At 42.4% G+C, this 60,948-nt stretch overlaps 2 protein-coding genes across 2 annotated transcripts; both read right to left on the bottom strand.

Moving 5' to 3' along the window:
• Positions 1-2,251: 2,251 nt before the first annotated feature.
• LOC6575473 (homeobox protein Hmx) lies at positions 2,252-27,640 on the bottom strand. Its single transcript, XM_002001446.4, has 4 exons — positions 26,663-27,640; positions 3,248-3,426; positions 2,805-2,890; positions 2,252-2,752 (listed from the first exon to the last, which is right to left on the bottom strand). The coding sequence occupies exons 1-4, from the start codon at positions 27,450-27,452 to the stop codon at positions 2,572-2,574; spliced, it is 1,236 nt and encodes a 411-aa protein (XP_002001482.1). The 5' UTR covers positions 27,453-27,640; the 3' UTR covers positions 2,252-2,571.
• Positions 27,641-37,250: 9,610 nt separating this feature from the next.
• LOC6575472 (barH-like 2 homeobox protein) lies at positions 37,251-42,269 on the bottom strand. The gene is made up of 3 exons (XM_002001445.4): positions 41,287-42,269; positions 41,115-41,184; positions 37,251-37,755 (listed from the first exon to the last, which is right to left on the bottom strand). The coding sequence occupies exons 1-3, from the start codon at positions 42,214-42,216 to the stop codon at positions 37,322-37,324; spliced, it is 1,434 nt and encodes a 477-aa protein (XP_002001481.2). The 5' UTR covers positions 42,217-42,269; the 3' UTR covers positions 37,251-37,321.
• Between the last annotated feature and the right edge of the window lie 18,679 nt (positions 42,270-60,948).

Genomic DNA, 60,948 nt, shown 5'->3' with positions numbered 1-60,948 from the left:
CTCCGGTCTGAATGTCTCAGAGGCAGAGGAAAAGAGACATATGAATATATCCTGATTGCAAAGCTTTGTATGTGAGGACTCAGTATCAGTCATCCTGCGTCTGATTTTTCGGTTCATCGTTTCCTTGTCGGTTGAGTGTTTATGATGTCTTTTTAATTTACTTTTTTTATTTGTATTTTTGATTTTTCGGTTCATCGTTTCCTTGTCGGTTGAGTGTTTATGATGTCTTTTTAATTTACTTTTTTTATTTGTATTTTATTTTTTATATATATATATATATATTTATTAAGTGTAAAACCGGTACATCAAAAATATAACCATAACAACACAGGGAAAGTAAATTAATAATTGCATCTTTTCGCTCAGAAGTCTTTAAGAAATTTATTTGCTCAAACTCGTTCTAGTCCCTTAGTGGTGCATATGCTCCGACTAGTTCAATTATAGTTCGGTATACAATGCCGCTTCCTCCAGAGAAGTCTCTCTTCAGTAGTTCAGTTCCTTAAACTCAAACAAAGTTTGTTAGTGAATGCCATACAAATATGGAAAACCATATTTCAAACAAGCAAATCTCTAAACAACAACAAACAATGGAACTGGAACTGGGGAGGCTGCTGCACCACCAACCGCAACATCACTGCACGAGATGAGGCATGTTTAATGCACTCTCCATGCAGGTCTATAAAATCCCTGTCACTGTTTGTGTCTCTTCGTCTCCACATTAGCCCCATCAGGTGTTGCCACACCCCCTACTCCCTCTCGCATATTAGAAGCTGGAAGCTGGGCGAATTGTTTATGCTACTTTGTGAGCAATAAAAGCCGAGGAGCGTGGAGCATACAGTGCAGCGGGCCGAGTGGGTGGTCCGAGCAACCTCCCCCGCCCCCGGCTCTCGCTCGGTTATGTAAATGCCGCAAGAGCTAATCACCCTTAACTCAGCGAAGGCGCTCGTGTGGCATTAATCAAGGCATTGTATTTGTGCAGCAGGGCGCGGCATGTCCTTGCCTAATCCCTGTGGGAGCCAGTGCGACGAAGTTGAGTGAGAATTGAAATCGAATTGAAATTGGTTTCTGGTAGAGGCCAACCACTTGTAAGTGTCCAAAATTGTGAGACTGAAGTGGAGCCGCAGCTTCCACACAATAATTGTAATAATTCGACTAATTGTCTCATTATGTGGCGTTATCTAGCAGAGGGCTCGACTCGGCTCTGGGAAGTGCTCCGTGCTCCCACTCAAGTGGATGTTAAAGCTGATTTTGCTGCCGCATCAATTTCGGCTGCAGTTTGTTGACCTTTGACGACTTGTTGAGCTGGATGCGTTTGCCCTCAGCTGAAATTGGCGTTGGCTTTGTTGTTTCTAGTTGGCTTTTTATTTATTTTCACTTGTCAATAAAATCGACGTAATTTGCATTTTGATTTGTGCGCCTCGCATCAACATGGAATGAAAACAAATCGAACGCTAAATCGTTCCCCATTTCGTCAATTTGCCAATAGCCATATTTACGTCTTCATAATTCATAATTTGCACTCAGTCTTTGCAGTTTCACGATTTTATGTGCCGCCTCTCTCAACGATTTCTATTTTTATGGTCTAAATGCTAAACAGAAAGCAAACGCTACATGGAAGTAGGGGAAAAGTCTTTATATTCTTGAGATTATTTTAAGTAAATGTTGAAAACCTTTTATATCAGCTTAAAAGTTAATTTGAAATTGTATAAAAATTGTACTATAGGATTTTATTGTATATGAAGTAAAATATTGAAATTTTCATTTCAATCTGGTGGTTTATATCTAGGCTAATTGTTTGGCCTTGCTGAATGAAAAGGATGTATATTGGTGCGCAACTTTGGTAGCAACAAGCAGTTGCACTGCTTATTACCGACCAGTATCTTACTCAGCTGTTCTGAATTTAGCATGGCTATGCACTATTTGTAATTGAGCACTGCTTGAATTCTGTCAATACATCAAGCAGTGTACCCCCATACCATGTGAGGAAAATTTTCCCATACCATTATTTTTGTGTATTCTAATTGGAGATATTCATAGCATATACACAAACCAATCGATGTCCGAAGAATGTAAGCAGTTCAACTGATACGTATGGCATCGTCGTCGGGTGTCATATAATTTATATGACAACAGCATGCCAAAAATTGTTAAAAATGGTGTGATATATACGATGATATACTCGATAATGTGGACATTAATTTCTAATATTAGAAATTGTGTTAAATAAATTAAAAAACTGCAATTGCTTTTTTCGATATGATTCTAGAACTAACATTTATTTTAAATTGCAAAACTTATGAAATACAAATGGGTTAACACAGTAAATACATCTCTATGCACACTCTTTAATATAGATACACTTATCAATTATGTTTACATAGACACGAATCACAAGCAACTAATACGAAATTTAATACTCTATAATTAGGAAAATCATTAAAAAGAAAATTGTTTTTCATATATTAATTTTTTTGGCAAATTAGAAGTCGCGTGCATGTGTGCGTGTGTGTGTGTGTTTGTGCGAGTGTGTGTTTCTCTTTTTAGCAATTTACAAATTGAGCTAATCTTCATCTAACGTAACTCCGGCTGGGGGTAGAGCAGCTTCCCATCAGAGTAGCGCATCAGGGTCATCATCTTGAGCATGCGCAGCTCCTCCTTATCCCGGCTGTTGGTGGTGCTGCTGCTGCTGCCAGCGCCGCTAGTGCTTTGATGGGGATGATGCGGGGGCGGGCGATCTGCTGACTGGTCGGGTCTTTAAAATACTCAAGTCATTAACATTCTCTAAAAAGCTTTTGTTCGCTGACAATTGTTTCACGCTCTGCACGTCCTTTTTCAGCTCCTCCATGTCGCGTTTCAGTTTGGCGCGTCGATTTTGGAACCAGGTGATAACCTAAGTGCACAGAGAGAATCATTTAAATAAAGCGGAAGAGTCAAATACACTCAGAGAAAGTCGAGGCAAGTCAATTACTACCCTATAATGGAAAGACGAAATTTTGTGTATTTTGAAAATTTACTCATTTTTCTACCAAATGTATTCATACTGTTTATAGAGAGAATGTCATAATTAGATGGAGTTTCCCAAAAATGTTTATTTTTCTTTTTACTTTTTTTTACTTTTAGTTTTTGGCTTTTGATTTCTCTAAATGTATTTAATTTCTTGTATTGTCAACCACAATTTCTCACACAATGTTTTGGGCTTTCTCTGAGTGTATCCCAATCTTTATGATCATAATTTCAATATACTCACCTGCGCATTGGACAGACCCAAGCCGGCGGCGATCTCGTCTCGATCCGCGGGCGAGAGATACTTCTGGTAGAGGAAACGTTTCTCCAGCTCGAAGATCTGTTGGTTCGTAAATGCGGTGCGAGATTTGCGCTTCTTTTTCGGGTTGGATCTGGTCGCAAAGATGCTCAGCGTGGCGGGATCTGTAAAGTGTGAAATGTATCATAAATTATGACGGGAGATATACAGACCGACCTCTTATTATGGGCAATACAAAACCCAGAAAAAAGGTTTTCAAGCGAAATAAACTATTTAAAGTTTGAGTGCCTCTATTAAGTTTTATCTATCTCACCATTATTTATAGACTCTTGTTCCACTTTCAATTCAAGTCTAGTTAAAACAATTTCAAAGCGAAATCGAATTCATAATAGAATACCCCTGTACCCTGTACCCCTCCCCCCGTCTCATAAAAAGGGCGTGGAATTTGTAGCTTCTTTGTTTTATATCTATAAATGTGTATATAGCTTGCGTTTGCTTGATGTGGCCCGATCATCAAGTTTTTATTACCCGATTCACTCGATACTTTTCTTCTTCTTCTTACTCAGCTCTTCTATTTTATAGTTGATTTCCTTTATTATTGTTTTCTTAAGCGTTTCGCGTTTCGGATTTGTTTTGTTAGCATGTTTAAAGCTAATAGATGAATGCCTGCCTGGGCATCACATTTAAGCTTTGTTTATTTATTGACCCACGTATCTGGATGAAATGTTGCCGTGGGCCTTTATTAATGCATAAATTGTGCCCCAGACATCGGCCTGACGAATGAACGCATTGGAATGAACGGAAATGGCGCTGCTCCGTCTTTTTGGCAATGGCAGCTGCTTGGCTCAAATTGTTGTTAAACAACGCGACGAGCAATTAACAATTGAGTACGCGAGGAGTTAAGGGTTGCTGCTGAGTTAACCCAAAGCCATTTTGACACCCTTGTGATGTGTTTATCGTCAAGTTCAGTTATCTAGACTGCTCGGTCAATCGCTCGGTCTGTTGGTCGGTCGGTCGGTCGGTCGGTCGGGCCAACACGCCCTTTACGAGTAGCGCTGCCGGCTGAAGGAAGCACGCGCATTAGCATTTACCTTGATAAACATACGTACATAATACTATATTATGTATGGAGAGTCGTGTAAGAAGTGCTTCGTATTTTCCGAGTCACGATATGATAAACTTAACTTACTTGATCTGTTAAGGTTGAGGAATATGCATGAAGTACATCAGTAGATTAGTATTAAAGCAGGAGATAGGGTAGCAAGGGGGAAAACTATATTGTATAATATATGAAAGCTCAAATAAAGAGTGTATCTTATGCAAGATATTATTCAGTCAGGAAAAGTTTAAGCGGACAGATATATAAGAGATCGCCCTCAATATCAAGGTTGGAGTATATATAGTTATGTTTCTCTGGCGTAAAGCAAACTATCGATGGTTACATTTTTAATTAAAAACAGAGAGACCGAGGTAGAGAGACAGAGGGAGAGAGAGAGACAGATTGTGTGTGGTCGTCTATCGTCTATCGCCTATTATTCAATAAATGCACTCTGTATACCAATCAATCAAGTTTTGGCCAAAAAATGTAAAAATCCGACGGAGAAGCAGGCATTACCGCTAGTTGCCAATTAAACTTTTGGCCAATGAAGTACGCCTCCTGCTGCCAAAGCTGGCAGTAGGCCACGCCCCTCATTAGAGTGTTTTCGCGGCTGCACTTACATTTAAATTTGGGTGCGCGTGTCTATGTGTATGAGAGTGTGTGTTGGCCATTTGTTGCGCTTTATTAATTATGACCAAGTCGTGCTTCAAGTCACACATTCGCTGCTCAAATTGGCCAAATGAATTATGAGTGTGTGTGGGCGGGAGTGGGAGTGGGTGTGGCATGAACCGAACAAACAATGTCATCAGCATAACTAATCAGAAAGACAGCCAAGTGACAGAGAGAGTGGGAGAGAGAGAGAGAGAGAGGGTGGGAGAATGGGACAGAGAGGAAGGAACAGACTAGACTCTTGCTGCTGTTGTTCGTTCCAAAATAAGCATAAGTTATGTCAACTGCCCAGCGTAGCTAATTGAGAAAACAAACTAAACAAGCACGAGCTCATTTAAATAAGTTTGACGAATCTTATATACACTTACTGAGAATAGATGTAGAGTGTGTACTATATAGAGGTGTTAAATCACAGTGAGATATTGCTAAAGCTATTTAAAGGTAATTTCAGACTTACATTTAATGGTAGTACTATATACTATTATCTAATAGTTCCGCAATTACTACTACTATTTACTACATAATACTATATACTAATAAATACTACTAATTACATTTACTACCTAAGAGATGAAGGAAAACAATCTTTGCAAACTTGTCAAAATTATATTTGTAGCACAAAAACCTTATTATTTAATATGCAATGCCAAAAGTAGAGTATAATGTGGCATTATGTAGGAGGAAGGAAGAAGGGCTTGGTTCAGCTAGTTTGGCTCAGCTCTATTTTCGCTGCGCCAACTGACAATCGCTGTATTGTCATGTATATATGCATATATGTATATGTATGTGTTTATACAACTCTATAGTATGTCTGCTTCGTGCCTTATCGTGTCGATCAAGCATTGGCCATTAGGCGTTGGCGGTAATTAGTTAAATTAAGTAGCTGCGACGTGCGCGCCAACAAATTGAAGGCAATTCATTAAAGGCAGAGCACACTGTGCAGGCACAGGTCGGGCAGCAGCTGAGCTGATCTCGCAAGAGTGTTAAAAGGGGGAAAATGAAGAGCCGCGCAGAGGCGCGCAGCCGGACAGGCGGCTATTATGTTAATTAAGAATCGAGAGCAGAGAAAAACGTTTCAATTAAAGCCAGCTACAGATCAATCAGGCATCGAGATCAAATCTGGCTGCAATCAGGCCGCCAGCTAAGCCGCAGCTAAAAGCCTCGAGGAGCATTGAAGTGCTACCTAAGATCTTTATCGGGGCTAGGAAAAGTGTTTTGCTTTCACATGGCACAAGGTGCTCTTTCACACGCTCATCAAATGTGTGGAGGAGCGCGAGAGACTGTAAGATGAGCTGCAAGGTTCGAATCCCGCATGACTCGAGGAATTTGTTGCCCGACTGTGTGAGAGAATGTGCGTGTGTGTGTGTCGGCTACGGAAGACTCAATTAGAAGCCGCTTGTGAGGATTTATGAGCAACAGGAATTCGGGCAGCTTGTCTTCTTCTTAGCCCGGCTAAATAGCTGCCAATAGCTTTATAAGTTTCGCCGACAAACGCGGCTGAAATTATGACAAACCGTCGACCTTCGAATGGGATGCAAAAGAGCCGCGTTGAGTCGCAGCGACAGAGTTTGGCTAAAAGCGCTAATTATACGCCCCTGGCCCCCGATGCAGAACAGAGCCCCAAGCCCCAAGCACCAAACACCAAGCACCAATTCCCAGTCAGCCACAAATTGCGTTGTCCAGAAGCTCGAAAGCGTAATCAAAAACTAATTTTAATCCTGTTTGGGGCCACGCTGATGAGGGATCAGATTAATGCGACGCACTCACGAAGGGTTAGAGGCAGCGGGAGTGCGGGACTAGCAGAGAGAGAGAGAGAGAGAGAGAAGGAGAGAGATAGAGAGTGATGGAATGAGACAAAGGCAAACGGAACTCGGCCTGAGTCCATCGACGATCAGTTTTAGCGGTAGGTCCACGTTAATTTATTCTAAATGGCTTTTTGAAATCTCCCGAAACAACGCAAAGAAATTTACTTATGACGTTCGCAGCGCAGTCGCAATTCCAGTGAACAAAAATAGGGAGTGCTGGACTAGCTATATGCCCTAGAAATCGTAGAAGATCTGATCAAATTAAACATTTATTAAACATTTATTTTAAAAACATTCTTAATATGAATAACGAATTGTTGAAGAGTTGATTGAAATGGGAAGTAAGTATAAAAATAATAGATACAAAATATATAAATATTGTATTCAAATCTCTTTTCATTTCCCTCTCAAAACTTTTGCCTCGCTTTGAAATAATCCTCAGCCGAACCCAAAATGCAATCACCTTAAAGCTGCTTACAGGGTATATAAACGTAACTTAACCACAAAATCTCAGATCATATAAGTCTGAGAGAGAGAGAGAGAGAGAGAGAGAGGGGGCAGAGTTAGCTGCTGCTGCTGCTGCTGATGATGATTCAGTCGAATGGCAGGCCGTGCTGCATACCTTTTCTCACTTTTGGCGTGTCTGCGTGTTGTTAGCAACGAAATTGATGAGTTCGAGCAGGTTATAAAACTCGATACCTTTTGGCTACCTTTGTTATGGCCACAGCCACAGCCACAGCCACAGCCACTATGGCTGTTGTTATTGTTGCTCTTGTTGTTGCTACCAAAGAGCCGAAATACAATAACACACAAATTAATATAAGAAGATGAGACAAATTTAGCCGCCAAACAAAAGAGAGTCGCTGAGAGAGTCGATGTGAGGCAAAGGTAAAAATTAAAAAATAAAAAACGAAAAATATATGTATGTATTTATGTATGTATTTATAAATAAACCTTAAACGCAACGCTCCATAACGAGAAAGTTATAAATTTCGGTATTTTCATTTGGTCTTCGGGCTTTGAGGCTCGCATTCAACTCGTGGGGTCTGTAACTGTCATCGTTGGCTGCTTGTTTACACGCTCTTATACAACTTCGTGGTAGTCGATGGGTAGCAGGAGGTGGAGGAGGAGGTGAACTACTGGAGAGGACGTCAAGGTAACTAGCTTGAACTAAATACCAAACGAGACCCAATTCTCGAGCAGGCCATGAGTCTGCAATCTGAATTTGCTACTTTTGCCAATTGGTCAACTAACAAATTAAACAAATAGTGGTTTAGGCATTACGGAAGTCTACTTACTGTAATGATTTGCTTGAAAAAAAAGTGCTGTAAATGTGAGTTAAGAAGGTGCGATTCCTGCTTCCATTTGCTTGGCTTCACTTAGAGAACATTTTTTTTTTTATTGACCTGTGGATGGAATTCTAGATAACTGCAATTAGAGTTGCATTCTCCAACTGTTGGATCGTTCTACCCGCAGAGTTTCCATTAGCTGCTTTGCATATTGACTGCTGACATGGCTTTCGCCGTGGAGTTGGTTCTGTGCGCTGTTCTTTGGAGCTTTCTACTGCCGGCCCTTGCTTGTCGAACGTTCTCGGGGACATGTTTGCCCGCAGCTATTTTGATTGCCGAGTCTTTACATCTTGTAAACATAAACATGTTCAATATAATTGTTCGATTGCTGGCAATTTCGGCTGCCAGAGAACATGTCAATGGGCCGCGGGGCCTGTAATCAAGTGCCTCATCGGGGCTGCAGAGCTGCAGAGTTGGCTTAATTTCTTCATATTGTCGAGTGACTTTCTTTTCTTTCTTTCTGCATCCTGCTAGGGTATGGGCATGGACATGAACGGGTATATCAAACAAACCGTTAGCATGCCATGTTCCTTCATTATTGATGGGCCGCCTCCCAAAATGAAAGAGGAGGAAGAAGCGAGCGCCAGCAATTCATCAAGCAACAGAAACTGCTTTCACATACAAGCACAATATATAATTACAAGTTTATACATGTGTGTGTATGTTATTCTTCTCTCATGTTTTTTCTTTCTTTTTTGATATTTTGATTGATTTTAATGGCTGGCAAATCAATTGCAACTCCAAGTCCAACTCCAACGCAGCCAAACGAAGCGCCGAAAACGTGGTCATCCTTAATTCAATAATGAATACGTAAAGCTATTGCCCAAGTCGCAGCCATTGGACCATGGACCATGGGACAGACGACCACACACTGCTCCCACTCTGCGGATGCGATGCTGGGAGCAGAGCTTGAAGAGGAAAAAATACCCAAAAGAAACAACAAATATGCGACGTCTTCGTCTGCGGCTTCGTCTTGGTCTTCGGTTTAGCTTCGTGTCGGTGCAGGCACAAAGCGTCGGCGCTCTTTGATCAGCATATATAAAATACTATGGCCACGCCCTTTAAAAGGTAGATTAAACGAGATGGCGCTCGGCCAACATATACTTATGTTTAACGTTACGTAAAGAGCAATGAAGTCAGTCAGACGACGGACGATCGACGATGGACGATGGAAGACGACGACGATGACGACGACGGCGACGGCGACGGCGACGAAGACGACCTTAACTTGGACTTCCATGGTCCGCATGACGCTTACAACCCGAGGCGCATTTGGCTGCAGTCGCACGATTCGCTCAGACAGTGGGTCGAAATCAATAAATGAGTGCGAATTGGCATTGGCTAGATTCAAACTGGGGAAATCTAGAATAGAGTCCATTTGCTTGATCTTAGCTGTCGAGAGTATCGGAAAAGGATTGCAGAACAATAATAATTTAATTATCAATTAACGAAAGTCTAAGGAAAGAAGTAGGAAATGAGGTTTCTAACTAGAACTGAAAGAATATTTTAAAGAGAGTTTTCCTAATAAGCTTTGGGTGTTTTATTATTATAACCATGTTTAACTCAACATTAAATCTAGTTAAATTTATGAAATTAATGCTGAATGAAATCGAAATAAGTTGAGATAGTTTGGAAGATGAACAAACAGGATATGAGCTCTAATTCTGGGCTAGTCTTATATATAGTAGTCTAAATCGATGCATATCCAAATTTAATAGTTTTCAGCGCCGTCTACCCACTGCTTTAGATGTAATAACATGTAATAATAAAAGCTGATTATGAACTGTTTATATAATTTTCGTGCCACAGTGCGAGCAACGTTTGGTCCAGAGCAGAAATAATAAAAATTATGTAGCGTTGCAATTTGGCTGCAGAAAAGATTCTCCAAAAGGGGGTAGAGGTAGAGGAGGGGGGAGATCAGACTCCCCTTGTGGAGCGAGTGTTGGTGCACTTGGCGGCACTTGGCAACATTGGACAGCAGCCACTGCCGTTGCCCGTGCTACATCATTTTTATGTTTGCACGGCTTTTACGGCTCTGCATAGGGAGTCCTGGGGAGCGGGGAGTGGGAAGTGAGGCAGGCTGTGAGGGCAGCGAGAGCAGTGTGGCGGCATTGTTAAGTGAAAATCTGGATGTGCAATCGCTAACATCAGCTAACAATGGTCATCATCATTAAAATGCGATCAAAGCGCGGCGCGTTTGGAAGAATGCTCGTTGCGCGATCTTGCCTCCCAGCCTCCCAGCTCCCCAGCTCCCCAGCTCTGCACTGCCTTGACTTGTCCTGGGCACTGATTGAGTGACCTTCCTCTGTGCTCAGCTGCTCGGCTCAATGCTCAATGCCCCATGTAGGCCAAACGGAGGCTGAACTGGGCCGGACCGATGTTAGTTGGCTTAATGTCTTTATAAGTAGCATGTGCACGTTCATGTATATGTATATATGTATGGGCTATGGCTACTATGTAGTTATGTAGCTTGCAGCTCACAGAGTAGACGATGAAGAGGAAGAAATAAGATGCTTGTAATCAAAACCGTTTAAAAAACTACACACTAATTGAGTTAGAAGTTCGCTGGGACTTTGAACTGGCCGCCAGATGAAAGAGGCCGACTTTTTATTGGTGGCACAACAAAAAGCGTTGACAACAGCATAAAGCCAACAACAATGGCCCCCGGGCCGTTGTAGACGATCCATAGATGAATGATTCGATCTACAGAGCGAGAGCAAGAGAAAGAGAAAGAGAAAGAGAGAGAGAGGGGAGGGAGAGGGACAGGCAGACGATGATGATGCGTTGTTGAATTAACCACCGCTAACATGGCCCAGAGACATTGTTCAATAAACTTTGTTAACTTAGCTCTGTTGCTTAATGAGCATTCACTCAATTTGTATTACAATAAAGAAGACGAAGACTAAGAGTGAGAGAGTCAGTGGAAGACAAAGCGTTGATATTATGACAAGCTGTCATAAATTACAAATTAATGAATCGCCGACTTGCTTTAGCCAGGACCGTTTGGCCATTCACTCTGACTGTCTCTCTCTATCACTCTCTCCTTAGCTCTCTTTCTTTCATTCTCCCTCTAAATCTATATGAGTTTTTGTGGTCGCACTAGAGAGGCTCTAACCCCGGCTCAGTTGACAGCGCAGCTGGAACTGCAGGTAGCCGGATAGCTAACATTCCATCTAGATCTTGGACGATCTTCGATTCACATCGATTCGACTTTATGCTCAGATGGAGTCTAAAGGGTATATTGAATTGCAGTTAATATGCAACAGGAAGAAGGAAAATAAGAATAATGCAATATTTAAACCGATCTGTCTATAAATGTATATGCACCGTTAACAGAAATTTGGAATGAACAAATTACGTAAATAGATAGGCTTAATCTAATATAGACATTCTCCGCTGTGCATATCGATAATGATCGATCTATAAAACTATTTCTGTAGCAATATTCGAACAGCTTTTAGGGCTAGCATCGTGTGATGGATTTTCATTCAATAATTTGCCCAATTCTTTTATAGGGTATCTACCAGTTGGGCTTAGCTCAGTCATACGGTCTGCTTATTGTGCTGCTGCTGCCTGGCTTCGGGTGACGGCTTTGCCACCGCATTGACTTGCCCACCTTACACCTTAGAGTGGAAGCCAAGATCAAAGAGCGCACTGCCGACTTAATAACATAAATTAATCTTCTCATTGTTAAGCGGGGAGAGTGAGTCAGAGAGGCAAAGGGAGAAAGAGTAAGAGGGAGATAGAAAGGAGAGGGGGTATATATAGGGGAAACATGTTGCATGCGTGCCAAAAAGCAAAAACATAAAAAAATTGGATTGGAACACGCAAATGCTATGCAAATCGGCAGTCGATCCTTAGCTATAACCAGATCCACTTAACGCACAGCCAAAACGGCATTTAATTTGATTTCAAATTTCATCTTTCAGTTTGAATTTGAATCTGGTTTGCATTTGGTTTTGATTTCATTCATTATTTTATGCTTAGTCGTGGCTGTGGTGTGAATGAGCTATAAGAGCGACGTTCATCAAAGGCCGAGGTCGGTGGGCAAATCGAATTAGTTTGGCCAAAGTTAGATTTTGAATACTCTGTACAATTCGGAATGTGTTAAAAGGGGTATATTGATTAGATGGCGTTGCTCTAAAGAGACGAATTTCTTTAAATATTTTTTATGCAAAGAATATATAGTCAGGTTGTCAAACAGTAATTTTGGTATTTCAAATACATAATACCGTAATGTCTAACATGTCTCTATTGTATACTTGAATTCAAAACCAGAGTATCTGATAGTCATGCACTCACGATTGAATCAATCTTTTCTTATACTCATAGTTTCAGTGGATTTTCAAAATTTTTAAACTGAGCTAGATTCTGCATAGTACCAATCCCAGGGCATCTACTAGCCATGCACTCTCTACTAGATTAACCTTGTTTTATTTTCTGATATCTTTTTTGGTGCGATGCGTGAGATCAAAGTAAACATGCCGCCGGGCAAGCTGCGGAGCTGCGGCAAACGTGTATATAATATGTAGAAGTAGATTTTGATCGAGCCATGATCATGAAGATCGACTGAGATGATCAGCTTGATCTGCAGTCAGGCAGCAGCTATAGCACCCGAGCAGCAGCCGAGCAGCAGCCGAGCAGCAGCCGAGCAGCAGCCAAGCAGCAGCAGCAGCAGGCATAAAGTATTTGAAATGACTTTCCGACATCGAGTGGAAAATGAAACGAGCGCAGCAAATTAGCTAATCAACGCCCATTAGTAGGCAAGGGTATTGGAATTTATGATAAATTTCCGTTAATGCGCCGGCACGAGCAGAACTCACAATTCAAAAAACAGCAAAAACAAAATCGAAAGAAAAAAGAGAAGTTAATTTTGAGCCTGAGCTCAGGTCAGCAATCGCTGCTGTGATAAAGCTGGCAATTTTATAACGCCGCAGCAGGACGACCAAATGTCTGGCTATAAAACAAGTGTGTATATGCGAGTGCGTGTGCGTGTGTGTGTGTGCGTGTGCTAATAACACATAATTTTCTTGTAAAACAACCGCTGCGCATCGTTATCGTTATCGTTATCATTATTGCGAGTTTTTATGTGCGCCTGCATGTTGACTGCCAGTTGGCAAAAAGGCGTTGGCCAGCAGAGCTCCCCCCTCTGCCCATTTCTTTGGCTGAGCCCAGTTGGTTAAGTCGTGGATCGTCGACAATATTATCTTATTTATGTTTATCGATATTGCCCAGCCAGATAAGCAGCCAATCGATTGTATTACTTATGGAGTTGGGCTCGTAGCTTGCCGTTTTAGTGGGCGCCATAAAACTAATCGACGTGCGACGGACAAGCGATTGAGAGAGAGAGAGAGAGAGAGAGAGAGAGGAAGAGAGATGGAGTTTAATTTGATCGACTTAAATCGACTTCTTAGTCGCATTTTTTTTTTTTAGTTGGTGAAAAAATAAAATTATTTTTAATATCTTAATTATATTTTTAGAAGCTGAAGGTATAGACTTGATATTTTATCTATGCTATATCTATCTACATATACATATAGATCATGATCAGCACTTGGCAACATGCGATTATAACAATTTAAATATATAAAATATGAGTATGTATCTATATATATGTATCTACTTTATCTGCCAGAATCATTCATTTGCTTGATAGATAAATGAATGATCGTTGCCAGATAAGATATATCGTGTCCGTTAGCGACTGTCTTTATGCTAACTAAAAGTACAGTAATATATGTATATATAATATATGCATGCATGTTGCTTGGTAACAAGTTCCCATTCGCACTCCGAGCTCGACATTGGCAGCGACTTTTTGCGAGTTGCATGTGAAACGCGCGTGGAACTAGTTACAGTTATGGCAAGCTTGGTCGAAAGCCATAAATTAAAGTATCAAAATGCGTGCAGAGAGAATGAGAGATAGAGAGAGAGAGAGAGGAGTGAGTTGAGAGAGAGAGAGAGAGCGCCGAGGTGTTGGAAGAAGGCGTTGGCCACCTGACGACATGTCTGAGCCAATTGTTAAGCCGTTGATATATTTGGCTAAGAAGCAAAATTGTTGGTGTGTCTGTGTGTGTGTATGGTACATGGCACATGGAATAGCGCGCGAGCGGTGGGCGTGTCGCGCCTTTTGCGTGTGTAATTGCAATGCTTGTTGAGGCAGGCAAAAAACAAAATGCGGCTGAAAAACAATAAATGCTGTCGTTGGTGTTGTTGTTGTTGTTGGTGTTGCAGCTGCAGCAAACAACAAGCAGATTTATTTAATTGCTAGAAACATACTCACTCACACACACTCTACACTCTACACTCACACACCTATACAGGCACATGAGTTGTGTGCGCGAATATGAAAATGAGACAACTTTTTTTCAGTCATTGCCTCTGTCGCTGACGCTGTCGCAGTCACCGTCGCAGTCGCCGTCGCCGTCGATGTTGCGTCGCGCTCTTTGGAATTTATTTAATTAAATCTACGCCCCGTTGACTGCCGGCCGAGGCTCTGATCTGCCAAATACGCATAAATTGCGCAGTTTATGCATTTATTTATTCGTCTCTCCCATCGCCCCTGCCCTGCCATGTCTTGCCCTGTGGCCGTGGGGCATTACGCATACGCCGCGCTCACCGGCGCCCCGTGAGTCGCCAACGAGCGTCCGCAACTGGGCAGCAAATGATGTCTTATGACAATTTCGTTGTCATTTACAAATGCTGCGCTTGCAGCTGCAATGCAACGACAGCAGCAGCAGCAGCAACTGCAGTGCCTCAATTCAATTGGCTTCGAAAATGCCATTCAATTGCCTTCACCTGGCCAACTGTTTGCAAATCGACTTAAATTGTTCGCTATTGGCCATAGGAAAGTGCGTTTGATAGGTGCTTGGGAATTGAGTTATAGGAACTGAATTACAGGGTATAAAAATTCCAGTTGCGCTTCAACTTTATATCTTAATTTATAGGCCCAAAGCGGGTTTGGTAATGCAATTTTCACTCAATTTTATTTTCAAGTTAATTGGGATTCCAGCTACCGGTAATTGGATTTATATACATATATAATATCTCTCAATCTTTATCTCTTAATCTTTTTATTTATTTATTTTTTTTTTGTTATTATTTTTTTGTTTAATATTATTACTTTTTGTATTAAGCAGTAAATGATTACAAATAATTAAAAATGTAAAATTGGGGCTAAAATGCTTTTTCGAAATACAGAAAGAGGCGTAGCAGGGCTGATAAAGTAGATGTATTCTTGATGAGCTATGTCGATCTAGCATTCGGGTCAAGCACGACCTGCAGTAGTATTCTAACATCACTTTCTACTCAACCTTATATTTATTATAGATTATATTCTCCAAATATTTTAAATACTTTCAATATTTTTTCGATTTATACAGTTATATTATTAGTTAGGGCATATTTAGTAGATTTCTCGATATTGTGTTGCATCGAGTCTAAGGATTAGGAAATGCCTTTTTATATCGGCTTCATGCTCGATGAAGCATCGTAAATTCAGGCGAATATGGTCCGTCTTGTCCAATTTAAATGGTAGCTGGATGCCGCGTGTCCAGTGCCAGCTGCCTGGCTGCAGAGGCCTGGATGGGACTCAGTCTCAAGTAGCCTGGTCATTGTAAGGCTTGATGGCCAGCGAGAGATACTGGATACAAGCATAATGGGGAATACATTGTATCTGTGTCTGGAGTGCAACAAAGGCGCATAGTTAAGCATAATTTAATAGATACGCGGCCAAGTTTTGCAGTCGCTTTATGGTTGACACTATTGTCTAGGCCAAGTTTGTGTGTGCCTGTCATAAAGTGATGAATGCATTATTATTATTATTATTATTATTATTACTATTATTGTTATCGTTGCTGTTGTTGTTGCTGCTGCTGTTGTTGCTGTTGTGCATAGTTTGTTGAGTCTTTGTTGAAAAGCGTTAATTGAGTGTTGCGAATGTGCAACGGCAATTGAAATTGTTTATGACTTGCAGTTGTTGTTGTTGTTGCTGCTGCTCGACTCGCTGCCTAACAATGTGCAGCAATTGCGCCCAGACTGAGAGCGCGCTAATGGAATACCGGCATTAGTTAAGAGTTGATCAGCGGTGAGATCTAATTGAGCGACATTTTGTACATTGTTGGAAAATATCGATAGTTGACAATACGAGAATAATCATAATAATATTGACAATAATGGCTATGAGTACGATAACTATAATATGAATGAGAATGATTGATGCTGATAATGCAATACTAATAATAATTGAAATGACAATGATCATTTAATCATAATGATAATATTATTAATACAAAATATTCAATTCGCTTCAGCTTGCATTGAACAAATCGTCGAAAATGCTTGTTAATTTTTGTTGACTAACCAAAGAGTAGCAAAAAGCGAAGCAAAGGAAAGTGCGTCCAGTTCGTCTGTTGAGTCGACTCCACTCGACTCATTCACATTGCCTAACAATGGGCTTGCAGTTGCTTGCAGACAGAGGCTAATGGAGTACCGGCATTACTTTGAGTTAATCAGCGGCGACATCTAACTGAATGAGATCCTGCACAAAAGGATTGCCGCCCTAAGCAGACGCACACTCGCAGACACACACACTTGACAATTTCGATCTAATTAGAGCCTTGGACAATTGGTTTGTTTTTTGTTTGCTTGTAATTATTTCGGAATTGAGTTGAAATGGAGGCACTTGGGCAACTGCAGCCGCAACTGCAACTGGCGCTACCGGCAGCCACTTGAAGGCGACTCATTGATTCGTTGCTTATATTTAGTGCATTTTAATTGCCGTAATTAGCGAGAGGCATTCAAGTGGATTCTCAAGAGCTTCAGCTGGCGTTACTCTTGCTGCTGTTGCTGCTCCCAGCTATTGGACTCCAACATGGCCGACAAGGCGGAAGCGATCGCCCCGGCTCAGCCATAAAGATACGCCATAAATTAACACCAAACCGATTAGTGAAAAGTGCCGATCCATATCGGGGCGACACATGTTTTTTGTCTGCACTCGGCATATTGGCGCATTAAACTCAATTAATCCGTCCACTTTGATGGTCAGCCTCGATAGCGGACCAGCGGCTATCCCTAATGAGGCACTCTCTGTGAGACTTCATTCGGTTTTATGGTCACAGTTTACAAGACATTCAAATGCTTGTTAAAGTCGTGTAATGTTCGAATCTCTTTAACATGCTTGCTGTGATCGTAACTCTGCTCTAATTTAATTGTTTGACCAGTCTATTAAGTGTCTAGTGGAAGCAACTGCAGAGAGTGATCTTCAGTGCTTCTACTTCCCAGGGAACGTAGAAGAGATGTTTGTGAATTGGATACGAATATATAATCGAAGGAGAATATATGTAGTCTTTGGCTTACTCTTTGACTCTATGTTTTTCATCCTCTTACCTAAACGAGACATTACTGTACTTAAACAATATTTTGATATGAAGCTGTTTTTGCTTTTTTCTTTATTTTTTTTTTTATTTTTATTTTTATTTTTTTGTGATTTTTGTTGTATACTAATTTATTTAGCATGTCATGCCAGCTCGTAGACATGCCACTAAAATGATAAACTCCCAGGCACGAGTTAAACCCCAACTTAAGTGGCACTCGGGCAAACCCTTGTGAAGCTTTTTTTTCGGCTAGTTGGCCCCTGGCATTTATGTTTAACACTTTAATTGTGATTACAAGCTACAATCAAACAACAACAAAAGCAGCAAAAGTATTGGAATCGAGCGCTCTTCGGGTCTTTGACTGACTTTATATAAATATATGTATGCGAGTATATACCTACAAACATATATGAATGACTAACTGACTGACATTGGCAATCGAGCCGGCGGCTTTGACTTCCACTTCCATTTCCACATCGAGACTCGAGGCTCAAGTTCTGGCTTATGTTGATGCATGTTTAAGCAACAACAACAAGCGCGTCATGTCGCTGGCTTTATTAAATTACTTGTCAAAAGTGCATACTCACACTCACACACAAGCACACACAAGCACTGAAAGGCACGCGAGTCGTGCCTCCTGAGCTGGCTTTAACTGCTGCCCGGTTCGTCTTTGCGTTCAGTCGTAGAACATGAAACAGCCCGACGAGGTGACGCCTGCACACATAAGCTCAACTAAGCATCTGAATACGAGGGTATGCACTGGGCAGTTGGGTGTGCCGAGGGTGTGCAGGGGCTCGGCCAGGGGGGGCGAAGTATGCATATCGCATAAGCATATGTATATGTGACGCCTTTCGTTTGCCATAACAAGACTTGTCACAACAATTGCGCTTGAAAGTCAAGCGAGTGAAAAAAGGAAGTAGGGGTCTACTTAAGCAAAGTGTGTGACTAAAGTATACCCTGTGCTGAAACGGAGGGAGATAGGAATTAATGAATATAATGAAAGTGATGAAATGATACATAAATAAGGATTAGAATAGGATATAGCTAGATGTACAAACAAGTGGACAGACGAATGGTGGTGTCTTTAGATATTACGATAGAGATAAATATTGGTTCTAAGAGGAATGGAAACCTAGATTCAAGAAGGTGTATATAGTGAGCGCATAGATATATAGATATATGTATATCTCTATCTCAGGTACAGGGTATATGAAATAAAAAAAAAATCAATTATTGCCAATGATTTTTGCTGAGACGCAACACGTCTACGCGTCGTGGGCAGCGTCACCCCCCCCTAGATAGTCCGCTCCACCCACCCGGCAACGCGACAGCCAAATAGCCAAACAGCTCAGTGGGGATTAATTAATCTTGTCAACGACTGCAAGTCATTTACCAGCAGCAGCCACAGCAACAGCAACAGCCAATACAACAACAACAACAACTGCAGTCGACAGTGCATCAAATAGTCAAATTAATTTTCTTCACACTTTTATAAACGATTAAGCAAATACACAGTGACTGCTAGCTATTTATGTACGTACGCCCTTTGGGCTGCTGTAGGCGGATGAAGGTGTTAAATGTTTTGTTGACAATGGCAACAGCAGCAGCAGCAGCAGCAACAACAATAACAACAACTCGCATACCTTTCCACAGCTCGTCGCCCGCCTTTTGTGTGTGTTGTTTCGGTTTTTATGTGTCGAATATTTCGGGGAAGAAACATTTTTCACAGCTTCCTTTGAATTTAGCGTGAAGTTTGTCGTTGAAACTGAAATTGTTGTTGTTGTTGTTGTTGGTTGTCGGTTGCTGCTGTTGTAAACAACTTGTGCACTTTTCCAAATCACTGAATTTCTTTTCAATTTACGTTTTTGAATGCTCGAAATTGTTGGAAATTCGTTATGCTTTTTATTATGGCATTTGGATTAGTTGGGGCAAGCACAGCCGGCTGACTATATACTTATGTGTTATGTCAAAGGGGTTGAATGTGATTGGAACATGGACTTGACTCGACATGGGTGAAGGGGGTGTAGAAGTAGCATAGATGGCCAATTGGCGGAAGGAAGTGAAAGATGGTGGGGATGGGAGGGCGGAAGCGAAGGCCAAATATATTCGAAAATATATTTATTGACTGAACGATTATGTGAGTGATGCAAGCAATAAAATTAGTCAAACAATTGGATTAATGTTGTCGATTTATATATGACATAATATATTGATATTCATAAAATAATATTTCTCAAAATAACAACATAAAATCTTTAATGAAACATTCTCTACCTTCATTGGTATCAGGCACATATAACAATATTGCATTTCATATCAGAGTGCCACCCTGTGAGCGATGCCTCTACTCTACGAGCTAATCAACTGAAAACGATATCACTTTCCATTTATATAAACAGACAGTTGTTATTGATGTTGGCTCGACTGCAGGCGCAGCTAATTGCGGCTGCTTAGCTGTAAATTTTGCATTACAAAGCGCATTCATCTTGCATCAAACGCTGCCCCGTCCATCAGCTGAAGCACCTGCCAGCGCATCGAATGGCCTCGCCACGAGAAACACCTTGTCTGGGACACTTTTGGCTGCGACTTCCTTTTGGAGCACTTCACTCACTCTCGCTGCTCCTTAATGCCCGGGCTGCAGCCGTAGCTGTGAATAATTTGCCCATCCGCTCGACTGCTCGTCCGACTCTTCGCTCTCCACTCCCCACACTCCACACGCTCGTTTGTTCGGCATCGTTGCTAATGATTCGAATGCTTTAATTTATGCTGCCTTTCTCAGCATTTATCATCAAAGGCTCCAAGTAGACGTGGCCCGACCTAGACAGCATTACAGTGGGCCAAATCTACAGGGTATCATATAGATTCAACTGTATGTGTATCTGTATCTGTATCTGTATCTGTATCTGTATCTGTATCTGTATCTGTATCTGTATCTGTATCTGTATCTGTATCTGTATCTGTATCTGTATCTGTATCTGTATCTGTATCTGTATCTGTATCTGTATCTGTATCTGTATCTGTATCTGTATCTGTATCTGTATCTGTATCTGTATCTGTATCTGTATCTGTATCTGTATCTGTATCTGTATCTGTATCTGTATCTGTATCTGTATCTGTATCTGTATCTGTATCTGTATCTGTATCTGTATCTGTATCTGTATCTGTATCTGTATCTGTATCTGTATCTGTATCTGTATCTGTATCTGTATCTGTATCTGTATCTGTATCTGTATCTGTATCTGTATCTGTATCTGTATCTGTATCTGTATCTGTATCTGTATCTGTATCTGTATCTGTATCTGTATCTGTATCTGTATCTGTATCTGTATCTGTATCTGTATCTGTATCTGTATCTGTATCTGTATCTGTATCTGTATCTGTATCTGTATCTGTATCTGTATCTGTATCTGTATCTGTATCTGTATCTGTATCTGTATCTGTATCTGTATCTGTATCTGTATCTGTATCTGTATCTGTATCTGTATCTGTATCTGTATCTGTATCTGTATCTGTATCTGTATCTGTATCTGTATCTGTATCTGTATCTGTATCTGTATCTGTATCTGTATCTGTATCTGTATCTGTATCTGTATCTGTATCTGTATCTGTATCTGTATCTGTATCTGTATCTGTATCTGTATCTGTATCTGTATCTGTATCTGTATCTGTATCTGTATCTGTATCTGTATCTGTATCTGTATGCTGTACGCACTGTATGCTTACAGATGCTAAATCTCATGCTGCATCTGTTTCTTCAGCAGTATCTATACGTATCTTTAGCTTTCTGATGTATCTGCATCTCAGTGTACCTGTTTGGCGTAGAGGTGGGCTAATTGCCCACACCTTGTTGGCGGGAAAACTGGTTTCTCTATGCCAAGGCGCCAAGTGACCCACATTATGCCCCCGCCCATCAAGCCCCTGCGATAACGAGCTCTAGTCAGCCCGTCAGCCCGTCAGTTCGTCAGTCAGTCAATCGAAGCTTTTCCAGTGCGTTTTCCAGCCCCTTTGCCCGGCTTGTTTTGCTGTTTTCGGGCCTGGGCTGTCTCTGAACACATCAATCTCCTCACTGCTGGCTGCAATTGCATTGGGCCATGGCTTGCCGCGGGGTCAGCTGTTGGGGCAATGCAGAAAATGCGTTTTTAAATGGCTTTTTATGTGCGTGGCGCGGGCTTTTGATGTTCCTCAAAGCCAAACACATGCCCAAAAATTTGCAGCTCAAGTCTGCAGTTGCTGCCGCTGCTGCTGCCGCCGCTGCTGTTGATTAATGTTTGGCATAAACGCGAATGCGAATGCGAATGCCAATGCGAATGAGAATGTGCGAATGTGCGAATGTGAATGCGTTTTTAAGAGCTTTGACAAGGTCCTGACTCGCCAAGGGCCGCCCATATGTCTGGCAATGGAACGGACTCCGACTCGAACTCCGAACTCATTTGTTTTGGCTTCCTTCTCTCTGGACAACAGTTGGGCCTCCCATATGGTTTGTCCTGATAAAGTTATTACCACTCTCACACACTAATTCTCTCTCGCTCTCTCTCTCTCTTTCGCTTGCTCTTCGCTGGCAACTGTCGATGCCTGATTTTCGCTTGTCTCTCGAGTCTTTTATTGGGCCGGCTCGCCGGCTTTGATCTTGACGGCTAAGAAAAATGCAACTTGAGCTCAATTAGTGCTCATCAAAAGCGTGCAGGTAACACCTTCAGTGCGTTGCTTTTGCACACCTTTTATAAGACCGGTGTGCGAGTGTGTGTGTGTGCTGCAATTTGCTTAAAGGCTCTGCGCGGACCACCCATTTGTGTGTGTGTGGCATGCATCCCCGCGGCGGGGGCAGGTTGCGCGCAGTGAAAGCAAATGGCAAAAAAGAAAACTGAGCAAAACTGAATCTGTTGCCACGCAAGTCGCAAGTCGCAAGTTTTTTCTCTCGCATTCTTAATGGCCAACTAGAAATGCAAATCTTTTATGGCCACACAACACGCGAATTTTCTCAAATAAAATTCTTACTAAAATATTTTGGAATTTTTGATTTTTTCCTTTTTAAAGTTTTTAACTGTTTGGACATTTGGCGCAACTGTTAATTAGTGAATTTATGCGAGCGCCAGCTTGTCAACTTGTTTGCTAGCCATGCCCCTCGAGGCATGTGCCCACTTTGCATACCCTGTTTTATATATGATTTAGTAGGGTATATTCAACAGTAGGGTATAGTCAATAGTTGTTGCCTACTCGTTACTTTAGCATTCTCTCTGCAAGTATTTCTAGTGAAAATACTTTTTTCTGCTTCTCACATCATTTCTACAGGGTATCTGCCAGAGAGCACTCGTATGTGTTTCTTTAGCAATTTTTCATGCCATGCCGCCGCCCTCAAGCACCGCCCATTGATCGCACGTTCTAAGAATGTTGTTTTTCATTTTTTTTCCCTTTTTTTTTTTGCGCCCGAAGTCATTTTATTAATTTTATTGAGGCAATCGCAAACGATTCGCGGTTTTTACTTTGTAATTTTTATTATAGCCATATTTCTGTTGTTGTTGTTGCATCTTGTTGTTGCCAGCTTTAATGTCATTAACAAATTTTTGTTGAAACGTTGCGCTGCTATTAATCATTCGAAATTAATTGTTTTTTTTTTTCTTTTCTTTTGTCTATTGGATTTTCTTTTTGTTTGCTTGATTTATGTTTGGAAATTGCTGTTGATTTTTGCCAGCTACTAGTTTATGATTGCTCAATGGGCGAAAATACCGCGTGATGCGCTCACCTTTTCCCGTTAAGCATTTAAATAGCATGAACTTGCATTTGCACTCGAAGGTTGCGATTCTCAAGTGTGTTTTTGTCACTGATTCGATTATAATTATTCCGAAACTATTTGCCAATCGAAGAATCGATTAATTATATTGCAGAGAGTATCTATAGCCTTAAAATTCTGTATAGAGATTTGCGTTGAGAATTGTGTGATCCTTGAGTCAAAGGTAAACAGAACCTGCACTATTCTGCATGCATCTCTCTTAGAGATCTTTATCGATGTTTGAAGCGAGCAGCTAATTATCATATTATTCAATATAGGCACATGGTATAATTAGCGATTGTTTGCTGTTTGATTTGAACAATTGCAAAGCGGAACTGCTCTCTGCTCCTACTATCAATGTAGTCTATCTGTTATTTGATTTGCACTAACTGCTTATTAGCTTATCCAAACTACACACAATTTCCATATTAATTACACACACACATGCACAAACGTACACATAGAAATACTATCTTTATCCGATTTTGAAATGCGGGCAAATAATGCAAGTGGAAATTATAAATCAAATTGCTACTAATATGTCAGATATCTATCTGACTAATGCCCATGCAGACATCGCTGCATGTTCTCTATGTGCATTATATCATGTTTGTATATATATATATATATATATATATATATATACGTCTATGGGCGTGGCAGTTGAGGGGCGTTCGATAATCATAGCACGCCATTTTAAGCTGTCACGTTGGTGCACAGTGCAAAAAATTGATTGAATTTCTTTTAATATCTATGTATATATGTATCTATATATGTACTCCTACATGTGGTATATATAATTTAGTCTGTCAATGATTTTCGGTTCACACGAATCAAATTTATATGTCATTCGACTGAGAATATGCTGAGCATTGTGAAGCGTGTTACAGAAGCAATCGGATCTCGATAGAACTCAGTTTTCGATGGATATTAATATGCTTAATAGCCGTAGCAAAGGCATAACAGAATACATTAAATATATATATTCTGTATGAACACCTCGGTCTCTCTCTCACTAAACCTAAAAACTTGAAAAATATACGATTGCTATATATCATTTGTAGTCAAAGTCTTTCGTTTCTTTTTATTTTCCTTTTTGTAAATATGTCACATTTTTCTTTATTCATTCAAGATAATTTAAATTAAAAATAGGCATAATTTTTTACTGTGTATTTATATGAATGTGTTTGTGTGAATGACTCTCCTTGCAGAGCTGTAAACAAGGCAACGCCTCGTTTGAGTTACATGTCAAAAGAGAGAAGAGACCAAAAGTCAATTATCCACAATCAAATATTGTTAGGCATTTGATGTGCTACAAATATAACATACACATATATATATGTGTATATACACATATACAATATATATATGATAGATAGAAAAGACTTGACAATTGACGCTGACGTGACGAAATCTATTATTCTAACGATGTTTAACGTTAAAAAGCAATTTGCATTTTTTTGCTTTAGCAATTATATGAATTTATGCTAAGCACTTCTTCAGGTCTTCAGCCAGGTCTTCTGCATCTTCTTTCTCTTGCATGTGTGTAGTTAACACGGCCTTTTTGGCAGCAGCTTCAAATGGGACATTAAGTATACGTCTAGTTGAACTAATTTGTTGGGACTGCCCGCATGTTGTAAAATGTTTACACTGCTATCTGTCAAATCAACTGACAACTGAAGATCTTCTCTTTGTTATTGTTGTTGTTGTTGTTGTTGTTGCTGATGTTGCTGTTGTGGTTCACACTTGGCTGCGTCTTTGTCAAGTGGGAAAAGTTTTTGCCTTTTGCAGTAATTAAATTGTAATTAGGGCTGCATCCGCTAGGCCTGGGCCGCCCGCTTCATACTCCACTTCAATTGTCTTGGCAGCCCGTGCCTCGGCCATTATTAAGTATTATTTTGTATATATATACTTATTTGTATATATACATTTATTTGATGAAACTGCGCCTCTTAATTGACGAGCGCCTAACGACAATTTCATTGTACCAAATCGCAACAACTTTTCAGCCATTTTCTCTCGCTCTACCCCTCTCTCTCTCTCGCTCTCTCTCTTTCTTTTTTCTTTCTCTCTTATGCTGCCTCATTTTCCATTTCCATTTTCATTTATTAAAGCTTTGTCGCAATGAGGGTTATTCGGCTTGTAGAACTCCTCCTAATTGCAGCCGGAAGCAGGCAAGACTCATGGCGAGTCGGCGCGTTGCGCTTTTGATCAACTTCTTATTAGCGAAGATTGCCAGCCGGATGGTCGGCTTGGCCCATGGGAAAAACTCATCTCAACTCGCAGGTCCGAGCTCCAAGCTTCGAGCTCCAAGCTCGTTGCGAAATCCCCCACTGCATAACGAAACAGCAGAGAAATAAGAGCTCTGCATCTCATAATCACAATCATAATCGTAAACAGTCAATGCCAGTAGCTGTGCCATAAGTAGCTATCGCTTGCCGTCTGTCTGCCACAATTTGTGGCAGTACGTGCAGCGCGTAAATTCAATTTCAGTAGCTGTTGCAAGACTTGCTGTCTCTTGGCCTGGTCTTAACGAGAAATCAACGCCGCCAAGCAAATTATTGCCGAACGATACGCATGTGCCGCAGCCATCACCAGAGATCAGAGTGGTAATCATCAAGGTGTCGAGGAAGGGGCAGGGGGGCCCTGGAGGGGGTGGGTAAAAACGAAATCGGAGTCGAGTCGAAACCGTGTCGAGCAATGGATAAAATTGATTTAGCCACCTCGGCGCTGGCGCTGACCTCACTACTGTTTTTACGCTTTAAGCAGAATCTCATCAAGACGTAATGGCACTGGGCAGAAAGGGAGCTTTTTCGATTGGACGACTGGGAAATAGCCAGCAAATTTACTTCACAAATAAGCTATTCAAAAGTAGAACAGGTGAAATCGGGGTATGCAAAATGAAGTGAAGTTTTATATATAGATATTTCAGTCTTTGAATATCGCATTTTTAATCAATATCAATAGAAATAAGCGATAAACGTAATACACGATTTTTTCGATATTATACAGGGCGGCTCCTGAAAACCTTTAAGCTCCCGACTTTAGCTTATGAACAAATTGATTTAACTTATTAAGAAATTGATTGATTGATGATTGAAAAACCGATCAAGAATAATGGTAAGCGGTCAAACTTCCAATCACTTTTGATTGATATAATCATGAATTGACACTAAACCAATATACCCCACTCTCGCACTGCCAATGCGTACAGCGCACATCAATTGATCAAGTGAATGCCAGAGCTGATTCAGTAGCAAATCGATTTATATTAAAATGTAATTTACTTGCGGTTGCTACCAATTGTTGCACGTTGCATATAGCACATTGCACTTACCCTGCTCCTCATCGAAGTTTTTGGTCGATAGCTGGAAAAGCGCATCGAGCGGCGTATCGGCGCCTGCTGCCTGCTTTTGCTGCTGCTGCTGCTGCTTCTGTTGATGTTGCTGCTGTTGTTGCTGCTGCTGCTGGTGCTGGTGTTGCTGGCCGGGCTTTGCTGCGTCCTCTTTGCTTTGGTTGGGCGTCGTGCAGCAGTCGGTGCTGCCGTTGATGCTGCTGCTACTGCTGCTGTTGGAGCGCTGCGAGCGATCGGAGCTGCCATCGTCGGATGGAATTGGTATGATGGCGGGATCCATGCTCATTTGGCGCAGCAGCTGTGCCTGGAAGTGCTCCTGCAGCTGGCGCTGATAGTCCCAGGCCAAGCGCTGCTCATAGCTGTGCAGCAGCACGGGCGGCAGAAACGGATGCAAGCCGGGATGTGGCAGCAAGCCAGGTGCGGGGACAGTAACAACTGTTGCTGGTGGCGCCACTATTGCAGCTGGCTGCAATCGCTCCTCGGATTTACGCTCATCTGCCTGACCCAGTATATCGGCTATGGAAAAGCTTTTGATGCGCTCACCTGCGCCCGCTCCCGCTCCTGATCCCGATCCCGACCCCTCTCCCGATCCCGATCCCGATCCCTTCCGGAGCGTTGCGGGGCTGTGCAATAGGCGCAGACGTTTGATATTGAGTGGACGCATGGTTAGTGGCGGAGGGCTGGGCGAGCCCACGGAAATTTCTGAAACGGCCGGACTGCTGCAGCTACGCGTGCCTATCATTGCAACGGGACTTGGCGTTCGTTGCGGCATCTTTAACACTAATCAAAATTTAACGTTACAATTACGATTTAGCGTCAATTTTCGTCTCACACAAAACATTCGATAAAAAACGCGTCGGCAAAAACGCGGCAAGTACGGCGACTGCGACTGCGACTGTGACAGCGACAGCGTCTGGCGCTCAACGTGCAACGTTCCACATTCAACAAAGCGAACGCGCGTTGCCGCTGCGACTGCTCTCGCAGCTCAGTTAAAATGGCTCTGGCTCTCGTTGGTTCTCTCTCTCTCCCACTCTCGCGCGCTCGCTCTCTGTCGGTCGACAAACAAGTTTGATGACGTCACAGCTGCAGCTGCGCAGTCCGCCGTCTAATTGGAATTGCCGCACAAGCAGAGGCGTGCTTTGAGTGGGCCAATCAGCGCTAAGCATACGCTCTTTGCCACATCACTCGCACCCCCCGTCTCACTCGCACGTCAGTGCGCTCTCTGGCCTGTCAACGTGCGAGCGTCATCAATATTTACAATTTGACATGCGCTCGCTCGCTCACACGTTCGCTCTCTCATTGTTATTGCCTCTTTCGTTGGTTTCGTTGGGTGTGTGAGTGAGTGAGTGTGCTATGTATGTGTGTGGTGTGGTGTGAGGCTGCCTTTCCGCGCCGCTGACTGTGTTAATTATCGTAATTGCTGGGGCTTCACTCTCTGTCCTCTTCACTCGCTCTCGCAGCACACCTACCACGCGCGCTCTTCTTCTCTCCTTTTTCTCTTGCTCCTGTCCAGCTGCTCGCTGGCGCACTCAATTGTCATCAATAATGATGTCTAGTTTTCAGTCGCTGCTTGTACCGTTTTAGACTCTTTTTTGTGTCGTTGCTTGTTTTGCCTGTTCGCCGCTTGCCTTTTCGCCTTTGTGGAGTGCCTATTTTCGCCGCTGATGTATTTGCTGACTGCGGCAATTTGCGCAAAAGTCTTTAAAATCAGCTTTTGGAAGGTGTCGCCGTTGTCGTTGTCGTCGTCGTCGTCGGTTGTTGTTGCTGTTGTTGTTGTTGTCATTGCCCCATTCTCATTCTTATAGCCAGGCATACAGTTATACAAATCTGCATATGTGTATTTGTTTGTATATTTTGCTTTGTATATATTCGTTTTGTCTTGGAGTTGCGCTGCCTCCATCTCTGCTGGGCTCTTCTGCCGCGTTTGTCATTGCCACACTCGCTGTCCCTTTCCCTGCGGCCAACCCTTCACACTCCTCGCTCTCGTTGCATTGCATTGCATTTAAATTGATTGCAGTAAATCACATTTGCTCAGCTCAGCTCAGGCGCTGTTACGTATGTGTGTATGTATGTATGTGTTTCTGTGTTTGTGTTTTATTCAATTTCTGTTTCGTTGTTTGTCCTGGTTTTTCCGACATATCTTTTGCATGCAAATGTCTATTTAACTGCAATGCGCTTCCCACTCCACTCGACCACGTTTTCAGCTAAGTGAAATGATGCAACTGTTGAACCGGAATCGATAATACATTTTATATACCCTAACCGGATGCACACAACTTAGCTAAGTCACTTGAAATGCGACAAGCGAGTATATAATTTGTTATATGGAAAATTCTGATCAGGATTGATTTGATGTATCATATAGTAATGTAGCGAGAATTAAAGAGTATTAAATGTGCGACAACTTATGTTCAGTTTCGTTCCTTCTTTGTTTTTGTTATCTTTCAATGCCGTTGCTTGGCATTTGCCGTTAGTTTCTTTCGTTTCATGCTGTTCTATTTTGCTTATAAGATGGCCGTGTTGCTTGATAAATGCATTGCACTTGACTGACTTAAATGTGGCTATTGTTGCTGTTGTTGCTGCTGTTGTTGTTCTAGATGTTGTTGTTGTAGCTTCTGATTTATTGAAAATTTGTAGTAAGTGTATCTCAGTTATATGCTGATATATGTTGCAGGCAGAAGGAAGCATGTGATAGTTCATAATATGTATACATTCGTGATCAACATGACTTTTGGGAATTGACTCATATCTATTTGTCTGTTTCGTAAACTGCAGAGGCAAAGTTCTTGCAGCTCGACTACTACGCTTCAGTTTGTTCATCTCTAGACGGACATATTTACTACATATAGGGCACTCTCTAGTCGAAACGATCCACCTATAATATCTCTCAGTTATTGTTCATTTCAATTTAGAAAAGTTATTGCCGCATAGCAACTATGCGTTCGTCAGCTTTGCCTTTGCCATTGCCATCCAAACATATTCAAAATCAATTACAAAATGCGACTTAATTGGGCGCCTCAATAGAGGCGACACGCCCTGTCAATCATAATTAGCGCGCGCCCCTAGCCCGACCACTCGAGTCACATTCGCCACGCCTACAAAAAATTTGTGCAAATTCATAAGCCAAATGCATGTATCGGTATCCTTTTCATTAGTCAGCACAAGATGGCGGCCCGAGCCCGAGTGTGTTCATTAAAACCTCATAAATAGCTAAAGTGTTTATTGTCACACGGACAGACAGACAGACGGACGGAGGGACGGGCAGCCAGATACAGCTGGCAGAGTCCTCAATCCCCTTGGGATGCAGAGAACGAGCTCCTGGGAGTGTTGTATTATATACAATGGCAACGGGAAGGGATGCGACATGAGCTGTTAGAAGCCAGCCACGAGTGTCACATTGGTAATAAAGTCATTGCCCATTGTTGTTGCTGTTGTCGTTGTTGTTGAATTTGTCACGCCCCTTCGGCGAGCAATGCATTAATGTCGCCTATTTTGTTTGCTGCGGCTCCCGATGATGAAGTTGTGCCACGTCCGTTGTCAAACGGCACAAAATGCATGCCAATTAATGAGCAGCTCGCAGCGATCCTCAGCCTCAGCCACAACCACAGAGAGTCAGAGTGCCTCAGTCTCAGCCGTAGCTTCAGCTGTGCCCAAAAACTGTGACGAATGCGCTTATGAGTGCCCGGGTATACCCGGTTTTGGTCACACTGGTTGACAGCATGCAGACAGAGGCAATGCACACAGACACAAGGAGACAGACACACACACACACACACCTGCAGCTGTCAACATTTTGGCAAATAATTATGCACAAACCAAAAGTACTTTGCATATAATATCTATAGCAGTTACCAATGTGAGCCACACTCGAAGAAAAAGCTAATAGAATTTGCAAAAACTGAGTTAAAAGGGAAGGAAGCTTAATTGAAATATATCCATTGCACGGAGAGAAAAAAGTGGTTAATATCAGCTGAATTTGATTTAATTAATGTTTAGGCAAAACATTTAAATTACACAATAAAAAACAGCAAAACGACCCACAATTGACGCTCAGTGTATGCTTAGATTGACGCTCTCAAATGGAACTGAAAGCCGCAAGTGCTTAAATGAAGGTGACAAGAACAAAGTTGTTGCAACCGCATTCACATTAACAACGAGATGAGGAAGAAGAGGAAGCTGAACATACAGATGCACAGCCTGGGGAGCAAAAGAAGTCACATCTCATCCTCGCTGCGAAACGCAATTTGTCTGTCCGAAATCTGTGCGGAGATAAATCAAAACATTATCAATAATAAAATCGGTAGCTGTTTGGCCCTTGGCTGCATTTAAGATGGGGATTTTTGTCTTCGATTCGGCTCTTTGTTGTGGTCGAGAAACTAAAACCCAAATACCCCATAAAGAGGGGGAAGAAGAAGAGAAACAAAACTCTGGCTTGAGTGCTCGTCGTCTAATTTGTATGCAAATTGGAGTTAAAAGTTGAAAACTCTGATGAAGCTTAATGTCAGCGGCGTGTGTGCTGTGTGTGTGTGTGAGTGTGTGTGAGTGTGTGTGTCAGTGTGCGTGTGTGTGTGAGTGTGTATCGTGTCGCTTACTTAAGTGACAGACATTAACACTTTTGTAGTTGGAGCTGTGAAACTTTTGATTTCCACAATATCTTTGTCTGGCTACCTCAGCGCTGCCCCACTCTCCCCCCTCTCTCTATAACACATACTCCTCTTATCGATGATATAGCGGTATGGCGTCAACGTCAATTCATTGGCATCAAACGAATTAAGTGGCCATAACGACTTTTCGAATGGATCCCGACACGGGCGCGTTCATCAAATATCAAAGAAACAAAGATACATACATATGCATATACACGGGTACATATATACATACATATGTATGCATATGTCCATATCTGTGCTGTATATTTGGTAGCTTGAGGCTTTCTTCGTGTGTGTTCTGCTCGAGAGTCGACTAATTGATCGTTAGCTGGCAGTTGGAACTGGATATGCTTATGGATCTCGTCGGCATTTTTCTGCCTGTCTCTGATCTTCGGTTGGCCAAAGCTTTATCTTTGTTCTAAGTGGAGCAGCGCATCTTAAAAGATAAGCAATGCGGCTGCTGTTGTAGTAGCTAAAAACGTTTGACTAAGCGACGCTTCACTATTTCCTCTATATAGAACAAGGTAAAGCCAGAAGAAGAGGCAGACAAAGATCTATTATCCCACGCTTTCAAATGATGCTTATCACCAAATCATCTTCTTCCACTTTTATCACCAAGATTAATTTTTTATTTGCATTTTATTTATACTGGAGTATACAATATTTGTGTTAAGCAAGTAGTCGGGAGTGCACGACTAGGAAGCACCCTAGACCTTGTATTTATCTTCATTTCTGCCTTAGTTTTCCCGCACATAAGTATATATAACAAGTAAAGTTTGCATCGACTTTGCTGTGAGAAAAGAATTATAGAATAAATATTGTTTTGGATGAACTATTTTAAGGATGTTTTCATAATGAGATGATATATGCTATCCGAAACTCTAAACATACGATATATTCATTGTATTTTCCTTAAGAGTAAATTTTTATGTATGTAGATGTAATGTGATCGATGATTAACTAGTTAACAACAAAAATTATAAACCAGTCTTTACTTTTTGTAGCTTACGAGATACGTTCACGTGGACAGAAGGATGGAAGGTCGGAAGGACGAACAGAGCAATATACATTTGGCTCATTGTCTTGATAGCGCATACCTCTGATTGTATATTTATGAATTTCGACAAATCCATCAATAAGCTAAGTTTCACAAGTTCACAACTTTGAACCTCTGTCTAGCTCTGTAACTTGATGCCACACTTATTATTTACGCTATTTAATTACATCAATTTGTTTACCTCTTGTGCCAGAAATAGCTTCTCTGCGATTCTTTTCAAAGAGTTTTACTCGATTTAAATTTGGCTTTTCATAATTTACAACTTCATTAACAATGCGATCGATTCGAAGCGAATCATGAACATTCATTCATGAAAACAGATAAATTTCGGAGATTTTTTCTTCTGTGGAATGAATTGAATTGGATTGGAGCATAGAAATGCGCAGCATCATGATCAAATGGATGGATGAATGAATGAATGAATGAAACAAATTGCTTTGAGTGCGCCTCGCTTCGCTTCGGCTCGCCTTGCTTTGCCTTTCCTTGCCATTTTCTGCTGTATCATTTCCATTTGCCCCCTTCCACCCTTTCCCATCTTGACTGGAATTTTGGATATCCTTTGTGGGGAAGTCTGAGCGGACTCGAGGTGTCGGCCGTGTAGGCTAATTGGCAGCGTGTTCAAAGGTGCCGCCAGCAAATTAAGTATGAGTTACCAATTTAGCTTTTATATCTCTATTGCACACAGACACACACATGCACACAGACACCTATACATACAGACTCGGATACACACTTGTTCTCAAAGACGGCGCTGCGGATGCGTTGATGATCGCATTGGGAGGGCAGTTTGTACAGCCTCTCTTTCCGTCACTCTCTCTCTCTTTTACTCTCTCTCACTCTTTCCCTCTCTTAACTGGTTTTGGCTGGAAGTAATTGCAGTCCTTTGATTGCATTTGTATGCCAAGCTGAATTGTTTACATTTATCATAATCAGCAGCGAGCAAAAGTCGCGCCTCGGGGTCGGGCCTTTGCAAGCTTTTCTCTTCTTTCCTTTGGGGGGGCGCCAGTTAGCTTGCAACCTGGCGTTGCAAGTGCCGCGCTGTGGCAACATGATGTAGGTCGTCTGCACAGGGCACTTGATCGTGTGAGCTGTGCGCATAATTGCTGACAATGTGACGGAGCAGGAAGTACGCAAAACAGTTTAACTAGCAGCGAAATGAAATGAAGCGAATTGAAGTCTGCTGATGATGATCAGATACCCTGTAATATATGGAAAATGCAAATATAGGAAATGGATCTATAGATACTCTGCAGTCAACAGTTAGAAGAAGACGTGGGCGGACACACAGAGAATTTGTATTCCAAACCAAGAATACGAATTAAGATACTTTAGCTCTCTCTGTTCTAGTCACTCAGAGTCTATTACACTTTACCTACTTTGTACAGGCTATGTATGCCACGAACAGAATTGTAGGAAGTACAAATGATATGGAAATAAGAAAAGCCATTTGAGCTATTTCCGTTTGGACTCGAACCATTTTGTGCAGCCTAGCTAGCTCCTAGCTTTTTCACTTAGCAAAAGACGGAGCGAAGGAGAGCGAAAGAGAGTAGAAGCGAGAGAGAGAGAGAGAGATAGTGAAATAGAGTGAGAGAGAAAGGGAGAGAGAGAGTTGCTGGGACCGCTCATGAGCTGCGTTCATTAGTCATTTTTAGTTGATGCGATTAATGGGTTTCGACAGTTACGCATGATAATAGCGAGCTCTAAATGCTTTTCTATTTGTTTTCACGGAAGTGCTGGGAGTTTGTTGTATTTTTTTTTTCACTCTTGCTTCCCATAATTAGAGTTCGCCGCAATTTGGCTGAGCAAATTTCTCAGCTACTAAAACTAAATGCCAACGGTAATGGGCAAGTCATTTGTGCTCCATAGCCATAAACTATATCAGCTAGCTCTTTCGCACAAGCACAACTTCCGACTTGCTCCCTCTCTGTCTATCTCTCTCTGCCTCTCTCCCTCTCTCTGTCCGTCTGTAGCCAATGATTTCAATTAAACATTTTCCAGCCGCAACTTTCGCCCAGAGCACTTTCAAAACGCATTAATCACGCCCAGCTTCATCTGACGGGAGCCTAGAGAGGAGAGGGTGGAAGTGTGGTAGGTTGCTAGAGAAGGCGAACGTAGGTAGCTCTAAAAAGTTTCTTTATCTCGAACGCATGCGTCGCATTGTCACACATTTGAAAATGAAAATAAATTGCTTTCCAAACTACAGATATGGCCGAGAAAGATCTCGCGTCCAGCTGGCTGCTCATGCATATGTAATGGGGTTTTCCGCCTAGTTTACGAACTGTTAGAAGACAATCGAATCGGTTCGTTGGCGGCGCGATAAGCGCCAAATTAAACTGAAGCTCCAACTGGAGCTGCCTGGCTGCTCAGCTCATCTCAGCTCTCCTCGGCAATCGGTCGGCATCATTAGCAGCGGAATTGATAGCTTGATTATTCAAATTATTAACAAACGATCGACTGCTGCTGCTGCGGCTGCGGCTGCTGCGGCTGCTGTTGTTGTTGTTGTTGGCGACGATTGATGGCGCGCTTCAGTTTTTTAAAAGTGCTGCCAGGTGCCTCACAGGTCACAGACTCTGGGGCTGATGAAGAAGAAGCAGCAGACGCTCAGCTTGAGAGTGAAAAATGTGTGCGCCGGCGGCGGCGTTTTGAAAACCCTTTGAACTGGCCCGCAAAACGGTAGCCAACGCCGGCTACGTCCGTCCGCTTCACTTTGAAATATTCAAAAACCATAAAGCAATATCTAAGCAGGCTATTAGACGATTAGATACCCTGTAAGATAACCAACCTCTAAATGCAATGCGAAGTTGCTCCATTTCCGTTTACCTGCAAACAATTCATATTTTCAAATTCCAATATACCCATTTTCCATAATTGCAGGATATTTTGGTCTCCCACCCACATTCATTTTTTTTGTCTCAGCTCAAAATTAAATCTAATACAATTGTATGTTTTTCTAGCTCTTGCTGTAATACCCGCTTTGGATGCACATAATTTACGAGGTATGCTGATTGCTTGAAAATTAATAAATATTGAAATAATTTAAGTAAATTTTATATGCAAATCGCTGTCGTTCGTTACTTTGCGAGCTGCAAAACGCGCTCTTCTTTAAACACTTGGAGCGCTTCATTTTGATATTTAATACCCTGTAATAATGACACTATGTTGAGTCTCTTGAGTCCAGAGTGTAGAAAAGAAAAGTAGGTATACAATTAAATTGAACTAACTTGTTCTTAGTCCATCAACTTGATATCGATAAATATCGATTGTGAGACTTTGTGTATGTTTAGGCATAGCTCGATAGCATGAGATAGAGGTATAATGTTTAACTCGGAGATTCGGAGAGCTAACTAAACTCGACAGGGTATCTTGCTAGTCAGGCATTGCGCGATCGAAGACCCTGTCGTGTTATTTTTATGTGTATCCAACTCGTTTTTGATTTTGTTCACTCTTTGTTTTTGCCAAGTGATTAAATTAATAATTAATTAGTTTAAATTTTGAATAACGGTTGTAAATAATCATTAATAAAAATTAAAAAAGATTTCTTTTATTTTAAGAGCTCGGCGAAATACGCAGCACAATTATCAAGAAACTTTGTCTGCCACAATCCAAATTCAAATGCAAACCGATTCAAGATCAACTGAAGAGTAGGTAAAGAGGGGGAGAAGGGGAGAATGCCAGATGGAGGGAATGGTGGGGGAGGGGAGGGGGGCAGTGGAAGCTCTTTCAACTCGTTTCCTTAATGACCCGCGACTTCTGCGTTGTTTGCTTAAATATGTTAAAATTTATTGGCAACGGTTTCTCAATTTGCATACCATAAAATGGGTTAAAAAGTGTATAAAAAACGAAGCTCAGCCAAATTAGTAAAATCGCAATCATCCGATCTAGAAGCTAACGCAACTAATTGAGCATTTTAGAAGCTGGAACGCGTTCATTGATCTGCAGCAATTTAAAATGGCAACCAATAAAAAATATGAATATAAATGAAATATTATTGTGTTATTATTATATGGGAGATCTAGATATTCGATTGAGTTTCTATCGATCAAGCATGGTCGATTATTATCGACTGTGCGTTACAAAGTAATTAGATAATAATCAATAACAAGAATTCGCACACATTTTTATTCGTCATCATGAATCAATCATGAGTCAAGGCACACAGTATGATTGAATGCATTTGAAACTCTTTGAGTAGTGCTTTGGTGGCCCTGAAAAGGGCCGTTGGGTGATTCTTGTTGTTTATTGTCTGAAGTGCTTCTAGCCTTTGGGTTGGCTCTTCATGTGTCGTCGCTGGTGTGGGTTTGTCGATGCCTGCTGCAGCCTGGGCCGAAAGAGGCCTTGGTCCGGTTAGCTCAAGCCAAGAGGCAAGCCACTTATTGTGCGCGTGTGTGTGTGGCAAGCCTCATTGAGAGTCTGCATGGCTTTGAATCGAGCCTTTGCCGTGCATCATTTGATTGTCTCATTTCTGTTAATTCAAATCTCTGGAGAGTCGAGTATCAATCATGCGATGTAAGTGTCTAGCTGTGGTTGAAGTAATCTTTTCGTTTTTCGCATGAATGGTATAGGCAATGTGAATGAGTCAATCAGTCAATCGCTTCAAGTATGGAGCTGCTTCTCCTTGACTTGGCCTGCATCCATAATTAGTCTAAGCTGTTCAATCAATCCGTCAATCAATCATTTGTTTCAAGTGTAAGGCTGCAGTGGAATAGGGCTGCCTCCCCTTACACCTGGTATCCAAAATCAATAAAATCTTCTCCTCACGAATGTCTTGATCGTCAATCAATCAAGCATTCGCTTCGAGTGTGGAGCTGCGGCCGGATCGGCCTTGCTGCTCGCATCCAAAAATTAATATAATGTCCTCCTCAATACTGTGCTCGCTTTTTGTACCGTTCATCGGGTTGCAAGTGCGACGTTGTCGCCGCCGCTGCTGGCGCCCGCTCATTTGGGAGGCGTGGCCATGGCCTGGGCAGCCGAGACGGGCACTGGCACCACCATGCCAGCGGCAGCGGCTGCTGCGGCCAGACCCACCATGTCCGCCTCGTGCATGGGCTTCTTCTTCAGGATGCTCAGATCGTTGACGTTCTCGAGGAAGGATTTGTGGGCGGAGAAGACCTTGACGCTGTCGAAGTCCTTCTTCAGCTCCTCGATGTCGCGCTTCTGCTTGGCGCGGCGGTTCTGGAACCAGGTGATCACCTGGGCATTGGACAGACCCAGCGAAGCGGCGATCTCGTCGCGATCGGCGGGCGAGAGATACTTCTGGTAGAGGAAGCGCTTCTCCAGCTCGAAGATCTGATGGTTGGTGAAGGCGGTGCGCGACTTGCGCTTCTTCTTTGGCTGCGGCCGGTTCGAGAATATGTCCAAGTGCGATTTATCTGCAAGGCAGAAGAGAGATAGAGAGAGAGGAGATTAGTTGACGCTGCAGTTGAAACCGGTTGGGATCGCTTCAAGCTTAGAGGCGAGTCGAGTGCAGTCGACTACACGAGTGTTAACAAGCGCACTTCTAAGTCGCATTAGGAATAATTTTTAATTGGCCGCGACGAGTGTCTGGGCGATTGTTAATTAAAGTGCTTTGATTTATGCATTTAAATGATTTAATTGCAAGCGTTTTGCCTATGTGCTGCAAATACACTGTGAAAGTAAGTAAACATTGGGCATATCGGTTTGTGGAATTGATTATGGTATCAGGCTTAAAGTATACACTGCTTCAGTTATGTGAGAAGGGAAGGGTGTCACAGTCTTCTTTATGTCTGTCTGATTTACTTGCTCGCCTGCTTACAGTGTATTCTGTCAGTCAGTCGTACTCCGTTGACTTGTTGCGCTTGATTAATTGAGCAAGATGTGGGCGTCATTGACTTTGTCTCTGTGCGGACTTTGGCAATCATTTGTCTCGTTTGTTGCTTGATTTATGCCGCATAATTATTGACACCTACAAATCAGATGTGTCAGGTGGGCAAATTGCAAAAGTGAAGCTTGAATAATGCTTCCTGATCACAGACAAAGCAGAGAGAAGGGGCCGCACAGAGACAGAGGGAGAGAGAGTGAGGTAGAGAGGGGCTGTATGCTAATTTATAGTTACGAATCTTTCCGTTGCTACTGTGACTGCCCCCAATTTGGAAATGCTTGAATATGCATAAGGCATATGCATGGAGTATAGAGTGTGTGTGGGGTATATGCCTCTATTGTTGTTGTATGTGAACCGGTCTTCACGCCCCATTCCATTCCATTTCGATTGCTTGTCAAACAAACTAGCCTCGGCATTAAAAACTAATTAAACGCTTCGTGTTTCCAAATGCAAATGGCATTAATTTGGCCTATTTGTTATCTCGTGCACGTTTTGTAACCGAAAACCCATTAGGCACTTGAGCACACACCCTGCATACCCTCTCTATCCCCCTCTCTGTCTCTCTCTTTATCAGAGACTCATTAAGTAATTTCTGTGACTTATCTAAAACATAAATACTGAAGGAACAAATACTCTAGGGCTAACCACTTGGGTCCTGTCCCTGTCTCAGGTATCCACTTAGGGCGAGTGAGAGTCACGAGTGAAATATGCCCTTTCTTCTCGTTTCAGTCAAGGGGTGGTTTGTTTTGGTTGCATCTACACAAAACATAAAAAATAAAGTAGGAGTAGAAGAAGAAGAGGAGCAGAAGAAAACCTTTCTTCACAGCAAATTTATGTTTTCAGTTGTAATTCGAGTTTAACTGCCCAATGCCCACTGCCAACTGGCCACACACTTTCCAAGGAAAGTGCAACAGTTGTTAATACGTTTCAATTTGCTTCCAATACGTGGAATCAGTTGAACGCAGACAGTTTGTCTGGCATGTCAGCCAGAGGAAATGAGAGCAAAGGAGAGGTAGTGAAAATGGAAATATACTCGCTTTGTTTAGTTAGACATGCTGCTTTAGTTAAGTTTATCATCGTAGTTGTTATTCAATCAAGCAATCGCTCCAAATGCATCCTCGATTCATATCCTTCATCTTCAGCTATCGCTTAAATGCCATCTGCGCACTTCCCGCGGTCATCGAGTGTTAATGACATTAATGATACTCACACTTATACACACACACATACACACAATTGTCATTCGATAGTGGCTAAACACATAATAGATATATGTACACACATACATTTGTACTTATATCTATGTGCATATATTACATGTTTATCGGCTCGACTTCTACTTGTTGCTGACTGACTAACGATGCCAGCGCACATAATATGCCATAAATATTTCATTTTACAGCTATACAATATTTGATAAATAGAAACATATTTGAAGTGCTAAAAACAACAACAGCAACAAGATCAAACGCGTTTGCCTGTCAGCGACTGCAACTGCGACTGCAGCTATTAGCTACAATAGCAATTTAGCCAAATGACAATGGCAACAACAGCGAAATATTCGTAACTAATCGCCGCAGAATCGACACGAATGCACAAAAATAAATACATATATAGTATATACACATGGGCAGGTTACACTTGGAGAAAAGTGGGTGCATATAAACGAGGTAAGTTGAGCTGTGGGTGGAGAGAGGCACTCGAAAAAATAGTCGAGTTGTGAGTTGTGGGAACATTGAGCAGAAATAAGCGCAGAGGCAGAGAGCATGAGCCACACCTAAGCAAATTGACGTTTATGATCAAGGATGAAGTGAAGTGTATAGTTACACTCAGAGAAATATTTTAAGCGAGGCAGCTACACTTAGAAAAAATTAAATTTATATCAAAGAAGAAACACGCTTGCTGTCGATTATTTTCTCTTAGTGTACGCTATAACAATGCGTACTTGACAATAATTAGCATGAAATATACAATAATTGAGCGAGGGCAGAGTTTTGGAGCTGAGCACTAAAAAACGCCCACTTAATGCAGCAGACGAGTGCAAAGATGAACTGCGACTGCCATAAATCGAGAATTGGATCTATATGCTGTAGGCTACAGATAGAGAAATTCCACTTATGAACTTGTGTGCCCAATCAAACATTGAGTTATCTGCAATTTGTTTTAGCTCTGCTTCTTGGCATATGCCGCAAATTAATTGAAAATACATAAAAATAGCCAAACTGAGAATTAGCCAAAGCCATTTGCATAACAAAAAGAGATATAGAAGCAGAAGCTGAAACAAAAACAAATATCGGAATCGATGTGGGAAATGAGAATGGCTTCGGCTTCTGAATAATGTTTCGTTTCAATTAGGCTAAATTCAAAATCAACGCAAACAATTTGTTGCAGTCGCTCAATTGGAAATTGCCACAAAATTAATTACGGTTCGGCTGTTCGTCTAATTAAACAAGATTCTCTGCATATGCACGACTGGGTGATACCCTATACCCAACTGATAGAGGAGGTATTCGAAAAGTGAAATATCTTTAGTATAATTTTGGGAATCTATGGGAAACCATGCAACAAAATTTCTATTTCGGTCTATGTATCATGTTTCGTTCCTATGCTTAAACAGAGTGACCCATTAACACTTGCTCGCGTTGCAGGGTATATGGGCTTCGAACAAATTTATCGATTTCGATTTCGAAAACAACAAAAATTGAGACATTTATCAATGAAACATTTGTATGCTAATCGATTGAAAGATCAACGATGAAGCGCAGCAGCAATTTATGGCCACGCTAAGTGAGGGAGCACGATTGAAATTGGAATTGTTCTACATGTATAGATATAGTATAGGTACAGATACAGATAAATATACAGATATAGATATATGGGTGTATTTACCTTGTGACTCATCAAAGTCCTTGGTGGTCATCTGGAAGAGCGCGTCGAGTGGCGTGCCATTGGCCTTGGCCTTGGCCTCAGCTGCGGCGGCGGCGGCGGAGCTGGCATTGCCACCCGTCTGGGCGGGACTGGAGGCATTGGCATTGCCTGAGCTGCTGTTGCCCATTTGAGCAGAGGATTGTGGACTGTGGCTGCGACGCAGTGCAGCGCCTGCAGCAGCAGCAGCGGCGGCAGCAGCAGCCGAATCGCGAGCTATTTCGGGCGAGCAGCAATCGCTGGCAGCCGAGCTGGAGCGATCCGAGCCACTCTCCGAGGGAATGATGTCCATGCTCATGTGGCGCAGCAACTGCGCCTGGGCATTGAAGTGCTCCTGCAGCTGGCGATGATAGTCGAGGGCCAGGCGCTGCTCGTAGTGCAGCAGAGCTGAAGGAATAAACGGGCGGACGGGCATGGGCCCAAGCAGATGGTCCCATGGACGCACGATCTGTGCCCCGGGCAGCAGCATGGCAGCAGCGGCAGCTGGATGCATGTCCAGGGGCTCGGTGCGGGGCTGTAGCAGGCCGGAGACAGGCCGGGCGACTGGTGGGGCCAGCAGAGTGGCAGCCGGCGGTGGCGATGCGGAGGCCGAGCGCTGTTGCTGCTGATCCTGCTTCTCAGAGTGACCGAGAATGTCCGCAATGGAGAAGCTCTTGACGCCCTCAATGGCGGACTTTGTGGTGGCCGTGGCCGTGGTCGTGGCTGTGGTGACAGCGGCATTAGATGTGGGCGGTGCAGGAGGACTTGGCGTCTGCTCACGCGTCTCCGATGAGCTGGAGGACATGCGCAAGCGCTTCAGCGGCTGGAAGTAATCCTCCGGCAACGTGCCGACGGCATTGCGCGTCAGTCCGGCTGCTGCAGCTGCGGCAGCGGCGGCGGCAGCAGCGGCGGCATGTTGCTGCATCAGCAATTGCTGTTGCTGCAGCAAATCGCGTTGATGGTGCAGCTGGTGCTGCTGCTGCTGATGGTGATGATGGTGTTGGGTCGGCAGCGGGCTGGGTGCACCGCCGACGGAGATCTCGGATTCGGCAGGACTGGCCGGACGCATAGTGGGCGGACAGAGCATTTAAATACTGATCAAAAATTATTACACACTTTCACACACACACACAGAGAGAATTTGTCTGGAGCTAAATTTGGTTATTAAATATATTTAGTATTTATAGATATATTCTCTTGAATATATACTATATCAGTTGGTAAACGTGCGACGCGCAACGATAAACTATAAACCATAAACGATAAGCGATAAACGTTACGACGCTGATCCAATAGGAGGACCTCTCAACTCGACGTTTCACAGTCAACTGTTCGAAACTAGATTGAAGATTGGTTTGCTAACTAGACACGTCGATATTTCTTCAGTTCTTTTGCTGCCCGCGCCGCAGCGCTCTCCGCGCTGCTCACTTCAGCGCGGCGTGTGCGTGTGTGCGTGTGTGTGCCGTCTCTTTAACATCGTTTGCTCTCTCTGTGTGTGCCGTCGTGTCGTGTCGTGTCTCGTTTGTCGGTGGTTAAACTCGGCAATCAAATCATAACTGCACAACAAGGCGAACGCTCTCTGCGAGAGCCAACCAGTTTGGCCTTTGGCTGTCTGCGTTAGAGTGAGCCGGCAATACTTGTGCGCTCTCTTGCGCGCTGGCCAATCGGCGGGCTGAAAAGCAATGTTAACAAAAAATAGCAATGGTGGCGTATACGTAACGGTAATTATGGCGTTCTTCATGCGCCACGCGCCAAAGCGAGATAGCACCAACGCAAACGCTCTGTGCACTGGTGTGAGTAAGTGTGTGTGTGTGTGAGCGAGGGAGGCAAAGCGAAATGAGTGAGAAAAAACAAGTAAAACCCCAACGAAAAGGCGACGCTCCTCAGCTTGTAACGAGACTGTATTTAGTATTTTCAGTCTCTGCTAAAGTTTTCACAACTTCGGCAGCGACGTCGACAGTAACGTCGGCAGCGACTCCGACCCGACCCCGTTTAATGACGCATACTACACACAAGCGACCATCTACATACAGCCGCGCCCCTCCACTGCCGCAAACGCGTTTAATTGTGAAGCGTTTGCATTTAATTTGTTGCAACTAAGAACATTTCATTAATTCAAGCAAGCTGCAAATGAATTTGAGCTTCAAAAACTACAATTGGGTCGAAAATATAAATAAATAAATTTCAGATTGTTAGATGGGAAATTTTATGAGGTTCGAGTGTTAAACATGGGGAAGTATTTTTATATTTTAATTATCAAAATTTATTTCGTTATATTTGTTTTTAAATATATTAAAAAATGGAAATTCTAGGTATCTCAATTATTTTATTTCAATTTTTTTTTTAAATTTCTTGTACGTTGTACTCAAATTGACGGCATAAAAAGGAGAAGTATAATTTCAGAAATGATCAGATATTATATACTCATTATTTTTTAAATTATATATTGAGTATATGAAATATGAAAACAAATATAGAAGGAGAAAGAGACTTATACATTAATTATTTTTCAATTCTCTCAATGTTTTTGACAGTACCATAAAGTCCTTTCGTTCATTTTTTCTAGAAACTCATTTCAAAACTCATTTGTGTCGCTTGGAAATCTTATATGTGTCTGTTGTATGTTACATTAACTAATTGTTGACACAATTTGTTCGACTTAAACACATTGCTGACATGGCTGGGCCATAGGGCACGGCTCTAATCCTTTTAATTGAAACGAATGCGAGGCCCAAACAAAGGAGGCCCACCGAGCGGCAAACAAAAGGCGTCAAGGCGTCTGAAAGACAATAGGCCCAAAAGGCACTTAAGAAACAAGAAAATCGGAGAATCGGAAAAAGGGAAAATCGGAAAATGGTAGAATGGGAAAATAGGAAAGCAATTGCTGTCGCTGCAGGATGCTAAATGAAAAAGAAAAGGAATTGCCGGCAGCGCTCGACTTTAGCCGCAGTGGGTCTTCAAATCCCACCAGGTAGCCTTACCTGGACAGCAACTGTGGCGGCTGCTGCTGCTGCGGCTGTTGTTGATAAGGACTAATCACACAAATATTTGAGCATTTGGTTTGTGATTGAGTTTAGCCGCGAGGGCAGGGGTCAAACAAAGCGGCTCGTTTGATTTACCAGTTTAGCGCTTCTGTATTGCCCCCCATTATTGACCTTTATATCTATCTATCTATCTCCCTCTCTCTCTCTTTCCCTTTCGTTCTTTTACTGATAATTCTAATTTCTTATTTGGATGGTTCATTCGCGGCTATTAGAGAGCCGCGGCGTGGGAAAAGCCTGCGGTGTTAATTATGCCGCCAAAGTCCTTGGAAAATCCTTTAGACTAAATAAAAGGAAAGTCAATTTACACCTGTTACACCCTTCATTCCATGTGCTTGTGTGTGTGTGTGGCTTCATTCACACGCTGATAAATTGTGTCTCGCCGGGTGAAAGTGCTGGCAAAGGCTTCATTAATATTCAAATGCGATTTTCATTGATTTATCGCTGGGGAGCAGCTGAGGGCAGCTACTGTCGGCAGCTGCAGTGGCAACTGCGGCGGAAATGCGGCACACAATTTAACTCATTTAACTTATCTAGCCAGCTTATCCACCAAGCTAATCGAAGCGATTTACATTTTCAATATGTATCGCACAGGCTGCCCACGCCTTCAAATTATTTATGGTTGTGTGTGTGAGTTGCTTGAGGCCAAACTTCATGGCCAGAACCAACAGCAGCAAAAGCACCAGCTACAACTAAGAACGCTAAAGTCGGGCGTAAGCAGCTGCATAATACTTGCTCACAATCATTAAATGAGTTGAATTCTTTGAGGTAAACTAACTTCAGGGTCTGTTTGATGCTCAAACTGGAACAAATTATGATGTTTACCAACTCTCTACGGGGCAAAAATACAAAAATTTTGACATCTCGATATGACATTGTCTGTATACATTTATATACTCTATATATATACTATAATTTATAAACCCTATACACCCATTTCATATCGTGAGCAAGTCTAGCAACAACATCAACTGGCCTGTAATTGTCAATTAGCAAGCTTTCAACAGGCAGCCACAGTCACAGCTACCAATTCGAGTTGCTGTTCATTTTCAACAATTTTTTGTGGCAGCTGCCAATTTGCATAACTCAAGAGCTCCGCAAATCCGCTTGTTCCGCAGATCAGCCCCAGCCCCAGCCCACGCTCGCCATTGACACCTGGCTGTCAGCCGAAGTTAAGTTGATTGTCGCCTCCGAGCTGTGATTTCGATTAGAAGCCGCCAAAATGCTGACGATTGGTAGCAGATCGAATTATATATGTGTCTATATATCTATGTACATACATATATAATAGTTTATTTTTATTGGAATTATAATTTCTTATGCTTGTGCTGCAATTTGGCATCAAGTTCTGCTTTGATTTGAATTGATCTTGACGCTTCAACTGAGAATTCCGATGATGCATATGAATGAAGAAAGCTATATAAAATAAATATTTTAGATGGCAGAAAACAATAAATCTCTAGCTGGACTAAGCAATAATGAACATCTTGACTTTATCAACTCAGCTAACATTTCGTGCAATTCCATTCTCTCTCATTCACTTACTCTCTCCTTCATATATACACTGAAAGACCTCGCTAATTCTTGGCATGCGTAAGAGTGGCACAGACTTGTGGCATTTCACTTATTTTGTTTAGTAGCGGCCCAAGCCTTGTGCATTTGACATACAAACTTTAGACCTCAAAGAGATCAGAGCCACTGTCTCAGAGAAAGTCTGAAGTGCTGAAAGCTAAAGAAAAGTCATTAGCAAAGGTAGTTAGACGCAAAGCAAAGGTATTAAGCATTGCCAATTTCACAGTTATTAGCCGTGCGAGTCAGAGAGAGCGAAAGAGAGAGGGAGAGACGAATAGTAGCAAATCGACTTAAGCCGTTTAGGGCCACCCACATCGAGAGTGGAGCAATGCGAAGCGAAGCGAACCAGATGCCAAGATGTGGAAGCATGTCAAAGAAAATGCAGCTTTCAGGTCAAGTTTTGGTAGCATCACTCGGCTACGCTAATCAAACCACTACGCTCCACAATAGTCGGCCAAAAGTTAAGAGCTCGAAAAGTCAAAAGAGCTCGAAAATCTAAAAACCGATACACAAAGACAACAAATCAAACGCTCACTGCAAATGGAAAGCACGAAAAACAGTGGAAAACAATGAACAAACGAATGCTAATTAAAGCGATGCTCAAATTGAAATGTTAAACTTTTAGTAATACCCATTGAATGGTAGAGTGATAGACGTGGGATATGATAGGCTAGAATCTCGGGTTGAATGCTGAAATAAAATTTAGTTGAGATTTAGAATGAAGGGATGGAAGAGCGAGAGAGAGCGAGAGAGAGAGAGAGAGAGAGTGAGAGTGTGAGAGAGAGAGAGAGAAAGTGAGTGAAGGATCACGCTCACGACAAAGAGAGTAAGGCAGACGGTGAGAGAGATATATGTATATGCAGATACATACTTTTTGATACTGGGTATAAACTAGTTCAAGTTATATGAAATCTAAAATTCATTCATACTTACGACTTTATCGCGTGTGGTTCATCAGCGGTGAAAAGCAGCTCAAATCGAGCTGCCACTGGCCAGAACCAGAATCAGAGCCAGATTCACAGTCGGAGGCAGATTCATAGTCAGCTTGATTTGGATTTGAATTTGTGTTTGAGGTTCTTCTTTGGCTCTCAGGTGCTGCTACTGTTGCGAGCTATATCAATATTGACCCTTGATCTAGCTACTCACACGCTCTACTCGCCTCTCGCCACTCGCATCGGCAGTTCTTTGAGAACTCTTGTTTAGATACTTTTTCGACTGAATGCCGCACACAAATATTTGTCCGCTGGCGTCTTAATTGAGTTGGCTGAGCGCTCGGCTCTTGGCTCCGGTCTACGCGTGGCCGGCGTTCATTTTTGACCGATGTGTGATAATTACTTTAGCATCGATGCTGCGGCCCCTTTGATGGGAGGCGGCGGGTGGGGGCAGCGGCAGGGGCAGCCTCTGAGGCAGCGGCCTTTTCTCTTTGACTCCAACTTTTGCGTTGGCCGTGCGCAAACAAACGGTTCACTGCATTTCTTTATTGTTGCAGTTGCTCTGGCAGTTGTTGTTGTTTTTGTTGTTATTTCGGCGGCTGCTTGTTTAAATATTGAGACTTGTGTTTAACATAATTAATGCAACTGGCAATTACAGTAGCCGCGTCCGATCGACCAAAGGAAATAACAATGTTGCTTGTCTTTAATGTTTTTTTCTCTCTCTCTCTCTCTCTCTCTCTCTCTCTGTGTACCTTTCCTAGGCGTAAATGCAATCAACATTTGTATGCAAAGTACACTAATTATACGGCCGCACATTATTGTGCCAAGACACATCAAGTTTCAGAGGGCATATTAGCAATTCCATGTGCTTAGAACTAAGATGGCAAATGATAATTATAGTCATGCTTGAGGTCTGCTATGAATATGTTTAGTTTTACATGAGGGGTGCGTGGATCATCAATCAGCATGTGCGTCAATGAGTTTATGGCAGTCCGTCAATCGGTCAATCATTCCAAGCTATAAATTCTTTCAGACACTCTCTTAATTTATCAGCAGATCAATCAAAAAGTATACTAGAAAATCTGAGACCCTTGCATCAACTGAGCAATCGGTCAACCAATCTTGGCCAAGTACTTAGTCAGTCACTCCAACAGCCAATGTAGCAGGGAATGAATCAGTTAGTCCATCCAACTTATCAAATATTATTAAATAGTTAATCGATATCAATCACGTATAGTCAATAACTCAAGAAATCCTTTAGAGTCAACTATATTGCCATCTTCCAAAACCATTCCGTTGATGAAGTTTTTCTCTGAGTGAAAGAGTATTGACTGTTCGACATCTGCCTTTCAGCTTCTCATCTTGCAAATTGTTGTTACTAAAGAGCCTCACACACATACATACACAGCGCATACATTGAGAAGGGGAAGGGGGAGAGGCTGGAGCTGCGGCACGTATGAATATCAAATCAACTACATTGCAGTTAAAAAGCGCATTTCAAACACCTCGCAGTCGCTCAATGCGCATCCCAGTTGCTCGTTTGGTGGTCCACAACGCCCCGAGTGAGCATTAAGAGCTGCTGCCCAGAACCTGGCCCTGACTCTGACTTGGGCCCTGGCTCTGGCCGTGGTCGTGGCCGTGGCCCTCTGAGCAGCGACCCAAACGAACAGAGACCACATTGCTTGATTGCCGCGCGCCGCTTGAGATGACGTTGCATTTGCGACGCTGCCTCGAGACGAGGCAGGAAGCGAGGAAATGTTCTTTTTTCCTTTTTCGTTCTACTCTTTTCTCTTCTTTTTTTTTTTTTTTTTTTGTTGCGCGCGAGCCCATATGTGGAAATAACAATTCCAGAACTGGCTGGGTTAAAGGCTGAGGGGAGGCAGAAGAGAAGAGAGGAGAGAAATGTGAGCCGAGACGGAGGCTGTTATTGTGGCTTGTTGCTGTGCATGAGGAAGCCAAAGAAGTTGCAAGCTCAAATCTATTGCGGCTGCTCCTCGCTTCTGCTCTCCTGCCGACCCTGTCTGGCCCTCTGCCTCTCTCTCATTCTCTTTCTCTCTCTGCTGTACTCGCAGGAACCCAAAGCTGAATTCTATTGCCTCTCTCCCAGTCTTTCTCATTGTCGCTCTCTTGTTGCCTGGCTGTGTGTGTGTGAGCGCCATCTCGTTTAATGCCTTTAAGGCGTGACCATAGTATTTTATAATATGAACTGATCAAAGGATGCCGACACGTTTCAACTTTGCCGGCTAGCAGCCTGACCCCCGTTCGACCCCGCCCATCTGCCCACCGCCCCTCTGTTTAGCAGACTCCAGTTTTGCACGCTGTTCTCGCCAAGAAGAGAGAGAGAAAGAGGGGGCATCGAGCGCCTGCAACAATAACAAATTGACCAAATCGATTTGTTGGCTTCGCTTTTAGCTGTTTTTGTGCTAGCTGCTTTCCTCTACTGCCCCTGCATCTTCTTCTTCTGGTTCTTTAGCGGCATTTTCATTTAGCTTTATTGCTCATTAGCCGCATGAGTGTGAAAATGGCGAGTGCCAGCAATATGGATGATAATACCTGTACAGGCAGCACCGGAAATGGAGGCATGGCACATGCGACATGACATCAACACTTTTTCGGGGCATGCCCCACGTGCATCACGGCCCCTGTGCACCATGCCCCATGGCCCAGAGGGCCGAATGCACTCAACTGTACTTGAATTTATGGCATTTTAATGTAAGCAAATTAAATCCTGGCAATCGAGTGGAAACTAAAGCAGAGCGGGCCAGGACTGGGCAGGGCAGGCCGGAGTTGGGCGAGCTGAGCAGACAATATGCTCATCGATTTGATATGGAGGACACACCTAATCGAAAACTCATTAGAGCCTTTAGCACTTCGAGTGCAATCAGGACTTTGAAGAGCGGACAATGAATTCAATTGCTGCAGCTGGGCGTATAAAATGTTTCTATTAACTTCCCTCGGGGCTGATTGACAGCGCGACCAAATGCCTCAGTTATTTATGAGCACAGAGAGAGAAACGAGAGACAGAGAGAGAGAGAGAGGTTCTATAAATCTCTAGAACAGGCTACATTTGAGTGAGCAGTCGCAGCAATGAGTTCACTTTTGCCATCCATTGGCCTCGTCTCGTCGCTGCCATGGTTTTTGCATTTATTAATTGCCTGACGTGTCCATTAATTCAAATCAATGATATACATGCATATGTATATAGTATATAGCCATATATACAAACCTGCTTCTCGTCCACAATTAACATAATTTTCGCAAATTGCAGCAGCATAAATCTCATCTTCATTTTTATTTAATGGCGTTCAGTCAATTAAATCTCTACATTATTAATTGCTCAGCATCAAAATGGTGGACAAGTACAGTGGAGACTCATTGACGAACGAATGAACAGCTGCATTAAGAATAATGCCAAAAATAATTATTGACATGTATTTCATGTATTTTTACATATTGTACAATACTTTTAACTCACGACTCGATTCGTTCCGGGATAGTTTTTCACTACTTTCACTTTAATTCATGCAATGCCAGTCTCTACTGTACTTACACAGCGCCTGAAATTTGCTGTTGATGACTTATTTACGATGTCTGATGGCAATTTATTTATTTATATATAAATATTTTGATAGTTGTGGCAGATGACAGCTTGAGTCGGAGCTGTCACAGCTGACAAGCAACAACAACAACAACAACAACAACATGGAGATGAGCTATAAATGTAATAAACTATGTTTTGTGGTTTGCTATTGGCTCATTGGTGTCTTGTGGTGCCTAATTTTGGATCGTTATATTGAATTTATTAAACATGCATTTATATACATTTATCTCTTTGCGTGTATGTGTGAATGTCTGTATGTATGTGTTGTGCTACCGTTGTAGCGGCTTCTTTGACTCTTAGAGCAAACACTTAATTAAATTGTATACCCTAACAGTCACGGCAAACGTGTCAAAGGGTATGATAGAAAATACATTAATTGAAAATCGAATTAGTTAATTCCTTGGCATGAAACTTATAGAATAATCTTAAATATAATAAACATTATATTTAGATAATCGCAAAGATTGTCACATAGGCAAACATCATAGATATAGTTATTCTGTTTGAGAACTCTCTTTAAGGTTTCTATGGCTTCAGAAACCACAAATTGTGCAAGTGAATGCTTCTAAACTCTTAATCTACTCTATGTTCAGAGTATTTTCTTGTCAAGTACACCTGGCATCAACTTGCGCATCCCTGTCAATCCCTTGGACACTATAACAGATATGGGTAAACCCTACTTCTATATGTGAAGCCCTACAAGCACTCTACTGTAATTTCAGGGTATCTCTCAGCCAGGTATACCCTACTCTCACTTGCGTCCCACAGTCGGTGGCATTCGCTGGCTTGAGTCTGATCTTCGTTTGAATTAATTTTAATTTAATTTATTTTAAATGTCGAGCTGCGCTGAGTCTGTGCTCTGTGGTCGGTCGATCATGAATATTCAGTGGCAATGAAACGAATTATTCATTTGCGTAAACATTTTAATTAGCAGTTGAAAATTGTTGATTTCTGATTAATTTTTCAATGATTAGTTCGTAATTTATATGCCCCCACACACGCTCACTCACACTCACGCACACTCACACACACTTACGCGCACACACACACAATCATAGACAGTTTTGCACAGCAAATCGGTGCTATTTGGAGAGCTCATCAATCAGCCGATCTACGGCCCACATGAGATGGCAGATTTGCCCGATATTTCGGCATAGATCATCTCGACCGGAACAAATTCCTAAATTAACATTTGTGTCGAGCAGGCGAGGGAGCAGGGATCGGGAGAGGGCTAAAGCGGAGGAGGAGGCTGTTTTAATTAGCAGCAAACGGGAAACAGTTTTGGCCAAAATTTCCTCCCCATTCTGGGAAACGCTTCAAAGCCGCCGTCGTCGACAACCACGAAATTTCCACGAATGAAAATCTCAACAACAGACAAAAACCGCCGACTCGGAGAGAAGTTCGAAGCGGAATCAATGCAAACAATGCCAGATCCGAGAATGCATCCTAACTAGCTACCGTTTAATTTTTTATTACCCACAGAAGAAACAAAGGCAACGCAGGAGGCGGGAGATAGGCGAAGGCAGCGGAAGAGTGTGAAGTTGGCGGTGTTTCGTTTTTTACGATTTGTGGCTGCCTCTTTGATGGCAGCCTTTGGCTGCGACTATTTGATGTTTCTATTCACGAGGAAGAACCCGGCCCAATGCGCAATGCGCAATGCGCAATGCCCAATACCCAATGCCCAATGCCAATGTCAATCTATCTATATTGGGTTCTCTTCTCTTTTTTATGGCCAGAATTGGCCACTCACACGACGAAGGCGGAACGGGTGTGCATCATAAAAAGGCAACTGAGTTTCAGTGGAGTGACTGACAGATACCCTAAGTCCAGGGCCTAGGTCTCTTGGAAGGTGTTTCGAATACTCAGCAATGCACTCATATAATTGGGCAAAGATGTTAATAATCTGTGTAGACTTCAGGGGTTGTCTATGGAGTTTCCGAAGTTTGTCTCAGTTTCCAGTTAAGCTTGGAGAACGAAGTCTCAAATTTGATTTTGATCAAATGGCTAAAACTTCCTTAATGGATCAGTGCATGAAATTATAGTATCACTTATTCACAAAGTCACCCCTCGGTCCTTAACTCTGTCTGTTACATGCGCTTGCACACAGTCTATCACACACCCTCCTGGTATTAGCAATGGGTATATGAAGGGATCTCACAGCTCGAATTGCTTCCACCTCTCGCTCCTTTTCGGTTATTTTGACGTTTATAAATATCCCACAATTTGTTTCTATTGCTCCATCTCTTCTCTCTCGCTCACCCAGTCGCTCCCTCTCTGTCTGCTGCCGGCTCTGACGTAATGCTGATGGACAAAGGTGCCGCGTGTGAGAACATATGTCGCTGCCGAATAGTCTTCGCTATCTGTTCGACTCTCCGACTCTTCAGTTTGATTGCTTTATTTGTTGTTTTAGGCTGACAACTGGCCACTCGAGTGGGCGTTGCAAGTGTGTTTTGATTGTTATTGTACGTTTGTTGTTATTGTTTGCCTTTTGTTTTTTATTATTTTCCTTAGTGCAATTAGATTCGTCTTTGGTGGCACCTGCGCTCAAGCATGGGAAGTGCATGTCCTGCACTTCCTCTAGGATGTGCCTCATTTTCTCTACTCAGCGACAGCAATTAAAGTCCTCGAGGAAGTCGAGATTGCGACTCGTTTTTCAATAACAAATCACAAGGAGAAAAGATGAGAAGAGAAGGGAAGAGAAGTGATACAGAGTTATGCTTGCCTGATGCCTGATGCCTATGCCTTGCTCACCAATTAGTCGTTCAGTTATGCAGTCGCATATACATATAATATATGTATGATGTTTCCTTTGGATTCGTTGATCGTTATTCATCCAAAAATTTGTCTGCTTGTCAGCGAAGCATGTCACGTTCAGTTGAGACGCCACAACTCAAGACTCTTCTCAGTTGCATCTCTGCTGGCTTTTGACAGTTATGCTAATGATAGTATGAGTCGGGATCGCGATGGGGATGGGAATGGGAATGGGAATGGGGATCGGCATTGGCATCGGTATCGGGCTGGAGCTGGGGCGCTGCCGACTTGAATGACTTTAATTTGACAGAATTTTATGTTGTGTCACTCTGTAGCATTTCGCATGCGAAATATGCGCCCAAATCAAAGGGCAGAGGGAGGGGCAAGAGAGACGGGAGCTGGGGCATCAGATGGCGGCGTCTTTTGACGCCACTCGGTTTGCCACTTCCGCTGACAATCGAGGCGAGTCGCATAGATGTCATGGGAATACGAGTCTGGGAAGACAGCCAACTGATGACAAATATTCACATTTGGCTGACCGACAACGAATCTGGAAGCAGAGGGAGAGCTTTTATTTGTGCTCTCTGTTGTTTTCCTTTTTTTGGCTTGGTTATAGCATTGGCATGTCATTTGGCTGCAGCGTCAGCTACCTGCCAATTACCTAGCCATCATTCTAGCCCAGCTACTCGGCCACTCAGCCACTCTGGCAGTCAGGCAGTCAGCCAGGCAGTCCAGCAGCCAGCCAGGCGACCACCAAGCTAGCCGCATCTAACAGCTAAATCGCGCTTTGATCTTCTGCCGCCTGGCCAATGGCCAAGCAATGTGATTAAGCCTGCTTTACACACAAACACACACAGGGACACACACACACACACAATTACTCAGAGAATCTCATTGAAAGTCTTTGGTGCAGCTTCTCTCGCAGCCTGTTTACATACCCTATAAGAATTGACTGTGTATGGGCTGCGTGACCGGCTATGTAACATGTGAAAGTGAGCTTATATAGACCATGTATAATATATGTATATATGTATATAGTATGTAATATGTGTACTCTACTTTCTCTACTTAGTTCATATGATTTGCTGATGATGAAGTAATATTATTTTTTCTGACTTACTATCGATCGCTCATGAACGATTTCATTCTATTGAACTGTTCAACACTAGTTCACTAGTTCACCTCTCATAAACAATTCGTTCCGTTGAGCTATTCAACTGTCTTATTCGAACTACTAAATAGCTCAGCAATACAAATAGTTCTAACCTCATAATAAGTTTGATGTTTTATATTGTGTCAAATTAGCTTTACTGCTCCCAAGTAAGATGAGTTCCTACCCGATTCTAGGGTATATTCAAGTCCTCAATACTTTTGCTTAGAATGTTCTGACTCTTTTGTTCGTTATTCTTCAGTTTGTGCGTCTGTCTGCTCATTTATCAAAGCTGCATCTGTGTCTGTATACGTGTGTGAGTATAGGTTTCTCTCTCTCTTTCTCTCTCTCTCTCTCTGTGTATCTGTATCTTTGGCTGCGTTAAGCGGCTCATATCCGCGCTGCCCGATTTTGGCTTTGAAGTTCGGCGCAGCTGCGTGATTGGCCGAGCTAACTTGGCTTTTTAAGGCGCAACTAAAGTGTTTAACTGGCTTCCACTTGGTCAGCATTCGCAGCTACAAGAACGTCGTCTCTTGGCTCTGCTCAGCTGCTGCTTCTGCTGGTTCATTAGAAAAATGACGGCTTTGTCTTTTTTATGGCTTACTTTAACGCTTACTTTGTGCTGGTGTTGCTGCTGCTTCTTGTTGGCTTAGCTCATTTGGCCGCGAGGCCCCTTGCCATTAGCCATAATGGCTACATTGCCACCTGTGTTGCTGACACACACACGCACACTCACGCACACCCAATTTGCTGCATACCTTGCGGCGTTTGGCCAACTGCAATGCAGTTGCCTTTTGTCATTGAAGTCGCGGCGTAGCTTTGTTTATTGATGTTTGCTAATGATTTAGTTTTTTTTTTCTCTCTTTGTCTTTTGCTGTTTTTAAATTTTTGCAATTTCTGTCGTGAGAAAAATACTTTTTGGGAAAGTTGCGATGCGATGGGAATTCGTTGACACAAGCTTCCGCATTGCCAAATTCAGACTAATCATGGCCATAATTTATTGTCACTCAAAGCAATGCAAAGCAAAGCAAAGCCAAACAGTGCAACGAATTGTGATAAAGCCAAGCCAGAGTCGGCCAGAGCAAGGCAGGGCAGGGCAGGCCAGCACCCCCCACAGATACCCTGCTGGCAAATAGAAAAGTCCAGAGTCAACAAATCGAAATACATACGGGGAAAAACTAATGGATTGATTTATATGCTTCAGCACCTGGAGTGTTGAAATTTATTGTGGCTGAGGCCATAAATCAGCGCAGGACAGCTTTTGCGTGGGCAGCAGGACGCACACAAACAGAGCGAGACAGAGACAGAGACAGTGACAGTGACAGAGAAAGGGAAAGAGCGAGTGGGAGTGTGGAGAAAGTTTGCTGAAATTGAAAAGGGATAAGAATTCGCCATGGCAAACGAACAGAGTTTTCGACACTGGGCACTGGGAACTTTCGGTCGCCTGCATTTTGAGTAATTAATAGCTCCCAGCGGGAGTAGTCTCTGCCCGGCGACAATAAAAATATGTTTGTCGATTTGTTTTGCCTTTCGACTCTCGGGGCATCACAATATTAGATCAGACCACGAACCCGAAATTAATTGCTATCATTAACATGAGAATTAGGCGAATGTCTCAGATCAGGATGTTAACGAAAAGTAATTTGAGTTTTTATTGCTTCCGCGTTGAAAGAGTGAGATTTTCGGGACCCCTCGAATAATGGAGATTAATATGGGGCGTGAATGGACAGATACAGATGCAGATGCAGACGCGGATATTCAGATTAGATTGGGGTAGAAGTGGAAGTCGGAAAATGGAAAATGGAAAACGAAAATCGAATCGAATGGAGGCAGGGTGCGAAGTGCTACAATTATCGCTGTGACTCAACAATTTTCATAAACTGCAGCGATTGGAAATTGGTGTGAAGCTGGGTTTCATGAGTGTGTTGAAATCCGGAATATAGATAAGCTGTTAGATCTGGGGTAGATGGGGTAGATGGGGCAGATTCGGGTGAATGTAGTTAGGTATATTTGAGCCCATAGAGCACAGATTCTCATGACTGAATAAAGATATTTATAAATTCTATACTTATCGAATAGTAATCTTTAATAAGATCAAAGGAATTTGATTGATTTTCGGTTTTTTTTTTATTATCTTTTAATGAATCACCGTAGCGTAGTCTAGGGCATCTATTAGTTGATCACACAGCGTTCGTCTCGCTCGTCCTTGCTGTGTGTAAAACGTGTAAATTAGCTTAAAATTTCAAAAGTAAATAGTTAAACGCCCTCAGCCTGAGATCAGATGAGATCGGATCGGATTCTCATGAAATGTGAGCGCGAGTTTCGTCTTCTTCTTTTTTAACACAATTATAAATCGCTGGCTGCATCAAGATTTCCTTTTGGCTGCGTATTAAGAACTAATTGCGGCCGGGCTATTGGCTATTGGCCAAGTTTTCATGCTGTTCGGCACCTGTGCACGTCGGCAACTGATCAAAGGTTAGGTAGACAAAAGGATCGCGTCGGATCGGATCAGCTCGATTCTTGTTCTCTCGTTTGCGATTCTTCACGCTCGGCTCAAGGCCTGGACAAAGTAGAAAAAGAAGTAGTAGGAGGTGTGAAAGGCATTGACCAAAACTAAAGTGCTCAGTCCATTAGCCACCTAGGCCGAAGGTCCTGGCAGATCCTGGCAGATCGTAGCGCTAACTACGTGTGGCTAATGTGTCCCATTGTACTCGCTGACTGTGGATTATCACACGCTTTTCTCTACAATGAGTTTTCCATTCGACCTGCTGGCAAACCTGTGCCAATTCCCATTTGTTATGCATTCAGCAGGACAAAGCAGACGAATCGAACTCCAAAATCCTGTTGCACATCCAGCATTTGTAAAGCGTCATTAACACACGCGCTGACACACACACACACACACACACAACAGCAGCAACAACAATAACATCGGAGAGTATATTAAAACTAAATCGATTTAAATGAACTGACATTCAATTTGTGCACTGCCTTTCATCAAATCTGTAGGGTATACACACACATATACACACATTCTATTTCTTTTATTTGATAATTTGAAAAATCGAATTTTAATTTGCCACACAAGTCGCTGGGCGCAGCGTAGCTAAAAGGTTTTCCACCATTTTTTCGATAAGCGCGAGAAAGCATAAATGGAAAATTAACAATTGATTCTATCTAAATGGATCTCAATTTCGTTGTCTTCGTGGGCAGCGCCTTAGATAGATGGAGTTTCGGGCTAATCTCTTGATTGCCATTTATCTTAATTGATTTAATCAAGAAGTGCTATAATCTTGAGCATATATTTTCGATTTATACTTGTCTGGAATGTGAAAAGCGAGCATATTGACTTTGTATATGTAACGATGATATTTTATACATATATCAACATGGAGTTTTCTTTTTAAATATGCCTCAGACAGATAGACTCATTAGATAATCCAATGAATGATTATCAATGTTAATACTATAAGATAATAAACAAAATGAATATAAATAGGAGAGAAGTCGAAAGATTTTGTCTGTCTGAGAGATGGGGAACAATCTAGTTTTCAAGACTCTCCAGCCTTCATTAAATCTCAAGTCTGGACATAGCTCTACTCATATTTAGTATACATATCAATATAGTATAAGTCGCATACATAAACGAAACTTTAATTCGAAGTCACCCAAAAATAAATTTTCTACATTCTCAGTTTGCATGCAAATCGAGTTTCGAACATCGCACATCGAACATCGTATATCGAGCATCGTATATCGAGCATCGTACATCCAACATCGAACATCGTATATCGAACATGTTGCATCGTGCAGCAATTTCGTTGCGTGCAACTTGTTTAGGTGCTCACGCTCTTGCTTGCTCTTTCGACTTGCGCCGTCGCTCTTTCTCTTTTGCACGCTCCCACTGCTGCTCTGCTGTGACCGCCTGTGCAGCCGTGTTGCAGGCGTGTCTTGCATGCTGCTGGCAAGCGTGACGTCACGTCACGTCCGAGCAGCCAATCGGCGCTAACCATTCAGGCGCTTGCGCTGCGCGACGGCGCAAAGGCCAAGGAGAGCTGGCCAAGTGGCGGCGGAGCATTTAGCCAAATTAATTGCAGGATAATAACTTATGAGCCGACACCGCCCGACTGTGACAGCCGCAGGGCAGGGCAGGCCGCGTCTCTAATTGGTTTTTTTCTCCTACTCTACTCACCCACCCACGCCCTCGCCAGCTGCACAGCGATAGGAGGCGACGGAGAATCGGAGAGGGAGAGAGAGTAAGAGGGAAATGGAGGAAGAGGAAGAGAAAGAAAGAGAGAGAGGGAGTGAGCGGGGCCCGTCGGCCATTATGCTGAATGAGAGAGTCGTTCGCTATCTGCATGCCATCTGCATTTCATTTTATTTGTAATTGGATGTAATTCAATTTGAAAATAATTGTTGCTATAATTTCAGTGTAATTTTCTGTTGTGGCTGTCGTCATTTTTATGCGCACACATTGGTACGTGGCTACAGTAGAGCCTTACTCAAGTGAACTGATGAAATGCAATTTAACTTTTAAGCATTTTGAGCATTGCTCATACAAATCGAATTGAATCTAACAAAGCTCTTTTCTCATTTTTTTCAGTTTTCTCATAGCGAATGCCTACTGTAAGTGTTTATTTCACGTTTTGTGCGCCTGGACACTTGAGAATAAATTAATGCAATGAAAATGACAAAGCTCGAAATTTATTTGAATGCATTTCAATTTGTATGAGGTACGCGAGCGACAGAGAGAGACACATGGTTAGACAGAGACAGCCATATCTACAATTTGTGTGCTCTCAGTTATAAAGGAAGGGAAGCATACATTTAGCTAAATTATAATATCATATTATTATTGTTAATTGTGCTTTTAGCATTCAGCTTTCATCATTCGCACTCAAAGTTGAATTCGAGCTCGAATTCGAATTGTACTGAAGAGGGCCTCAGCTGAAGTTTATTGTCTTATTAATAAGCTCTGTCTCCCTATATCTCTCTGTCAGTCTGTCTGTCATAAATTAATTAACGCCACCTTCAGTACACTGAGAGACGAGCGTACATCCATTAGGCCCCATGCCACATTGCATTCCAGCTTTCGTTCTCCATGTTGGCGTCTCGCATTCATTCATCATTCTCCATGGCACGAAACAATCATTCTCTATTCATAATTGAAAAAGTAACATTCCACTACCGTTTGACAGGCCAAGTCTCTAAGTGTAAAGCAAATGCCACTGAGAGAAAAGCAATATTAAGTTTTATTTCAAAACTTAAAAAAAAAATAAAATAAAATTACTAGCAAATTATTTGAGAACCTACTCGTTTATTATATGTTAAAACTTGAATCATGTCTTAAGAGAAATACATAGTAGAAAATAATTTTATGCTATACAAAAACTAGAAAAAATATTGCAGAACATAAAAAAATAATAAAATTAAAAAAAAAAAAAGAGTTAATCTATGGGTTTTCAGTCCTAGATAAACCTGAAACTTGATTCCTTGATTCGAGCTATTTATATGTGAATTTTAAAAATATTTTCGCTATTTGATTTAACCCAAGCACTTACACATTTTCTGACAGTGTACACATATAAATTTGTCTATGTCGGGATCTACTAATCGCCAGCAGTTAATGGCGCAATTTGATTTTCAAAGAGCGGTTGGAGCCTCAATCATCAATGACAACTTTTGTCAGCAGCTTTTCAATTGAGTTCGGGAATTGTTGGATATATATGGATACATATATATAAATATGGATAAGTGTGTGGTTATTGTTGTAGCTTTGGGGCTTGGGGCAAGTGAAATCAGCCATCAGCTCTACTCAAACTGTGGCAAGTGGTGTATAAGTGCGAGATGTGGTCAAAGAGTTTAACACGAATGAAGCTCCCTTCAATTGAGGGTAATTGTGGTGCAGACACCGCAGACAGTGGAGCGAGTGGCCGAGCGGCCGAGCGACCGAGCCAGGGAATGTGGAGTACGTGTCGATAATAATATTTCAAACTAATTGCGTCTACAATTTCGATCTGGGCAACGGTAGCCGCAGAAGTGACATGCAGCTGACAGCTGAGTTATGATGAGGGGCAATGCGGATCGCTGTAGAGCTACTTAAATTAAATTTCGGGTTATGCATCGGCCGCAACAGCCGGCGGCCATTTTGGTTTGTGTTTGGGACGAACAAGTGCGTACAAATTTACTGTGAAGCTTTCACTGCCAAACTGATCACCGATCACTGGACACCAATCCTTCTTACCCTCCGCAGATGTGCGATCACTGATCACTGGTTCCTAAAGGTCCCAAAGGCCAGTGCCTTAGCAAAGGGAGTTTAGTGGGGAGCCATGTAGGCCAGAGAACCTTCAAAGCAATCGCCGATCTTAGATAATCATCACTGCACCGCTTCAATAGAGCTCTCAGTCCAGTCAGACCGATTCGACCAGAATATCATATATAACATATGTAAACTGATCACTGATTAGTATAACTAATCACTGATCACTTACCGATCACCGATCACCGATCACTGAGCACTGATCACCGGCGATCACTGATCAGCGACAGTTGCTATAGGACGCTTCGCTTTAGCAGCAAGCAAAAGAGCCCAGTCAGAACGATTTGGCCAACTGACTCGGCCAAGAGCCGAGCCAAAGCGAGACATAATTACCACCTTTAAGAAGATGATGGTGGTTTTTCGCGCGCTTTGATCTCAGCCGCCACAGCCTCAGAATGTGCCGCGGATCGCCTTGGTGCGCGCTGCCTTTCGACTCCGCTTCGAGCTTCGTTG

Source organism: Drosophila mojavensis, unplaced genomic scaffold, assembly GCF_018153725.1.
Source record: "Drosophila mojavensis isolate 15081-1352.22 unplaced genomic scaffold, ASM1815372v1 contig_231, whole genome shotgun sequence".
NCBI classification, from domain to species: domain Eukaryota; kingdom Metazoa; phylum Arthropoda; class Insecta; order Diptera; family Drosophilidae; genus Drosophila; species Drosophila mojavensis.
This window is presented reverse-complemented; position numbering and strand designations above follow the sequence as displayed.

Bases quoted from the DNA above. Each gene is read 5' to 3' on its own strand.
- LOC6575472 (XM_002001445.4), bottom strand. From the start codon at position 42,216: ATGCTCTGTCCGCCCACTATGCGTCCGGCCAGTCCTGCCGAATCCGAG. The intron at 41,185-41,286 runs GCTCAAATGGGC...GCTGAGGCCAAG, and splicing joins GCCACAGTCCACAATCCTCT to GCCAAGGCCAATGGCACGCC. The intron at 37,756-41,114 runs GTAAATACACCC...TCTGCCTTGCAG, and splicing joins GGACTTTGATGAGTCACAAG to ATAAATCGCACTTGGACATA.
- LOC6575473 (XM_002001446.4), bottom strand. From the start codon at position 27,452: ATGCCGCAACGAACGCCAAGTCCCGTTGCAATGATAGGCACGCGTAGC. The intron at 3,427-26,662 runs GTAAGTGCAATG...CACACTTTACAG, and splicing joins AAACTTCGATGAGGAGCAGG to ATCCCGCCACGCTGAGCATC. The intron at 2,891-3,247 runs GTGAGTATATTG...CTGTGCACTTAG, and splicing joins TGGGTCTGTCCAATGCGCAG to GTTATCACCTGGTTCCAAAA.